This window comes from Parasteatoda tepidariorum, chromosome 9 (assembly GCF_982258835.1).
Source record: "Parasteatoda tepidariorum strain Cologne lab strain chromosome 9, Ptep-v5.0, whole genome shotgun sequence".
Classification (NCBI taxonomy): Eukaryota; Metazoa; Arthropoda; class Arachnida; order Araneae; family Theridiidae; genus Parasteatoda; species Parasteatoda tepidariorum.
In genome coordinates, this window is record NC_141763.1 from 18,744,039 (window position 1) to 18,804,986 (window position 60,948).

The following is a 60,948-nucleotide window of genomic DNA, read 5'->3' on the forward strand; positions in this document are numbered from 1 at the left end:
TAAAAAGATCACAAAAAAAGGCAGTTACAAAAGATAAAATTAGTAAATTTCCTAAACATTTTTTTACAATTTATTCCAATTAAAACAAAACACCAATTTTATTTAGCGACTTCAGTTAGCGCGAGCAAACAGAAACCGAACAGTACGGAAAGAATTAATGTAACATACACGCTGAAAGAAAACCCGGTAAGATATTTAAAGATATTACGGAAAGAAACCTATTTCAGAAATCAGGATATGTAAAATTGAAGATGGGAATTTTCCCTCCTGCACGAGCAAGATATCCTAAAATCGGAATTCTAAAGAGAAGACAATCACATACACTTGGTGGTTAAAAATCCTCCGCAAATATTGATATAAACTTGAAATCTGAATGAGGAGATTCAACTGCACCGATCCCTGCTATATCGATCTGAATGAGGAGATTCAATTGCACCGATCCCTGCTATATCGGAGTTTTTTTTTCAACCGCCAAATATCGATATAACCTAGTGAATTAGTTTTGAATGAAGAGATTCAATGGCCCATTCCGATTTAACTATACCAACCCCTGCACCAGATGTGATTTTGGCAAATAGCCAAAGAAGTTGAGCGCACGTGTTACCAAGAGAATGAGTTGATAGTTAACCTTGAATCTTTCCCTTACGCTACGGCAGATCGGACTCTGTTCTGTACATTCTCGCAATGATTAAACCGGTGTTTCACTACATCGGAGAGAGCAACATCGATTTAGCGTTTGCTGTCATGAATAAATCGATTTAGTAGTGTCGAAATGCTCACTCCGGAATTTTGTTGAAGATGAAATGGATAAATCGGTATTACGATGTTGGAGTTAAATCGATATATTGTCTTACATCGGTATAAAGCCCAGTCCTACTTTCCAGTATGTCAAAAGTACTTTTTTGTGTGAAAGGAGTGGACGACGGCACTGAGCATTATTATTCGTAAGATATCTCAATTCTAGACAACATTAAAAAAAAAGTAAAACGTGCAGATCATATTCCTTGATTTTATTGCTATCTCATTGAATTGTCTGCAGTGCCGCTTATGTGTGCTAGGTGTTACAGTTCAGTAAAGTTAATTTTTAAATATTAAATCATAGGAAGGACTCCAAGTGAAATTCAAGACATATTGATTAATTTTATATAAATAAATAAATACATCAAAAAATAAATAAAATAAAACATTAAAATATTAATTTTGCCGATAAATTCATTTAATTTCTATTTTTTACCATATTTCCAAGTTTAAAAAGTTACAGTTTCCTATAATTTTTTGAAAGCATTTACGATTAGTTGTGTCCAAATTTCTTATACATTCACTGAAAATTGTGCGGAATGGTACAGTAATAAATTCTAAACACGACAATCTCAAAAATAAAGTTTTTGAAGCATGTGACAAATATTTCTCAATTTTTATAAATGTGACTCATCCAATTTTCGCTTCCAGTGATGCCACTTGATTCCACACAGCCTTATTTTTAAATATGTATGAAGTTTAGAAATTACACTTATAAACATCAAGCAATTTCAAATTTCAGAAAATATATATGGTTTAGATTTGAAATACTGAATTTCATATTTTTGAACCAATTGAATACATTAAATTTTATAGAAAAGCATAATACCATTTGGATATAAAAAAATATATATATAAAAAAAAAATCTGAAAAGCATAAAATATGTTTATGAAATTTATTTTATTTCAACATAGAATAAATTATATGATGCAAAATATACATTGTCTCTTTTGAGAAGAGTGCTTTTTTTTCTTTTTGATGAACTACTTGATAAATAAAATTTTCACTGCCAAAATATCTTCACAATGTTTACTGTAAAAAGGTCTGAAAAGAAAAAGTAAATTTGTTTTAGAGGAAAATTTAATGAAGACAAAATATCAAGTAATAGAAAAATCAATTACAGGGCAAAAGTTTTGTAACGTACAGAATTGTCATAATTTAAGCAAGATTTTTTTTACTAAATCAGGTAAATTCCTCCTCCAATCCCCATTTTTTTTTCTATCCTATGAAATCATCAAATACAGTAGGACCTTGATTATCTAAATTAATCACAGTGTGCGTAGCCAAATCTTTGAACAAAGATTAAGCACCTTTTAAGCACTCAAAAAACATTTTTAAGCACTATATACTTTAACAAAATGCAAAATAATTTTCAAACACTTTACATGATCATGATAAAATAACTAGTTTTTGATAAAGAACTCTTTTCTTGATTATATTAGTCATTAAAAAAGGGTCAAGAGATTTTCCGGTTAGATTTCAGAAGGTGGAAAATGAAGCTTGAAATTGAGAATATCTTGCAAAAAGCACCAGAGTTGCACATGAGAGTGCAACAATCTCACAGAACTCAGCTCACTGTACGCACATACGGACTCGCAAGTATTTCATCAAATCTGCAAAATGATTCTCGCTTTCATACGATGTGGATTTTAGTATGCATCAATCACATCAGTAGGCACTGAAAGAAGCTTCTCAAGGTATAAAAACTTACTTCTTCCAAGCAAGAGACGCTTATGTGTGCATTACAAAAACAAAAAAACATTCAATATAATTCAGATATCTAGTAATTTTGGAAGTTTTTATGTTTATAAAAACTTATAAATAAAAACAAAATTTTCAGGAGTCAAAACATTCTCCTTTTTTAGCATATAACATTTCAATCTTTAATTAACATAGAATATTACTTAGTGAGTAATTTGACATAAAAAAAAATTATTTTAAGGAAGAAAACAGTTTAATATTTTTACCTTATTAAGAGGGCATTTTTAAGAATTTTTTGCATTTCTAAGGGCATTTTTCGGAGACATTTATAAGGATTTTGGGCCAAACTCCAGTCTCTACTTATAATTAGGTATAATCAGTATCAAATCAGTACTGATATTAACAACAAAACATTTTTTAAATCATATTTTGAAAGAATTTTTGCTACACTGCTCTAAAAGCAATTTTTTTACAAGTCTTGAGAATATTTCAATTTTCAGGGGTAATTGTGAGACCAACTCAAATATCCTGAAAATTTCTTGAGTAATTAATGACATTAATTTTTTGAAATCATTGAATTTCAAAAAATTTATATCTTTATAAATTTAAATCATTGATTTTTTCAAAACATGAAATTCTAAATTAATTATATGCAGCATAATTTAGATGAATGATTACGTATCAGTTTACTTTTATCTCTAATCACTTTTATTATTCTACCAGAAAAAATATTTTCAAATGAAAGCGATGCCAAGCATAAATTAGAGCTCTAATATTTTTATGTAAAATATACAAGAATTTTTATACATAAATGTGATCGGTGATTTCTTGAAACTTCTGGAACTTGGATTCCGGATAACGGTTAGCGAAAAATCCGGATTTTTTCCGGACACAATCGTCTCTGAATTTTTCAAGTTAATTAAAAAATTATTCTGCAAGATCAAGAACAAACATTTACAAAGCATATTAAAAAAGTATCAAACTTATTATGGTGAAAATTTCTGGCTTAAATTCCTAAATAAGACAAGTTTGAATATATATTTTTTTTTATACTAAAATACAAATATATTTCATGGACTAAATAAAGATGCTCCAAGCACTATAGATTAGCAGTAAGTGAGATCTATACATAAAAAAGCACCTTTCATGCAACTTCTCTTGCTTTAGCCCTTTTTCCTTGTCCTGGCTTAGGTTTTACTTTTCCTCTCAAAATCTTCTGTCGCACCATTTCTTCTTTGAAATCCAAATGCTCATCTCTAAATATATAATTAAAAGAAATGTGTCAAACTTATAAAATTCTGAAAATGTTTCCATAACAGTAACTATTATTGCCGACATCTATCACCAAAATGATGAAGGGTTTTTTATTGCATAAAATTTTAAAAACAAGGGAATATTTTCATATCAGTATCTGTATAACATAAGTGTCAGTAATTGCAAGGGCCAAAAGGTTTCTGCACAAGCAAATTTTTTCAAAAAATATGTTTTTATTTCATTTTTATAATCTTTGGGTTTAAGACTATTAACATTCAACTCCGCATCCTTGAATATTTTGAACCCAATCCAAAAGACAAGGAAACTCCTGGATTAAGTATTGGGAGAAATTTGCCTTCAAGGAGAGCTTTTTGATGGAACTAACCCGCATTTGCATTACATGGAGAGGAAGACCACAAGAACCATCCACGGTTAGCTCAGACAGCAAAGGGACTCTAACCCATGATCTGTCTACCACTGAGGATATATCATGTTAGCACTGTGGTCGGTGCAAGCTGGAAGCATAATTCGTAACCATTGCCACTCAAATAAAATATGTTATATCCGTCATTGAACAGCCAACCCAATTTTGGGTTTACGACTACTAATGTTCAACTCCGTAGCCTTGTAATTTTGAACCAATCCAGAATACAAGGAAATTCCTGCATCAGTACCCCCAGAGGTATTGATTTGTTATGGGAACATGGAGGACTTTGCGACTCAACAGATTTAATGTGCATCATTCACCATTTACTACAAGGGGAGTCTTCGGTCAGCTGGGATCACACTCATGAACTCTTGGAGTGCCCTACCAAGCCCTCCCGGTGCCCTACCTCCCAGTGCCCTACCAAGCAGGCTTTCTTGGCCAAAATAAAATACCTCTCAAGCAGGCTATCATGGCCAAAATAAAATACCTACCATGCAGGCTATCTTGGCCAAAATAAAATACCTACCAAGCAGGCTATCTTGGCCAAAATAAAATACCTACCATGCAGGCTATCTTGGCCAAAATAAAATACCTACCAAGCAGGCTATCTTGGCCAAAATAAAATACCTATCATGCAGGCTATCTTGGCCAAAATAAAATACCTACCAAGCAGGCTATCTTGGCCAAAATAAAATACCTACCATGCAGGCTATCTTGGCCAAAATAAAATACCTACCAAGCAGGCTATCATGGCCAAAATAAAATACCTACCATGCAGGCTATCTTGGCCAAAATAAAATACCTACCAAGCAGGCTATCTTGGCCAAAATAAAATACCTACCAAGCAGGCTATCTTGGTCAAAATAAAATATGTTGTGATTTGTCCAGGGGTGGCTACAATTTTATATGCTTCAAGCCAGAAATTATCAGTGATTTTTTTTTTTTTTTAGTTTTTTGTATGCCACTGTCTGGAAGCAGCCAAAACTCGGCAATTATTTTCACATAGGTACTGATATGGACATCTTCCCAATATTCTATTGGTTAGAGTGTAGAATCTTGTGCCTCTTGAATTTGCAACAGATTTCGTACAATTCTGCAGAAACCCTGTATCATTGACTTTACCATCAGGTTACTTCAAATTCAGTAACTGTTATGTGATTAGCTCTTGATTTATGTTAATATATCCGTTTACTTTATCACCAAAAAATACGAAGGACACATTAATATAAATTTCTACCATTTTATTACATCTAAGGCAATAGCAGTAAATTTTTGCAACTTTATGATTTATGTATAAACTTTTCTCATTTGGCTGAAATTTCAGTAAAAGTTTGCAATTGACTCGCTTCTGAGCTGTAGCGGCTCAGTGGATAGAGGGCTCACCTCACATTCAGGTCACCCAAGTTCCAATCAAAGTGATGGTTAGTTGATACAAATTCAGCAACATTCTTGCACCACAGTGGTGGCTTAAAATATCCCCAATTGTAGACAGATTATGGGTTAGAGTCCCCTCGTTTCAGGCAAACCATGGGAAATTTATGTGGTTTTCTTTTCTGTGCAATCCAATTGTGGGTTAATTCCATGAAAAAGTCCTCCAAGAAGGCAAATTTCTCCAAGAGTTGGGGAAATTAGCCTACTCGAGTCTCTTAGGGGGTGGGTTTAAAATTACAAGGCTACAGAGTTGAACACTAGTAGCCATAGCATGGGTCAGCTGTTCAACTCCAGTTATAAAATAAATTTTTTCCCCCTGTGCCTTGGTGGTTCATGGAATACAGCTCTCATCTTCTAATAAGGTGACTCAGGCTTGAATCCCAGTGATAAGTTATTGACACAAATTTTGCTCCTGGGTCACACCGAACACAACACTAACCTAAAATATCCTCAATGGTAAACAGATCATAGGTTAAAATACCCTTGCTACAGCAGGGCTAGGCTAACGATAGTAGGTCTTTGTGGTTTTCCTTTCCATGTAACGCAAATGCAGATTAGTGCCGTCGATAATTCCTCTACAAAGGCTAGTTTATTTCAGTGCATGATTCGGGGAGATTTCCATATCATGATCTGTGGCAGAATAATCGCCAAGTATTGGCAACTTCTGACAGTGGCCCACGAGAAACAAAACAACAAAAATTACAGAAAGGGACCACGGGAGATGTCAGTATCATGATTTGTGGCAGAATATTCGCCATGCCTTCGCACTGCCAGGCTGCCAGAAACTAATAAAAACATCACAGAAAGGGACCAACTCAAAAGGTATAACTCGTAGCCACCCTTGGGCAAACATCTACATTTTTTTTCTTCTTAAATTTTCAAGTTAAAATCTATTTAGCACTCTGGCGATTGTAGTGGTGCGACCGATCACGATAAGGAAATATCCCCCCCCTGACTCTGGTTCGGGGCCCTTGTCTTCTGGGCTGGGTTTAAAATTACAAGATTACGAAAATGAACATAGATAATTGCATATGCTCAGAATTGAGTTAGCTTTACAACACCGGGCATGAAATTAGGTGCTCCCTTTATTTGAAGATTTTTTTTAAATCAATATTTTTGAAGAAATAAAATCTAGGAACCAATCGCATAACAATGAACTTGAGTTGTAGTAATCTGAAAGTGAAATCACGAAAGCAAAGAACCAGAAAAAAAGAAACTGGATTTTAATAAACACAATCTAATCCGAAATTTCTTACCTAAAAAGTCCATGTTCACGAAGAATAGCTATCAGTTGTGAATATTGGGGGTGCGGGGGATAATGATCAACATAATAAGGGTCTAAATCTTTTGGTCTTGCACTTAAAATACGAACAACTTTCATCGATTTGTTATTTGTTGGACGAGCAACCTCTCCAAATATCCTAGCACTGAGACGAGTCATGCGAGTAGCATAATTTGACATTCCAGGAAGAAAATTCATTTTATATAGATTTTATTTTGATAATACAATCCTTTTAAATAGTAAATTACAAATACTAAACCAACACGGCTTTAAAAGTTTGTAAATAAACAAACTTATTTCCTTTCAGTTCTTGTTTGCATACTGGCGATAAGAAAATAATATTCAATATATGAGTTCTGAAAACTTGATGTGGATTTTGGCATGTTAGGAATTTTAATTAAATAAGTAAGCAACTAAATATATTGCAATAATTAAATTTCCTTCTCAAATAAATAAATGTTCTTAGATATGTTACACAACCATGACCGTCTTTCAAAACCGGCGAGCGTAATTTAACTTGTTTTGTTTACTTCTCTACGAACTTATGTCTGTGGGTACAACCGGCTGAGCAACTGCGCATGCGCTTGAAATGCTTGGCTAGAATTTAATTTTCACCAAATAATTTCGAAAAGTAACCCTGTTGAAGAGATTGCGCGGAGGTATACATAGTTTGTTGCTTACATGTGTAATTAAGTGTAGCTTGGATTGCTCTAAGCTCTTTATTTATGATTCATTAAATAAAGTAAGTTAATTGTTTAAATAATTTTTTTCTGTTTATAATATTGTATCAATGTATTTTGAAACGTTTACGACATTTTATAATTCTAATTATCTGTGATAAAGTAGTTAAAGATTTCCACGTTACTGAGTTAGGCTTAGTTGCATATTTGTTTTCCTATTTTATCTTTGATAAAATAGGAAATGTAATATAATATAAAATGTCTGTTAATAAAAGAGTATTATTTTATGTTCTATTTCTTTTATGTGTGTAGAAAATATAATAAATGGTAATTATATGGTTTTAAAAGGTGTCAATGTACCATCATTTACAATTGAAAGGTTATTAATTGTAAATGATGGTATATTGACATTATAGTTACTTTTCTTTAAAAGATTATTTAACCGTATGTAGATTCTTAAATTATGATACTTATAAAGATGAATTTATTGAAATTTTTAGATTTGTTATAATCCCTATTGTATTTCTATGATAAAAACATTTGACTACTATGATTGAGCTTACATAGTAATGTGGTAACTGTAGACTTGCATATCACATTGAAGTAAATTTAACTAAATTAATATAAAAGAGCACCATAATAAATCTATCAAATGTTATCTGAGTCTTTCATTGTTTTATTATTGGGGTAGTTTTTACTAAATGATGTATTTAGGGACATATTTTCTACTGAATCTACTTGTGCAAAATTCCAGTAAAGTTAAGATTATTTTATAATTATATATATATCCCATCAATAATTGATGAAATACCAGAATGTATATAAGTATTGTAAGATTTCTTAGAAGAAAAGCAGAGGTTGTGCAAGCATTACCTTTAATTGTGGAGAAGTGATGCAGTTTAGCGATAATCTATGATGCACAATGGCTCAGTGGGGCTTTAGTGAGGGAACTTGTTTATTATTTTGATATCAAGTCTTTCTTTCTATTGCCCCTTCTAAGCCGCATCTTTTGATTTCCACGAACAATTTTCTCGATGTGGAGTTTTTTGGGAATCTGATAATATAGGTGTATTAGTAAGTATAATGGTGATTGGTGAGTATATTACCTTATATGTATATAGTTTTTGTTTACATCCTCTTAAAAAGGGATATATATTGTATTATTAAGTTGTATGTGGAATTCCATGTTTATTAACATGTACTGCATTATATTTAAGTTCTTTTAGCAACTAATATGAAAAGTTCATTTAACCTATGGATTTTGGATACCTAGATGTTTATCAATTTTGCATAGTGCATATTAAGTGTTGCATTATCTTACTAAATCTAAGAGCCAAAGTAGGACAGTTAGTGAGGTATTCATTGGTGTCCAATGTGTTTTAATTACCATGTCCAATCATGAGCAAAACATTTATGAATGCTAAAGGGGAAAGGTCAGCTTCTCCGATTCACTAGCTTTGAAAATACTAAAACTAGGACATTACCAAAAGTGCCTCTCCTTTTGCGGCGAAATAATGACAGTTGGTAAATAAAGAAAAATAATGACAATTTGAATGGAATACTTTTATTATTTAATCTACTAATCATGAATCAATATGTTCGTGCTTATACGTACTGTGTAACCATTATTGCAAGAGGGTGCATTTTTATTTACAAGCGTAGCATGCCTAATTTTTTATTTACAGCTTGTTCAAGGTAATTCCCAAATAATAAAGCCTACTGTTCAGTTTTTACTAGTACATGGGCTTATATACAGTTTGAGTTAGTTAATTGATGTTTGTTTTATGATTTTAATATTTTGTAGTGTGTTAAATGGTTTTTAAGATAAAATATGCTTCTCTTGGTGTTACTTATTTGATAAATATTTATTACTTAGTAAGTATAAGGCATAATAACAGCATAGACTTAAGTGATTAATGGCAAGATAACTTATATTTTAAGAAAGGATATACCTATTATTTTGAAATTTTCTAATTCTGATGTGACATCAAAAGTAACCACTTAAAAAATGTTTTTTAATATTAATTACATTATTTTATGATTGTTAGTTATTAGAAAGTGGTATATTTTAAATAAACTTGTAAGGAAAAAAAAAATCATTTTAAAGTACTCAAAGGGTTTAAGTGGCTGAATTTCCATGAAACATTTATTGGCAATAGTTTTTAAATTGTACTTAAAAGATCAAAACCACATAATTAACAACTAAATGTATAATTTCAGTAATGTGTCATTATATACTTGTCTATTTTTGTTTCTTCAATTCTAAGAATCTTTTTAAATCTTCTGTGTTACAAATACATATTTTAAGGCAAATTATGCTTCGCCTAATCATGTGAGAAATAATAATTAAAGCAGTAAAATTGTCATAATCATATTGAAATTATATTATTTAATCATATTAATTACAATATTTAATCATGTAAAATTAATTTACATATAATGACACATAACAATAATTTTACCTATTTGTATGAAGTAGGCTTTAAATGAGTGTTCTGAATAGGATCAAATTAATTTTATCCATGTTTTGTATCAATCTTTAATATTTACAAAGAATGAAATGTTAGGATAGTGAAACTGAATTACCAAATACACTGTTTTTGAATTGTATACAATTTCTTAATGAGAAAAATATGTACTATCACTTAAATAATAGATTTTGTTAATATATAGTTATTTATCTAACTATTCGCATGAATTTGGAATGCATATATATATACATACATATGTTTGAAAAATTCTTTTAAATAAAAAATTATCATGAGTTTGCATACTTTTAAAGATATGGGTATAGCCAAAGATACTATTATATAATAGTATATTACAAGTTAATTACTTCACACACTTATTTTTTCTTGTCATGAATATTATAAGACAATTTTAAAAACTCATGTATTTTCTAAAAATTCATTAAAACTTAATATCATTATTAAATGAAAATTTATTCCTCTTATCACCATTTGTTCGTTGAAATTCAGCGCCATCTGGCAATGATTTAATAAACTTTCTATCCAAAGCCGAAAATCTCGCAGCCAGTTGTAAAGAGATAGGTTTGCAACATTTGGCAACTTTTCGCTGTTTACAACTGGCTGAGGCGTCAAAAAATTTCGCCCTGCGCATGCGCAGTTGCTCAGCCGGTTGTACCCACAGACACAAGTTTCTCTACGAATACCAACTGTGTCATAAGTTTTATAAAATTTTGATTAAATTCAACATATAAATTTAGGTCTCAATATCATTATGTATTCTCCATTTTCCAAAACGCCTGTCTCGGCTATAAAGAAGCAGATAACTAATAAACCAAGTCCCTATTTTTCGCCGTCACTTAAAAGAGTTGCATCTCAGAGGTATTTATGAAAAACTTCAATTAAATGATTTTAGAATCAAATTGAACTATTATTCCTGACTGAGCCAAAATTAGTTCAGTTTTCACAAAACTGTTTCTTAAATTTTTGTTATTTAAATCGACAATATATGTGTTTCTCTTAGTAGAATGTGTACGTAAAACTTGTGAAACTATGATAAATTCTTGTTGATTTCTTAAAATGTATTCAATTATTCAAAATCAGAGCATTAATTGTCATGAAATACTTTATTATATACATTTTATTCACATATTACATTTCTTCAATGTTTACTGAACAGTGCCGCTATTTTATTACGAAATATTATGTTAGTAAATTTTGATGCTAAACCTGGCTTAATCCATTTTATTTGAATTTCTTCAGTTGAGACCAAAATAACTATCTCTTACTTGCCACTTTGCTATTGTTGCTATTAATTTGGGCTTTGGCAATGTTGTTTTTTTTTTTTTTGGAAACCTTCCTTTATTTTTAGGTTGTCATTGCTTTAAAAAAATTTTCTAAAACATTGCTGATGAAAATTAGTTTTGCTTTGGAGTAGAAGATATAAGTGATTATTTGCTTGGAAAAATCTTATAAAACTTGAAAATTTTAAGTTTCAAAATAAAGCAGGAGTTCTGCCTACTTTCAAGAATAAATTCTTATAATCAAAATAACTACGTACCTGTAACACGTATACAACATGTTTCCTATAAGTTGAAGGGAAAGCCATGTCATGAATCTATGCTCAATTAATAAATAAATGAGTAAAATTTAAAAAAGTTCAAGTCAGATTTTTGTTTTTGGAAATTAAATCATTTACTTCACTAAATATTATTATTTGCTAACTGAAAGTAGTTTCTCAGCCAAGAAGAAAAGAAGACGACATAATGCAGATTATTTATTGATATGAGTAGAATGAAATTAATTCATTTACTTCACTAAATATTATTATTTGCTAACTGAAAGTAGTTTCTCAGTCAAGAAGAAAAGAAGTCGACATAATGCAGATTATTTATTAATATGAGCAGAATGAATCAATAAAAATATTTTTTTTCTTCCAATGCCTGTGTTAATTCTGTGTTAACATCCGTCAATTCAGGCATTTGCAGGGCGATTTTGTTGACCTCTCTTTCAGGGGCACCATATGAGGTGGGCCAACGTCGCTCCCACAGTGAGGACAGGTAATACAAAGAAGGAAAGAGCATCCATGCCTTGCCTGCAAACCCAGAACCTTTCTGATGCAAGGACAGTTCCCTGCCCTCTACACAGGCCGGCGGACATCAATAAAATATAATGTCAGCTAAACTCAATTTTTGCAATGAAATCTTCTTCTATCATCATAACAGTCCAGTATAGGTCAGAACCATCTCAACAAGTCGTTTCCATCTGACACTGACAAAATAAAATAACAATGTCTCTAAATTCCCTTGAACATGTTAATTAGTACAGACAGCCATGTTAAAGTCTTCTCTTTTTTATGCTCTTTTAAATGCTTGTGATGAAAAAAGTAATTTTTACTTTTTATAACAGAGAATATTTTATCTTATAAATATTCTCTAATAAATGCCAAATAAGTGCCAGTGTTAATAATAAAGAATTTAGTTTAAAAATATTTTTTCTTATTTTTAACTTTATTATTGACACAAATACCAAAGTATGTGATTATCATAAAAAAAAGATTTTGGATAGGCAACTTCAATATCTTCTTAAATTTTTTCAATAAAACATGAAACTTGTTTTATATACTATAAATCTTTTATCTGAGAAATTTTAATATAGCTAAATGTATAAATGTAAAGAAAAGATTGAAATTTTTTTAATGTAAATGACCTTAAATTGCTATGGCCAAAGAAAAAAGAGAATACTTTTAAAAAATATTGATCTATGTAATAAGGATTAATTTAATTATTTGTTTAATTTACCTATGCTTAATTTTGACTGATTCAAAAAGTATTCTTAGCTTTAAAAGTATTATTAAGATCAAAAAGTATTATTCGCTTATTAGGATGAATAGTAACTTTTTTCTTTTGCATCTGTGCTTTTATTATTTACATTGTCAGTGATCTAAAGTTCTTGACGCTTTGAATCACTGAGAATTTACATACTTTCTTATGGTACAAAAGTCATGTTTCTTTGTATTGACTTATTTCACTTATATGACTTATTATTGACTTATGATTTCACTTATATGACTTATTATTGACTTATATAACTTATGATTTGGAATATTGTTATATATTAGTATTAACAGTTTTTTACTATAGCATCTACCAGCTTGAATTTTTTTTATAATTATTTTACATTTGTTGTCTATTATTGCTAGCTTTATTGTTGTTTTTAAAAAATTGTGTTATATTAACTCTAGTTTATTTCTTTATTTTTATTACAGTGGCTCTCGGAATGCTTCATTTAACATGAGCTTGTCTAATGCTCTTCTTGATGAATCAAGTATTTGCATGACACAAAATTTTGGTGCACCATTTCCTGTTCTAGTGACCGAAGCCTTATTGAATGCTGAAAGTAAGCAAATGATCTCTTCAACATTACCCGATGTTTAATATATATATATATATCCATTCTCCACTTAAAAAAATTAAAATAATAAACTTAGCTAAAAATAAGTCCATAATATGGCAAAAAAATTTGCATTTCATCCAGAGGGAAGGAAACTATTTCTTTCAGGATGCTGAAAAAATCAGAAGAAACTGGATGAATTAAAATAATTAAATAAAAACATAATCAAATGGAAGAAACGAAAAATGATGAAGATATTTAATTAACAATAAGTATTAGAAATATAGTCAGAATTTCAATAATGGAAAAAAATCCCAAAAATAAAAATGTCTTTAAAAATAATTAAAAAAAATCCTCTTAAAAATAATTTTAAAGAAAATGCCCTTTTGAAAAAATAAATGTAAATGTTAACCTTCACATCAGATTTCAATATGTAAGTCATACGATTTGCCAACAATCGGTCATATTTAGACACAGTTTCTTTTGTGTTTTACTACAAGTATAAATTACAAGTGAGTGTTGTTTATAAAATTAAAGTAATTGTCAACATAATATAAACTTAATACTAATAATTTAAATAGCTTTCTTTCAACCTAATCTTTGTAAAAGTCACTTAAAAAGGAGGAGAAGGAAGATTACCCATAACAAGACCATTAGTTATTCCAGGAAACCTTTGGTTAATAGCTAATGTAGATTGTTGTAAGCAAGTAGTAGTAAGTTGCACTGGCTTATCAATTTCAACTAGTCTTTAGTGAAATTCTTGCTTTTTTATTTCAAGACATGTATACAAAATCAGCATTGATTGAATTGAAATACAATTATATTACATTAATCTCCTTCAAAATAATCTTCTGCTCACTTCTCTCAACAGTTTTTTTTACCACCAGAAACAATGCAGATTCCCCTTTTGAAATAGTACACAGTTAATTTAGTGCATTCAGCAAGCACTCACCACTAATAAAGGGCTATTAAAGAAGTGCTTGAACCAATTTTTCATCTGTATGGTACACCATCGCTTTGTCCTTCATGTTCTTTTACCACTTACTGGCATGTGGTAGTGATTTAGAGGTCATGAAAAAATTTAGCTATTTTAGTTCCCACGTCTAGTTTTTTTTAAATTATATTCTTAACATGACACACCCACCAGTAATAATATAATCAAGAAAAGAGTTCTTTGTCAGATACTGGTTATTTTATCATGATCATGTAAAGTTTTTGAAAATTATTTTGCATTTTTTTAATGTTTGTAGTGCTTAAAATTTTTTTTGAGTGCTTAAAAGGTGCTTATTTTTGTTGAAAGATTTGGCTATGCACCCTGTGTTCTTTTCCTACTTACTGACGTGTAGCAGTGATTGAGAGGTCATGAAAAAAATTTAGCAAGTTTTGTTTGAGTTAAGGAGGAAATAACTTGGGCAATTATAGTTTGAGTTAAAGGAAAGACATTTCTCTTTCGTATTTAGCTAAATTATAATACCACTAGTTGCAAACTCTGCGCATAAATTTTTATTTTCCCAATACGTATTATAGTCAGATACTTTTTAGGGATACTGTTGTTTTCAGATACTGTTGCACCAGTTTCAATCGCAGAGGTGCCAAAGAGATTTTAAATTTGAACATTTAAAAAAAAAAAAAAAAAAAAAGCATGTAGATGTTTGCCTGGGATTTGTTACGAGTTATACTTTTTAAGTCGGTCCCTTTCAGTGATATTTTTTCATTTTATTGTGGGCCGCTGCCCGGATGTTGCCAAGACTTGCCGATTATTCTGCCACAGATCACAATGAGGAAATATCCCCACTTAATGCATGTATTAACAGCAAAATTTATGCATGTTACGATCATGAAGATATTGTGAAGTTTTGTGTATTTAGTTGCAATCAAATATTTTTTTTCTGAAACAGAACTTAGACAAACAATTCTATGTTCATAATCATTCTTGCCTTTTAGAAAAGAAATTTCTTTATTCTTTAAAATATATCAATTTTAAGTGTTTCTATTATTTTATCAATTTACCAACTATTAAATATTGCTCTTTGTTATCTTTGTTCATTATTTTTTTAGGAAACTCTGATATATCAGTTAAATTAGAGACATTTGGATATGCTAGCTTGGTGTGTGGACGCCAGTTGTTAATATGGCGTTACAAGCAGGAAACCAATCAAGATGTTGTGAGTTTATTTTTAAATTACAACCAAAAAATACTGTTCAGAATTTCAATTTATTTGAAAGCAAATAGGTTATGTATTAAAATAAAAAAAGCAATACACTTGCGCTTTGTTTTGTGAACTTACTGGTTAATGGGATCAGTCGTTTATTGTCACCAAACTTCCAAGAAAAGTATCATTTCTTTATAATAAGATTGAAATTTTTTTCTTATCAAACTTGGCATTACCAAATGTTTTAATCAGTGTTGAGATTTCGTTCGGAAGATCCCTATTTCTTCTAGAACACTTAAAGATACTGAAAGAAATTGAAGTAATTAAAATTGATCGTTACAATTGTTTAATAATAACTAATAAGTAGTTCAAATTTAAAACAAATACAATTTAATGGGGTATTGTTTTAAGAAAATTTACACCAATTTTTGTGTTTTTAAAAAACTACTTCAGATTTTCTATTTTAGTTTTGTACAGAATTTTAAAATCTATATGTCATATCATAATAATTTATTTTCAGTTTTGATTTATGTTTTGAAAATGTTATCCTCGTTTTCCTAGATAAATTATGTGCTCATAAATTTTCAACGATATAACTATCCAAAAAATACCCCTAAAAATATGTAGTGTACAATATTAATTCAAAAGTTATTACTTTGTTTAACAAAAAAATTTTAAATTGGTTAAATTTTTATTGCACATTTTTGTAAGGCCAATACTATCAATATTTTTTTCTTCTTTTTTTTAAAAAAAAAAAAAAAAAGAAAACTCTGATTTATTGAACAATAAAATTATAACCAATTTTCATCCATAAATTTATAATGTTTGTGAATCTTAAGCTAAATACTTTAAAGCTATCAAAATACGATTATTATTAACTATACGATTTATTATTAACTATAATAATACTAGAACTATAACAATTTATTATTAACTATAATAATACTAGAACTGTTATAAATAATTGAAAAACCAGCAAGTTTTATTTCTTAAAATAAATACTTTAGAACTGAAAATGCACTTTAAAATGTTTTTGATTATATTATTATTTGATTATATTTTGATTTTGATTTAAATGAATTTTCCATGATTTGCAACTCAAATATTGTAAAAGCTTTTAAAATGTTTATCATTTGAAAAATTTCATAAAATTAATTATTAACTTGAAAGTGATAATTCAGTATTTTGCAAACAAAAATTTACAGTTAAAATTTTTTAAATTTATTTTATAAAGTAAACCTGCAATAAAAATATTGATTGATAAATACTTTTATGAATGCATTATGATGTGTAGCATAATTCAATAATACAATACAATTTGATTATGATGCTTTAAGAGTTCTTTTTATAATTATAAAAGAAAGTTCTACCCTACTTCTTTATATAAAATTTTAAAGACAAGAAACTAGAATTGTTTTAATTTCTTAATAATTAATATATTTTTTCTAATGTTAGCTTTTTTATTCATTTAAAAATCATTTGTTAAAGGACTCTATTTAAACTAGAACTGTTTAAAATTATTACTTAATACTTGACATTTCTTTATTAAAAAGAATTTCTTTCACCTGTGTTGGTAAAAATTTATTTTAAGTTTTTTTATCTGTTTTTGTGGAGAAAACCTACCCTCCCTTGTTTTAATTAACATTTAATCTAACTGAACACTAAAAAAGTTATATTTGAATACTAAATCTTTCACTGTAACTGACTAATTTGAAATGATATTTTACCTCTATCTTAGGTTCACTGTAAAGAACTCACTTTACCTCCGAGTGATTTAGCCCATAAAGCAGATCTTGTTCATCTTTTTTTAACTGAAGACTCGCACCTCCCGTCTGCCCTTGCCGTCTCTCCTGAGGGTCACGTTCGATACTGGCCTAACATAAATCATGAAGGTTCATCCGTAGATGCTTCAGCAGATCTACAGGGACAAGAATGCTACTGTTTGACATCAGTTTATGTAAGATTATTTAATATTTATTTCGCTTACATGGTTTATATTCTGACTAACATTAGCTGCACCAACAAACTAGATTTGGATTAAATTATCTGAACTTAAGAAGTCCATTTTTTTTAATATCTGAATATTTAATGACAATTTCAAGTGGAAGAAAATTTTTGCTTCTAATTTAATAAAAGGAAAATTTTTATTCTGTATTCTTCCAAAATACTGAATACTTAATCTAATCACTGTGTTTGTTTCAAGCAGAATAATTTCTTAAGAAGTAAATTTTATTATTATTATTTATTTATTTATCTTTTTTTTGTAGTACCATAACCACAGAAATATATAAAAACGCATTTTCTATTTAAAAAAAAAAAAAAAATTAAGACACATTTTTTTTTTTTTTTTTTTTTTTTTTAAATTTTGATATTTAGTGGTATGTGTTAGATGGTTTAAAACAAATTCTTTTACAATTTACGTTACGATTTTTATCTGATTGCATTCATATTTCTATAATTTTTTCTATTATTATTTTTATAGCCCCTGGGGTGTATATTGGCCACCACTACTAGTTCTCTTGTGTTGATTACTCCTACTACAGGCGAAGGACAGGTATTTCAGTTACATTTATAAGTTCACTGGGTAAAAAAAAAAGTTACTCCTAAAGAAAATGTGAAAAACACCATTTTTTTTTCAATAATAGTTATTGTTTTTCTTATGAGTTATTATTTTCTTTGATCCATTTCTTAACCAGAACTTTCATAATGAAATGGTTTAATTTATATTGAGAAAAGCTGTGATTCAGATCAATATCAAAATTTAAAACATGTATCACCCCTGGCTTAACCAGAAGTGACGTACCTGTAAAACCTTGTAAACTCAGTTCCTAACTGCTAGTCAGAGGTGGAGTTACACAGTATCAAATGATGCTTTCAATAATTTCTCTTGGAGTGAATAATTTTGTGAAATCAAACTCTCAGCAAATGGATTTATCCAGAAGCAACAAGTCTGCAAAACCTTATCAACTCACTCCCTAACTGGCGATCAGAGGTAAAGTTACATAGTATCAAATTATGCTTTAATAATTTCTTTTGGAGTAACAAATTTATTATCTTGACTGTAAGAATACTGCTGATGGAATATCGTTCGTTAATGGAACAGTGAACTTTTACAAAATAACAAATGATAGAATAAATAATTTAGTTGTGTGGAGAGAGGATTATCGACAATGTCAACCTTCATCAATGAAAAGGTATCCCGGCATAGAGTCGAGTGAGTATGCCTCATATACTAATGAATTTGATCTGAATAATTGTAATGGTAGACATGCTACAAGACTCCCCCACCGGAATTTTTACAGGGATAGAATTTGATGAATGACACCAGTAGATGCTGTATTTGTGAAAGATCGTGAGAGCTGTATTAAATTTGCAGAGTTTTGAGCATTTGGCATGAGAGCTGTATTAAGTTCACAGTTGTGTGTGGTCTCTCTTGTGTTACTATTAGCTGTCAAGTGTGTGCAGAACTTTGTTGTGTTTAATAGAGACTGAATAGCAACTGCATGAGGAGGACAATGACACAGCAAGTCAACTGTGTTCACTGTAAACCATCCATCAAAGTGGGCGCTGCTTACAATGTAGGCTGGTTCAAATCGCATCTCTGTGGGGAATTGAGTTTGACAATGCCAAATTTCATCTATCAAATGGTACCCCAAGATAGAATTGAGTTAACACGTCTTATATACTAATGAATTTGAGTTGAATAATTGTTGTGATAGGAATGCTACAGTTGTGTTGATCTAATTATGTATAAATATCTGTTAATATTTCCCAAGATGGCTGTAGAATGTATTTTGTATATTCATTTAATATTTCAGCCAAATGTTATCTGCCGTACGCTTACATTACCATTAGGAGTTTTGGCAGGCATTGGTCGAAAAGTGTCCTCCTTTATCTTTGGTGTTGTTCCCACTCAAACTTCGGAAACAGTAAGTAATTTTTCCCCTTCTGCTATTTTTGTGAACATAAATAATTTTTCAAACATGTATTTTTGTATATCTGTAATACTACTGTCTTAATTTCATAAATATCACATATAAATTTAGAGGCTAAATAGGATTTAATTTTCTCTGCAATATTTATCAGAAATTAGTTATTTTATCATGAATATGTGAAGTATTTGAAAATGTTTTTGAATTTTATTGATTTTATGTTCATAAATTAAAAACTTTAAGTGATAAAAAAAAATTTTATTACTGCACAGATCCTAATTATGTTTTTTTTTTATTATTATTATTGGAAAGTTTTTGTTTTTGTTTTTTTGTTGGAAAGAGATTAGAAGTATTTTTTGAGCACTTAAAAAGTACTTAAAAGGTGCTTGGCTACACACCCTGTTGTTTGCATAACCATTATTCCCTAAAATCATACTGGTTAAATCATAAATTTTAACTGCTGACATGTATTTTTAAAATAAATTGCTAAACTTATTTTTTCTAAATATTTCATTGAGGTAAAAAAGTTATTTATTTTTTAATTATTCAAAATCACTAGCTTTAAATTTTGCCCTAGATTTTATTTTCACTGTGTAATATTACATAATGCGATTTCTACTATCGGGCAAAGTAAACTTACTGTAAAATATAGTAAAACTGCTTAATTTGGTTGTCACACACTCTAAAGAATAACTTACCTATAAAGATTGAAACATTTCATAGACTAAGGTCTTTTTAATACATGATTACAATAAGGTCGAACGAAACATGATGATGATAAGGTCATGCAAATTATCCAAGGAGGAAATATATAGAAACTGAAACAACCTTATCTATGGGGAGGGAAGAGAATGTTTAGACTTGTCTGTTTTCGTCCGGGCTAATAAACTTACTAGTATTTTCACTCTGTGAAATTTTAAAAAAAAACTGATTTTATTTATTTTTTAACCCTGACTGTTCATAAATGTTTAACTCATATCTTTATTACTGTTTACTTTTCCAACAGAAACAGCTAAATCGAGTTCTTTCTGTGAAAGAAAATGATGATGAGTACACTGTTTATGTTCTGAGTACCAACACTCTTCAAAAATGGAGTATCATTATAAAGGACAAAAAAGAAAACACAGACCAAGTATTTCTATCATTACTTTCACTCCTTAAAATTATGCTCTCCGATCATTAGCTTTTAAAATTTTTATTGTGATTTACTTATATTCCTTCTCCTTAGCTCATATTTGAAATGGATCTTGATCGAGAATTGAAGCAGTGCTATGCAGAAACCTTATATGTAAGACACATTTATTTTCATTTATAGCTGTTGCTTGTGTAAACTGTAAGCTTATGACCAGCTAGTTGGATATTGCAGAATAATTAGCTTTTAAAATCTATGATAGTATTAATTCATATTTTTATCAAGTTAATGTCATTGTATGTCAAGTAAACAGTTAAGTTTTAAAAACATCAGATTTTTTTTTTTTTATGAATTATTATGTAAGAGAAATTGACAAATAAACCAAAAACAAAAGTTATACTTATTTATTGAAACACTGAAATTAACTTATCAATTACTGGTGAAACTTTGGCACAGTTATGTCTCCTGGTTTTAAAACATCACAGCATGCCAACATTATTTTTTTATCCTTTCTACTATTGTACTAATTGTTCAGTTCATAATTTTGATAAATTTTTTCAGTGTTTTATCTTTTAGATTTTGTTTATAGTTTTTTTTTTTTTATAATTTTGTTTATTGTTAGATTGGCTTTAAAACCTAATATATTTCAAATATAATATATAAAAAATAGTTTTTCATACAAGCCAAGAAAACCTGAAACAAACAAAGTTATAAGCTGGGCAAAAATTTAAAGTTAATAGTTAAAATAACTATACAGTTACAATTTGTTTAAATATGCATGATTTTCAGATCTTAATTTTAAAAAGAGTACCAGACTGAAATATCCAGCAGGTGAGCAGTCATGAAGGTCTTAAGTGTGAAAAAAAAAATTTAAATATGCAAAAGAGGATAATATTACTAAAATAAATTTTTAACTTTTTTCTGCCATTTTTTTATATGTAAATAAAATTGAATTACCACAAGTATCTCTTTATAGAAAGAAGACCTTAACTTAATAAGAGGCTTAAAAACTTGGTGTTTGGACATGCAACTTTACTCGTAAGTTTTGATTATTTCTTTTCATGTGCAAAAGATATGCTTGTATTCATAATAAAATTAATTTCTATATGATTAGTCAGGTCGTTTTAATCACAAGTTTGGTATTGAAATACAGGTTATTATTAAAAACTTACTGAAATACAGATTGTAAAAACAGATGTATAAGTTTTGTATTCTGAACATTTTGGTTGTCACGCACATAAAAAAAAATTACATTTCAACCTGCTATCTTCTCCACAAAGCAAAACCAATTTTTTTCATGTGATTATGTAGGAAAAATAAGTGTGGGTGATTCTCCAAAAATGTAACAATATCATGTCGGAACAAAATATCACAAGATTGGATGGAGATAGGAAGTTATTTTTTATACCTTTAAAACATAATTTTTTCCATGCATTTAAGTAAGATAATTCAATAATAATCTCCTGAAAAAATATTGCGCCTGAAAGTCACTCTTTTGACTTCTCCAAAATTTTCTCTTAGACATATTTAATTTATTTAAAAAATTTTGCACCACGTTTCAATAAGTAAAGTTGTTATAATTAATTATTTATATTTGTAGGTGTAAAACAATATTTTTTGATTCCGATTAGTTATTTAACTCACTAAGGTGTGTCATTTGAAAGTTTGTCTCAATATTTTTTCACAACATTCTTCTAGCCGTGCAAATAAGTGCTTTGAAGATCTGATGTTCTTATCATAGATTTGAAGTTCTAAACTGAAGTGTGTAATATTTTCTGCTGTCATTCTCTTATACAACAGTTTTATTAAACATAAAAACTTTTTAAAAAAAATAATAATTCATATTATAATGTGTAATAAGGTGATGATTCTATTAGAAGAACTTCCTTAAGGCTAAATCTGCCTTTAGAATTTAATAGCAGGATGATTAATAAAAATGTCTCACTTCTGACATTTTTTGAGCAAAAAGATTGACTTAACAGAGAGTATTGTTATAGTGAGTTTTCTTTATTTTTCTTGTATTAAGTGCCTTATAAATGGTAAGTCAGAATAGTTTTAGATTTTTTAAAGTCTTTTTAATTTTTGAGAATTTGTGGTTTGAAAACGCCAAGTTTGTGGAGAATCACCCGTATAAGAAAAAAAACAAACCTCTGAAATTAATGTGTTCTTGAAATAACCAGAGGGTTGAAAAAGGTATGCCATTTTCTGTGGATTCAAAAAATTCTGGTCTTTTAGTCCATCAAAAAATTTGATTAACAATTTTAAAGTAGCGAAAAATTTGATGCGTTAATCTAGAGGTCTACCTGCAAATTGTACAACAATGATTGAAGTATATATTTTACTCAGTTAGTTGATTCCAAAATTATAGGACTCTTATGTAATGTTAAGAAAAAGTTAATATTCATGTAGTGAAATTTTATAAGAGTGAACTGGTATATTTACGAAAAAATATTCTTTAATTAAGTTTATGCTTTATTTAATAAAATAATACCCTTTAATACTGAGTTTTATTTTTAATTAATGTTGCTTGATTTGTAATTTAGAAAACATTTTTTTTTTTATGTTACCATTTAGAGTTAGTCTTTTTTTTTTCATAACTGTTGCATGTCTTATTAATGTCCTCAATGTGAAAAATGTTTTGAATTTTATTTCAGGTCTGGTGTCATGGTGTTAACTGCTGCTCACAGATCATTGGGTTTTTCTTCCACAAGCATTCATTATGCTTTTGGTACGCCTTAAATTTTCATGTTTTTATTGAAAATGTGTTTTGTATTTTTTACCCCATTGCTTAGAGATTTTCACGCTTTTCCTGATTTTTTTTTCGTTAATTATTTTGTTTATTAATCTACTACTTCTTAGTATGTTTTTATTGAAGGTTTACCCAGCTTGTTTTTCATTAATTATTATTGTTTTGAGTCAACTAATATTTTAGCCTGATTTTATTAATGATGTTGATTAACAAACTTAATTTATTTTTCAAGTAATTATTTGTGACAACTAATTACTTTATTTCTATTGATAGTTAGCAATCTTGTCTTAATTTGTTTTACCATTTATTATTATTTTTTTTAGTCATTTTTGTACTGCATAGCCTGCGTTTGATGATGATTATTAGCAAACCTGCCATAATTTATTTTCTGTTAATATATTTTTTTCTTTAAACTAATAATTACTTAGTCTTTTTTTTTTTTTTTTTTTGATTTATTTATATTTCAAATTTAGTGACATTAACTATACAGCATTTTGCTTGTTTTTTAATGGGAATATTTACTTTTAATACATCATTGACCAATTGCAAGTTAACTCTATTTTTCATTGATAAGTTACCTTGTCATTTCACTTGCATTATCTCTTTCAATTTATGGAACTCGGGGTGTTATAGAATATTACAATATGACGCTCTTTAAATATATATTTTTTATTTTATAACTATTGATGAACAGCTGACCAAATTTTTGGGTTTACTGTTACTGATGTTCAACTCCGTTGCCTTGTAATTTTGAACTCAAACCAGAAGACAAGGAAACTCCTGAATCAAGTATTGGGATAAATGGGCCATTATGTGTGGGACTTTTTGATGGAACTAACCCACATTTCTGTTACACAAAGAAGAAAACCTCTCATGGTTAGCCTAACGGCAAAGAAACTCTAACCCATAATCCATCTACCACTGAATACATTTCACATCAGCACTGTGGTCAGTGCACGATAGATGCAGATTCGTATGGACCAGCCATCTCTGAGGTTCTAACCCAGTTTACTGCATTAGAAGGAGATCGCTCTGTCCCCTGAGCCATCACGGCTGAAATGTTTATTGTTTACATAAAATAGTCCCATGAAAAACAATCAGTTAAAGTTCTACTGTATTTTTAAAAATCCATTTCTTTTAACAAAATCCTTGGCACTATTTTTATATCTTGATGCATTTTCTATTTCCTATGATGCTCTGAGTTATCAAAGTTTCAATGTATATGGACTACAATCCACTGTATGTGGATCATGCAATGGATCAATTTCTTATGTATTGATTGCTTATGCTTTAATTTCTATTTTAAAAAAATGAACATTCCTTTTTAGGTGTTTTGGATACTTCGACTGATACACCTCCTCAAAGTTTTGGTTCTTTCCTTGTTACTAAATATGTGCAGCCATATCAAGTACGTTAAATGATTTTTTTAAACTTTTATAGTAGTTCTATGTAGTTAGTATTGTTTAATAAGTAAAAGATGGATTTTACACAGGCTCTAATTAAAATTCTCACATGGCAAAAATTTTCCAAACATTTAATAATCTGGAAATTAAGCATGCTGAAATCAGGGTTGTTTAAACTCACCTAAAATAACAGGTAAAATGCAGGGAAATTTGAGTTTTTCTCTACAAACTGGAAAAATACAGGGAAACTTATTTCTTATTTACCTTTTTTAAAAAAGGGTGACACACTCAAAGCACAATTTATGGGATATTTAAAGATATTTCAGCTACACTAAACTATTTCATTTGCTAAGGCATTATTTGTTTTAAGTATGTTCAGTGGCAATCCTGAGAATAGAATTGTACTATTCCTTCTATTCAGCATATTGTCAAACTTTTAATTAAAAATTGATATTTGTTTATTTTATGCATGTGTCTTTTTTATAATTTCTGAAATAAGATTTCAATAGTTTTAAGTAATAAATTTATTTATTTTCACTAAGAGTTACCAACTACGTGCATATAATTCTTCTTCAAACTTGCAATTTTCCTCTTTCTATCATTTTCTTTTTTATTTAATTTTCATTTTCTGAATTTTTATTATATTTCCTGAACATATTAAAACCTAAACATGTCGTTGAAAATTTTCTTTACAACATATTTTAGAAATGCATTTTTTACAACATAGTTTAGTGTATAAAAATAGATAAAATCAAAATTTTAAGTTTGTGGATTGATATCTGGCAATTTAAATTTTTCAAAGTGATTTATTAAAAGATCATTCTACGATTAATGTTTGTAAATGTTATATATGTTTGAGTTTTATAGCATGAAAAGGGTTATAACATGAAAAGGTTTATTACATGAAGAGGTTTATAACGGCCATTGAGGTTATTTTAGTTATATCTTTTAGATTTTTGTGTTCATTTTTGTTTTCTAAGTAATTTAATGTTGGTAACATTCCATTATTCCTAGATAAAATGAAAAAATTTTAAATTTTTTTTTGCTTTTTTAAGCTTGCTACACTTTTGTTATTAACTCTAAAAAAATGTTTATTTAAAGTATAGTTTTTTTCTTCCTCATTGTAATTTAAACCGTTTATTCAAAATAGTGTAAAACTATTGGAGGACTTTAATTTATAAAAATTTTGGTCTGTTACTTCTTTTGAAAGAATATGCATTTTATTAATTTCTTACTCAGTAATTTCTGAGTAATATATATTAACAGCAGAAATGCATACATAAACTTTCAAAAAATTTCATGTTTTTTTTTATTTAAAAGAAAGAAAGAAATTTTCAAAATGTTTAAAATCGTTTTTCATACTTTGGAGAATATGTATGAAAAAGGCATAATTATTAAATTTAAAGATATATTATAATTTTGTTTTGTTTCAAGCATATTAATTATTTGATGCTTTAAACAATAAAATGTAAGTCTTACATTTATGATAATATCTAAATCCTAGTAAGTTAATTAATTTGAAATGTTTAGGAGGTGATGGAAGAGCAATTGTTAAATTACAAGTTCATCTTACCGACATCTGACAGTCTAACTGCCTATGTGTTCAATGCTGAAAAAGTTTTGTCTGTCGAAAGTAAGTCAAAAAAAATTTCATTTTTGTTCTTCAATTTCATAGCTGTATCTAGTTTATGTCTGTGTACATATATGTATACATAGGTAACCTGTAGCACTATCTTCATAAATCCAAAATCTGCAACCCCAAAAGAGTCAGACAGAGATTATTGTCAGATTAATCAAACATTCGTGTATCAAAATTTGAAAATATAATGTCCTGAAATTTGTATTTATATAAAAATTTATGTTTAAATTTAAGATTAATTTATGCAATGGTACAGAAAAAATGGAATACATCCCTTTTTTTTAGGTCTCTGTAAACAAGTTGCAGAAAAAAAAATTCTTTAATTTTTGCTCTTTACCATATTTTTTCAATTCAGGATTTTTAATTTGTTCGATGAATACATCAATTTTAAATATTTTTTTATTACATTAAAGTCATCTTTTTTTCTCTCTCAACCTGTTGCATCTAATAAACCTTTATTATTTGGAATTGTTTTAATAAATGCAATGATTTGTCTATTAATTCCAGTATTTTTGTTCAAAATATTTATATTTGTTCACCAATTTATTTTTGTTCGAATATTTACTTTGTTATTTTTGTTCACCACATTGACTAAAAGTATTGAAAAGTTGTTCTTTTTTTTCACATTTCAAAGAAAAATTTAGATATATTTTAGATATAAAACCAATTTTTGTTCTGTTGCAAACATAAAAGTTGCTTTAAAATCTTATTTCTCTTCTTATCTTTAATTATAGATTTCAGCTTGTGGTGATAATTTTCTTTCCTTATTTAATTAGTTGGTGCAAGTGAGAGTGAAATTAATGAAACCGATCTTTCAGTTGGTGGAAACGGAATTTTGGGATCTGGTATGTATTTTGGATTTGGTAATTTCTGTGTATCAATATTAACCCATAATTTGTGCATTTTATAAAATAATTATTCTTATTTTGATGTTTATACCCATTCCATAATTAATCGATTCTGTGAAACGTTTCTCTAAGTGTACTATACTATCTCTCATTATATAAATTTAGAGTTTCTTTATATTTTATAAATTAGTGTGCTTAAGGTATTTTTAAAATATGTTTTTTATTAAAACTGTGAAACAAATAGTTTTTATCTGTCAAGGCAGTTTTTGTAATGTCAAAACCGTTACTTGCAAGAAAATATAGATTTACACAGAAACAGCAGGCAGCTTAAATATTACAATCATAACTGTTTTGTTAGATACACCCATCTAAAGCTGTTAATAACTTAAAATGTTTCATTACTTGTATTGTTGTGAAACGTGTTAAGTTGATCCCTTTTATGAGTGAGTTACATTTGTATGAAGCGGAAAATCCCGTATCCGATATTTTTGAGACTTCGTCAAGTTCGGATAATAGGTCTTTAAGAAAACATAAAAATATCTTCTTTCAATAAAAAATAACAATAGAAGATGATTAGCGTAAATTTCAATCAATGACTAATAAATGCACGTGGAAGCGCTATTTTTGCAGCTTTTGTTACAAGTTTCCACGTGTTTTTTAAAATCTCCATATTTTAATAAGGGGCCGTTCAAAAAGTACGTACACAAAAATGGAGAAATTTCAAACCCCTCCCCCCCCCTTCGTACATTACCGTACATAAGGTCTTACTCCCCCCCCCTTAGAGTACGTACATTTTATTAGTCTACCCCCCTTTTTCATAAAAATTAAAATAATTATGTTTTAAATAAAATTAAATATTTACTTAAGGAATGTGTAGGATAAAGTAAAATTTAAATTTGGTGTATGTTTATAAAGTACGTACTTTGTATAACACCTCCCCCCTCCCCATCGTACAAAACCGTACATAATAGCAAATCCCCTCCCCCCCTCCCCATCGTACAAAACCGTACATAATAGCAAATCCCCTCCCCCCCTTCGGGATGTACGTACTTTTTGAACGGACCCTAAGCCATTATAACATACCACAAATTCTAAATCACGCATTTCTGTTAATACTAATTCAATTCTCAATCCACTAGATTAGCGACTATTCCACAATCAATCCGCTTGGTTTTGCCAGTCGTTTTTTCTGTACTTTTTAAAAATGGATTTTTACTTAGTTTTTAAAATTTCAATGTTTTATTATATTACAGTCGAACTCGTTTATAACGAGCACAAAGGGACCGTAACATGGACTCGTTAAATCCGAGTGCTCGTAATAAACTGGTCCTTAAGAGAGGCGTGCAACCAGAAGAGGGGGGGGGGCTTGGGAGGTCAAATGATTGAGTTTACTTAAAATTTAATTAATACTTACTTACTTTAATTACATTAATTAATTTAATTAAATACTTTTCTTAATTTAATGACAACTAACCCCCTTCCCTCGCATTTCTTTATCATTTTGAAAAAAAGATAAGACTAGAAAGATGAGAAAGAAGATTGCAAGACAGAAAAATATTGCTTGCTAAAACCGGGTCTTGCTCGTTAAAAGAGACTTCTGTTCCATAGACTTAACATTGATCCAACCAAAAATTCTCATTTCCCTCGGTAAATCCGAGCTCGTTATAAACGAGTTCGACTGTATTTCGTTTGGCAAACTTTGAATCTTGTATTTTGCGTTTAATTATTGATGATTTACCTGCAGTCTGGCATGGATTTACGATTTGTCAGTTATTACTACCGATTTTCATAGTTGTTTAATGCTACATTATCGTACACGGGGAATTTCAAATCTCGAATTTTTTTTCTGATTACTTTTTTATACATTTTTTCTTGTGCTGTTGCAAATTGTTGGATTTTGTTTTGATGATCTCCATTTTTTTTCATATTGTAGCGGAAATCGTATTAAAATCAAAAAAAAATTCGGAAGTCTAGGAAAAAATTATGCAGTAGTGCGCGAATTAGTGGAGAAATCTGATCCCTGCATACTTTTTTAAAAATCACAAGGATAAAAACGATTTTTTTTTTCTTTGAAAAGGAAAAAGAGCTTTGTTTATTTTGATTGTTAAAAAGTGTCCAGAAAATAGACCGTTCTATTAAATGGACGTCCGGATATGGGACTTTATTGTATTTACTCCTACAGAGATGATTGTGCCCCAAAAAAAAATCCGGATTTTTCGCAAACCATGAATCGGAAGTTTCCGAAATCCAAAGTCTAAAAGTTTCAAGAAATCATCGATCACATTTATGTATAAAAATTCTTGTATATATTAGAATATTAATAGCTCTAATATTTTAAAATATTAGCGCTAGAATTTATACTTGGCATCTCTTTTATTTGCTAATATTTTTTCCGGCAGAATAATAAATGTGATTACAGATAAAAGTGAACTTGAAAATAATTATTCATTTCAACACTGATGCACATAATTTATTTAGAATTTCAAGTTTTGAAAATATGAATGATTTAAATTTATGAAGACATTAATTTTTTGAAATGCGTCATTAATGATTTTACTCAAGGCATTTTCAGGTTTTTTGGTAATCATGTAATCATTTTCAGGTAATCATGTGCCAAATAATCTAAAATATTTGTGAGTCCTTTACATCCTTAGATTGACTTTTATAATCAAGTAATAAATGGAGGTAAAATATTTATGAGTCATTTACATCTTTAGATGGACTCTTATAATCAAGCATCAAATGAGTTAATATTTGACAGTTATATCCTAAGATTGAGTTTTATAATTGAGTACCAAATGAGCAGAAATATTTGACCTGCTTTCTTATGAGATGACCATCAACTACAATTGATCACAAAGTGATCAACTCCCTCAAATTTCACTGTATTATGTAGATAAAATAAAGAAATTAAGACTATAAAAAATTATGTAATTTTTTTTTTTTTTAATAAAAAATCCAATTTAAGCCGTAACTAAGCTAATTCTGCATTTGTTTCTTTTAAACCGATGTAAAATTTAGCTTCATAAATATTTGGAATTTATTCCTCTCTTCAAAGTTTATATTTTTCCTCTAACAATTCATGTCTTTACCATAACTTAAATATTAGCACTAAAGCAGAATAAATATTTAGTTATTCGAAACACAAGAAGATTAAAAAAAAAAAAAAAACATTTCCCCTCATAACAAAAAAAAAATTTAGAATTTATTACAATTTTGGAATACTTGTATGAACTTGTTGCAATTTTGGAATACTTGTATGAACTGATTGCAATTTTGGAGTACTTGTATAAACTGATTGCAATTTTGGAATACTTGTATAAACTGATTGCAATTTTGGAATACTTGTATAAACTGATTGCATTGAACATTAAAATCTAAATTTCTGACTTTCTAGGAACATGTGATGGCTTGCCTCTGTTTTTTGCTAAAGATTTGGGAATCATTTGCTTTCAACCTAATCAAAAAGCTTTCAGTGATTCAAGGTGTGTGAAACATATCATTCTCTTAACAGTGTTATAGGATAATTAAGAGTTCTAGCACATAAAATGATGAACATTATTAAAATTAAGTATTTTGAGCATCGATGTTTATTAAAATTCTAATTAATTAACTATCAAAATTTGATGTTTTTTAAATTATATATTTATGTATGAATTTTCTAACTTCTATTATAGAATGTAGAACTGCATCAATTTCAACGTTTTTAGACTCAGGAGAGTTATTTTAAAAAATTTATGTATAAAAAAATTTTGTTTTAAAAAAAAAAAGAACGCACTTTAAAGTGTCAGATTAAAGAGTGGGGATTTTGTATTAATCTTTAATATTTGCTATTCTTAACAAAAGTATTTTTTAAATGGTTGCCTAAATTTAATGCTATGTAAACAGAAAATATAAATATTTATATAGACATAAAATTTCTCTGAGGAAACTATCGTAAGTTGTGGCAAACCATGATTATTTCTTGTTCTCATAAAAAAAAATCCTCTTGTATGTTCACATTTTTTTTTTTAATACTTAGGGTTATTGTATGTTTCTAATTTTTCATTTATATAAAATTCATTATTTATACATGTAAATACAAAGTTTTGGATTTTTGACAGGCTTATGCAGTCTATGAAAGATGTAAGCATCCGTCAGTCAGATGTAAGTATTGAACCTAAATTTCCAACATTTAAAAGGCCTTTCACCTTCCGACTGAACTCAATTGTCGATAGTTGGAGGCAGGGATAGAAAATTATAAATATAATTACATTCCTTTTATTTAATTTTACAAATAAGCTTGTGGTGCACAATTACTCTATTCAGCTGTATCTTTTGATGCATGTAAAATGCAAGGCCATTACTCAATCAGAATTTGAGATAGAAAGTGTGCTGTAGTTTAGATTCTCTATTAAATTAATTTTTCTGACTATTAAATTTTTCTGATAAAATTATTCTACTACAGTTCTCCAATCAGCAAATTTTGAGAGGTGGTTAAATAGTTAACAGTTGTCTGATTTCAGATTTTTGACAATTATAATTGTTTTTGTGTAATTAATATTCAAATAATTTTTAAGCATTATTGAATTTAGTTTTTATCAGTTTAATTTGTAACAACATTAAACTTTAAAAAAATTTAAAACCCACTGATGTGCAGTTTTAAATTACCGACCCAAAGCTACAAATCACGTAAATTTATTGATTTAAAAATTTGTGGAAAAATCCATTGAAGTTCTAAAAATTATCAAGAACTATTTTTTCTAATCTAATAAAAGCAACCCCTTTATTTTCCTCAAGTTTCAAAAGATATTGTGTTGTTGAATAATACTATATCATCAAAAAAAGAAGAAAAGTATCAAGATAACGCAATTTAAAAATTTAACCTAAATTCATGATTTTGAGGGTAGAAGCTTCTGAAGACAAATATAAGAATGACCACCACTTTATTGTTGTTTTACTTTGAATATATGGACTGATTGTAAAGACACGGTTCTCAGTAGGACACCGAAGTCAAGCATAAGTGGCTGCTGTCAGTAAGCGGGTGGGTGACCACTCTGATCAGCCTGCGTAGGGACTGAGGGTGCGCGATATTGATCCTCGTTAAACTCTTCTACCGTAAAGTGCTCAACTTCATGCTTAAGTCGTCAGGCTAGCAAAGCAGGGGAGCCATCCCCTCTGCAGAAGATCAAAATTGCAATGGCATGTCTTCGGACCATCCTCAGGGATGTTTCTCAGACCCTCGCCAATAGCCTATTGTGCAGCTCTGTTGCAGCGTAACTAAAGTATCTACCTTCCTAATTTGAATGTAGTAAAAAAAATAAGATGGAAATTGTTTGTCTTTTAAAACAACTTTGTTTGTATTTGCATAATTTTTTCTTTTTTATTGAAGTTAAACATATAAACAATAAAAAGTTGAAAAAAGTTATTAACACGCAACTTCAGTTTCTGTAAAAGTTGTTGTTTCAATCGCTTCTTTGAGATATTTAAAGAAGATTACTGTTATGTTACACAATTCTTCCTTCACCCACTCTCAGTCTACTCAAATTTTCAACCTGCATTCTTCTCCACTTGGTGAAAAACCCCGAATTGCACGTGGCATAATTGCATAATTTGCCAACTCTACTGGATTTACTAGTAGACTGTAAGATTTTTCCTGATTTAATTAAAATTCGTCTGGTTTTTGTACATTTTAAGAAATTCCCTAAAATTGAATAATTTTCCTAAAAAAATTCCTATTGAAGTAGAATTTTTGTACTGATAATTGCTGCTTGAATATTTAAATAAAGTATTACTAATGCATAATAAAACAAGCCTCATTTATAGCAATCAGTTCAAAACATTTTTTTGTTATAAAATGTTCAACTTATTTTTATTCAGAACTCTTTTTTTTAAATAATTAAAAAAATCTTTTAACTATCTTTGATGAATTAAATGATGCCTTTTAATATTTGAGATTATGAGTATACATAATGCATAACTTTTCAAGTATGTTTAATGTCAATCGAAACTGGAGAATATTGCAATTATTCTATTTTGATGACTATGAAAATCCCTTAAATTCCCTGTGTGTAAAATATTTAGTACATTATGCAACAGTTATCATGAAATTTATATTATTTCGTAAAATCTACTGGATTTTTCCCATCAATGTTGGCAGCTATGTAATTATATTTTTGCAATGATTTTTTTTTTCAAGAAATGTTAGCTTGCTTTTTGATTGTTAGTAACTGTTTCTGATTTTTTTATTTTAGCCTAGCGAAGCACCCGAAAGCCTTTCAGCTCAATTGAGAACAGCCATTGGTTCTTATTGTAATGGTGACATGGTAAATATTATAGATCGTGAATTTGAATTTATTTGTGTTTCATCTTTTAAAAGAAACATCATTTTGAATTTATTTATATACCGTAATTTTGAGGAGAAACGCTGCCCTGGTATGTTCGCTGCGCTTTCAAAAATCAGCTACAAAAGGGCTTTTCATTCGATATGCTGCACCATCAGACAGGCTGCATAGAATTTTACTATACTAGCGCAGGTATTAATTACAGACTTAACGCGTGCTCTAAATACGCATAAATACATAATTTAAATAAAAACCAATCGAAGGATATTGAATATACAAAAAAATAGGAAAAATCCGAGTATATAAAATAGATTTTATTAATATAATTGTTATAAATGAAACAATCTTACTTTTAAATCAGCAATCCAAAATCTTGTTTTAGTAATAAACGATAAATCTAAACAAATTTTGTTCCAAAAAAAACTAAAGAATAATTTATTTAGATATCACTATATAAATATATATATTTTGCATTTAAAATCCTTCAAAATTGGAACTCTCCATATGAGAGCAAAATAGGTTTATTAGTTCATTGTTTATTTCGGGTTCATCCCCATCACTCACACTTTCAGCATCACTTCCGCTTTTTTTAAGCCATTTATCAGTTTCTTTTTCTCTTTTAATTGCTGACAGCTTAAATGCAGCTGTATGACTTTCCCTTTTAATGGGAGGCATTTAATAATTTAAATAAAGCAAAAGAAATATTAATGAAAGAAAAATATTAATTAAACAAAAACGCAACAGAAGATCGGAATTGAAGATTAAACGATAAAAAATATAAGCTGATTAGAATTCCTTAAGCATTTTGATTTCAAATAAAGAGAACAGAAAAAAAATTGAAATTAAAAGAATTTTAAGTTTTTTTCTCTATAGAGTACACAAGAAGTTGGACAATTTTGCATTTTAGTACTGAATATCTTTGTAGATATGAACTGTTTTTTCTGTTATAATTTCTCTTTATCACTTTTTTTTAATGTGTTTCTCTGAACTATTTTTTTTTTCATGATTTCTGTAGATATGAACTTTTTATAATACAGTAGGGAACCGGAAACGATCGGGGTCATCACTATTCCGGATAACTGATTTTTCCAGTTTTCTGAATCGCTACAAAAAGCCGTTTTTTTATTGTTAAACCCAACTAAAAAGAAATAATTTTCGGAAATAATCTTAAAAAGAAGAAAAAACGATGAAGTACTATGAAAACTAATGATTATTTCCAAAATGATGGTAAGATAAATATCTTTCAAAATAGAAAGAAAAATCCTAAAATCTTATGAGGAAAAAAACTTTTTTTTCAAAAAATGGCGGGAAAATTTATTGAATTTCGTTCCGGTTTTTTGGTTTTCCGGTTTTCTGATTTCCGGATAATGGGTTCTGTACTGTAGTTCTAATAGAACAATATTTAACGAATAATATTGACTTCAGATGTTGGTTTATATAAAATTTCCTTAATACATTTTGTGAAGGGAACTGTTTGGACAAAACGCTGTGAAATGGCTCTATATTTAAAATTTAAATGTAAACAAATTATTAAATTGCAAAGCAGAAATAAATTTAAAAATATATTGATGTATAATTAATTGTCCGGAATTATTTTCTTTTGCTTAGTAAAAATCTATTAAACAATGCTTGTTCAAGGGTTTTTAGATCACTCTGCATTTGCCTTTTGGCACACTTTGAGTAAAAAAAACTTAAAATAGCAAATTAAATATTATAGAATGTTGACACTTTTCTTGAGGGTTAAGTAACCATCCTACTTTTTGTGAGAAAAGGAAAAAAACAAACTGATCGGAAAATTTTAACCTGGAAAAATCGGGAAAATTCGAAACCTGATTTGATTAGCCTCTCTGTTTTATGTTTGATTATTTCCAAAGTGTATTTTATTATATTTGCTGCCCAATGCTTGACGAAGTTTTTGTTTTCTAGGAAACATGTGAAAAGATTATAAATGATGACATTTTAAAGTTCAAATCTAAAGGTGCAGATCTTGATGAAGCTGTTATTTCACTTAGTTTGGGAATTATTGATGACTACCCTGTATCCGATCCAAGGTGGTGTGAATCAATTCCTTCCAGTAAGTACCACCATTTCTTTTATTTACCATTATATGTGTTATAAATATTTTTTGCTTTAAGCCTAAACGTTCAAAGGGTTGTTTGTGAATAAACAGCCCTTTGAAATCTGTAGAATTATTCTAGTGCAAAACAGAACAAAAAGTAGAAGGATTTGCCAGTACAAATTGTAGAAGAGTGCATAATACACAGAACTGGAGTCAGAATTTTCTTAAATTTCCCACATTTTTAACTTTTGTTCTAGTTTTGTTCTCATTTAGGACACAAAAATAATAATTCAGGCGTTTCGATTTTCTCGAATGTGTGGAAATTGAACTAGGGGCCATCCTAAAAATAAAAAAAATATTTATGTTCGATAACATGTTTTCTATTGATATTTGAGGCAGCTGCAATGATGTGCTCATGCAGTGTTGTATGCATTGGGGTATCTGAACTTCGTTTTTGACATTATCTACTGCTATTGTGTCAAAAATAACAGATGTTAAATATGCTTCCATTGTTGAATCTCTTCAGAAACAAATGTATGCAGTAGCTATTAATAGCAGCAACAATATGCAGATGCGCAACTTTATGACATACTTGTATCTGGCTTCAACAAGCAAGCCCTCAAAGTCAAGGTATTGCTGCTTGCTGCTCTGAATTTAGATGCACAATCTGCCTATTAGTGGATATTATTTTATAATTTATTATTTTATAATAAAATAGTCGGTCGAGGTTTAAAAAAGGGTTTTCTGTTATTGTTTTCAAAATGAAATTTTTTTCAAAAATATATACAAATTTGACTTGTGTATTTTCAAAGGTTTCATAAATTTGGTAACAGATAGTTCTTAATTTTTTATAAAAATATCCTTTAATAGCACTTTCTGTATAAAACTATGTCAAGTAAAACACTAGCTCAGAATCATTTAGTCATGCAGATTGCAATGTTGGCAGGTATGAAATTATAACAAAGAGAAGTTCATTTCTATGCTTACTACTTTTTGGTTACAACAATATCAGTTTCTTAAAAATATTACTTAATAGGAAAAATTAACTATGGCCTTCTAACCGAAATACAATGAAGTATCTGGCATTTTGTTTGTGTTAACTTATGTATTAAATCACAATCCATATTAATTTTTGCACTAGTTAATTTTAATATATTCTTAATTATTGTGAACTAATTTTGTCTAATTTTAATGTATTCTTGTGAACTCATGAATATTGTATTCATAATTTCAGGCTCAGTTTCTTCCTCTTTAATCATAATGTATCAGCTTGATGATAAGCTCAAAGCTCATGGGTGTCTGCTTAATTTCCTCAACACATTCCATCTGCTCGACAAGGTACCTATCAATTTCCACCAGATTTTGTGAGACCTTTCAAATATTCTTTTTCTATGACACCCATATGAAAATTTGTCACTTAAGACCCCAAGTTTTTGCCTAGATTATATATATATAAATTTCATTACTGGAAGCAAACAACTATTCAATTTTATTCTTTGGATTTTGTTATTTTCTTGTTAAATTTTTATACACAAAAAATTAATGGCCTTTGAAATTGGGGAATTCTGCATTTAAAATTCCTTGTTAACTACCGTAATTTATGGAAGAAACGCCGCACCTACCGTAAACGCCGCACTTGTGATAATGAGACTTAAAAGAAAAAAAATAATGATAAACGCCGCACATGTTGTAAACGCCGCACCCATAATAACGATTTAGAGGCAAAAGTGAATATATAACATTAATTCCTTATAAATACTACTAATGTTTTAAATTTAAAATATAAATTAAAATTTATAAATGTATAATTATAATAAAATCAAAAATGTAATTTGCTATTGAATATTTTGGACAAACTGCTCAGAACAACATGTTACAATCGCCTGTTGGTGCCTTCGTTAGGTAAAAAATTTAAATAACTATATTTATATTACTTTAATATAAATGATTTTTTTACATTACAGTATAGGACCCAAAATTCGGCACTTACGGGACCGACGAAATTTCGGAATTTGCAGAATTTCGGATCTCTTCCGGAAATTCCAATATGGCGCCCGTATATTACGATAATTCAATTACGCTGTTAATTTCAGAAAAACCAATAAATTTAGCTAAGTTTCAATTGTAGATAATGATGGAGTGAATTTAAAAACGTCCCATCTTTAGAAATTTCATTAATTAAAATAATAATCAAGAAGAAATAATCCGAAGGATAAATAATTCAAGATGAAATAATCTGAAAAAGAAATAATCGTTTCTTCTTCAGAGCGAGATCATTGTTCTCGTTTTTTCTTTTACGTAACATTTTGTTTTAACAAAAGACGCTTATCTCGGAAAATAAAAAGCTAACAAGGAACTACAAAAAAGAAGCAAACAACTAATAACGATAAAAAAAAACAAGTTAACAAAAAAAGTAACAGTTAATAAGCAATAAAAAGATAAATAAATCGAATTAAAAAAAAAAGCAGCAAAAGGGATAGAATTCATTTTGTACACCAAGTGAGAAGGAAGTTTCAATGTCAAAAGGGTGTGGCTAATTTATGGTCAAACAGAAGAGAGAAATGGGGGAGGGGAACAAAAACAGTAAAGCACTTGTCAAGATTGATTCATCAGTTTCTCCCAACTTGCATTTCTTTATTTTGTTCATTGGAAATGCAGATGTGTTTACTTTTCAATTATGTTTTGTTTGATACAGATTTATTATTTTTTCTCTTCATGTTTTTATTTTTAAAAGATAAAATATAGTTACTTACTTCAAGAGAAAAAAATTCCAAATAAGAAGAAAATATGACTGATTTTTTTTTTCTCTTATCAAAAAAATTTCTTTAAAAATAAAAATTGGTCGAATTAAGTGCCGAATTACTACATATTTATATTTTATAAATATTTTTTTTAATTTTATTTATTTATTTTTTGGAAATTACCTCTTTTATTTAAATAAGAAGATATCAGTTTATAAATCGCGTCCATAACAACGATGCATCGGCAAAAATTAAATATACTAAATTAATGCTTTACAAATATTACTAAAATTAAAATGTAAATTAAAGTATAACAAAGTGAGAAAAAATGTGAAAGAGCTATCAACCACGCTGTTTGACGGGAACTAGATCGAGATCTACCCACTTTCTTTAAGGGGTGGTTGGCTATCGGCGCCATCTTTTGTCATAATTTGCAACTATTTTGATTTAAAAAAAAATTTCTTTGATAAATGTAAAATTTATTTTTAAAATATCGTAAGCGCCGCAACCGGCATAAACGCCGCAATTAAAATTTTAAAACTTTTAAACTCGTAAACGCCGCGGCGTTTCTTCCATAAATTACGGTAATCATCTAAAATTGTTTAAATGATCCTTTTTCTTTTCTTTCTTTTTTTTTTTTTTTGTGTAGAAGGTTTTTAAAAGTTGAAGGAGTGTTGCCTTTTCTATCTTACTTACATAATAAAAAAGAAAGTTTTTTTTTTCAAATTCAATGCTAAATATAAGTTTTAAAAAATAAGCTTTTTAAAATGATAATTTTTTTTTATTGTAACAAGCACAAGGACCTCTAAATCCCCAGGGGGGTGTAAAGCATATTCCTTGCTTCCCACACTTTTATGACCCTGCTGCCATTAATAAGTGCTTGTAATAATATAAGTTTACAAAAGAATCTTGAAAAACAAAGTGCATAAACTATTATTAAAATAATCAACAAAAAAAACAACTTTTTTTTATGATAGCAATTATGTTATCGAGAATGTAAGTGAGAAAAATTTAATTTTCTACCTCTTGGGATTATATAATTTAATTTTCTTTAAATATAAACTTTTATAATGTATGACCAAAACTAATAGAAAATTTAAAAATGATCAAAAAATTTTTTATCAAATGACATGAAAGTATGTGTATGTACTTCGTTTACATCAAACAGCTAATAAAGTGTAAAAAGTGAAAATAATAAAAAAGGAATGTGTAGTAACTAATATTTTTAACCTTAACTCTAATAGTTTTTGATAAATTGAGTTACGCGGTAAAAAATAAAATAAAGTTCAACTTTGATGTCTATATCAAAGCTGAGTGTATTCATCTGATCAGAAATAGAATTAAAAGTTATTAAAATGTACAATTTTTTAGTTTCTGCATTAAGAGAAAGTAAAGCTTAAGCAGCAAAAATATTCCGCAACAGTGCGAAAGATAACAGTAATTTGTTTTCAGTATGTGATAATTTGTTATTTTAACCACCTAAGTGGTTATATAGTGGTTTGAAATCCAATTTTTTCTTTAATAAAAGTGAACTCATAAAAATTAGTTGCAATACAATACATATTTTTTTGCCTTTCCAAAAGATTACAAAAATTTATTTTTACATAAGCAATCACTTTCTGAAGGTATATAAATCAAGAAACGAGTCTTAAAATCTTTAAGTTATGAGCTAAGGATATATTATTGAAGTTATTTTTGAAAAAGTATGTATAAGGTTGTCCACTGTATTATATTATTATTTTTTATAGCTATCTTTATCAAAAGTGGGTGATTATAAGATATCCACTTGTGCTCTACTTTGTGAACATGCTGAGAAAATAATGGCTGCCAAGTCACTACGCTTATTTTTGACTGAGTAAGTTTTATTCCAAGAATGCTATTTATTTAAAAAAAAAATTCATTTCATTTAAATAAAAAATAAGGAGTAACACTTCTTTGATCTTATGGCTCTAATCAATCTAAAATAATAACTTTGAATATTACGTCCTTTCATTATATAGAATTTTGTATTATATGAATCAGTGGTTTCCAAATATAAATCAGCCTGCCGATATCTGCAATTAGGGGTATTGCAGAAAATGGGAAGGAAAGCGGTTTTTCTTCCCACGATTTCCAATATTTCTTTTTAGAACCAGTAATGTTTCTTAAAGTCTAAAATTAATTTTTTGTCCAATTATTTATTAATATTTCAGTTATTTTTATGAAATGATTTAATAAAAATATTTTATTTCAAAATTCACTTGCTTTATTCCCCATAAAATGGTACTTCTTGGCTTTTCATATTATTTTTTTTAATTAACCATTTGTACTAAGATGCTTCGTAATTCTGGATGGTTTGCTGATTTCATTAATTTTCAAAATTGAATATGATTTATTTTTGCATGCAATGCAAGTATTTTTTTTTTTTTTCTTCAAGAAGTGAAAACCATTATGATCAAACCATGCTACTCTAATAATAGAGAAAATGAATGAAGCAATAAATATAGCAACTTTCATATTTCTTTAACGAAACCAAATTAATTAACTTCATCAACCAACAAAGTGTTTATTTGTTACTTACACAAAATGATCAATTCAATATCATGCAGTAAAAGATTGATTTCTATTCTGAATGCCAACACTGTGTATGCCCATGACCGCATATTATTACAACTGAAAGAAGGAGAAAAAAATTGTAAAACTACTTCAGTTGACTGCATTCAGATTAACTTTTATATGAATGCGGAAAGTATGCATCCCTCTAAACTTCATTAATTTTTAATCATTTTGATAGGTAGCTATTTTCCTACTTATGATTATGACTTTATTTGTGAGACACTCTTGCTGATTCATTAAATCAGGGGTGATTGTATTCCGGGTGCCCTCCTCCGTCATTCCAGGTTTATTCATATCATCCTTCTAGGTCAAAAAACTGAGAGCAGGGCATGTGATTTGTCTGTGAATTTTGCGTTTCTCGATTCCATTGATTTAGACTTCTGCAAATCGAAACTTATAATCTGACGAAATTTTCACTGTGATCTTAAATTTAAAGTAAGAGCCAAAACTTAGAGTAGGAATTACGAGTTCCGGAATCTAAAATTTAAATTTTGAAACTTTCGCTAAATCTCGTTAACTGGACGTTTACATGTTACAAAACATTTTTTGGGTTTCTCAGTTTTTTTTTTTTTTTTTTTAATATTTGAAACAACATAGAAATCCTCTAATATCGCGATTCATATTCACATGATTTTAATATCAAAAATCGATTTTGGGATTTACCTGATTTTAAAGTTACACATTGTAAATCATATTCTCGTTATTTAAAAATCAAATATCGGAATTTGTATTTTAGTGTTCTTAAAGTTCAGTATCGCAATTCATATTCACGCAATTTCAAAAACCAATATCGTTATTCTTGTAAGAAAATTAGTTACCATAAAGTTGCTATATTCTTCATTTGTAGGTAATTTTATTATAAATCTTAGTTGAAGAAATTATATTAAACATTTCAAGCATAGTATACTCTCGATAACTCAACCTTGTTGTGTCAAAAGTATTTTTTTCTACTTTTTAGAACACATTTAGTTCTTTTATTGTCCCTTGAACTTTAAGATATCGAGAGTTTACTGTATATGAATTGATATTGACTTTTTATTTATAAAATTATCATTGTTTTTGTTTTTTTTTTCATTTCGTGACACAATTAATTACCTCTTTAAAATATAAAGAAAAATACTAATGAAAGGCTTTGTTTGCATAAGTGTGAGTAACACTGGGAAGCTATTTTCTCTTGTGTGTTATGCGTTTGTTCAATTGATCCTTTTACATAGAGTTTATTTGTAGTTATGAACACAAAATTTATAAATTTATATATTTTATTTATATAAAGACATAAGTTTCAATTTAGGGCAATTTCTTTACAGCAAATAAAATTTTGAAAATCTTATGCACTTTCCCACTAAGACTAGAAAAAAGTGGCCCCATAAAGGATTAAAGAGGTTTGGATGATCAAAGTTCTACTGTAACTGATTTATTGGCTTATAATTTTTGATTATTACAGGGATGTGATTCTTCCGCAGATTAGCAAATTTCCGCTTTTATTCTTCAGATTTTTCCCGCTAATTTCTGCTGAATTTTTTTTTTTTTCTTGCACAAGTTAAAATATTTTATGAGGAATTAAATTTTCCGCGAAGCAAAAGTATTAAAGTCCTCATTCCTCCCTCAAACATTGATTTTCGTATTTACCTGATTTAAAAGTTAAACGTTGCGATTTTTAATCAGGCGATTTAAATGTCGTACATTGCGATTCTTATTTACGAGATTTAAAAATCCAATATCGCGATTTGTAATTAAGCGCTTTTAAAACCCTATGTAGCAATTCGTATTCACGCTAGCTTAAAATCCAATTTCGTGATTCTTTTTTGCTGTTGCAATATCAAACATCGATTTTCCTATTTATACGTGCCTTAAAAATGAGTGGGATTCGTATTCGCGCTATTTAAAAATTACGCATCGGGATTCGTATTTACGCGATCTACAAATTACGCATCATTACTTGTATTTTCGCATTTTTTAAATTCGATATAGAGTTTTATATTCACGTGATTTAAGAGCCTCATTTCGGGATTCCTATTCTCTTAATTTAAAATCATGCATGTGATTCACATTTATATATTCATGCAATTTTAAAATTAATCATCGGGATTTATAATCACATGGATTACAAGTTTGAAAATTGCGCTTTTTTGTCAAATTTTTGTATGTGTGTGTGTATATATATATATATATATACAGTGCCCGTCGTTTATTAAAATCACTTTCGTTTTATGCTCTTTTGATTTTATTAAGAGGCGATTCAACATTTGAAAAATAAAAACAAATTTTACGATATATTCTAAATGCACACACTTTAAAAGCTGAAATAATGACCACATTAATGCTTTATTAACTAATTTAATTACTTTAATAAAGTAAAACCCTACATAAGATTAAATTTACAAAAGTTTTGCAAAAAACCGATCAATGGTTGCTTGAATTGCAGTATTTAAAATTAACTTTTCAACATCATTTGAGAGTTTATAGAAGTTTTTATAGTTTTCGATATTCCTCCTCTTTGTTCTAAAACTTGCCGCAATACATTAAGTGCTTTTCTGACTTCAATTGAAGATGGCACTGATGAGTTTATGTCATCTTCTGAGTCTGATTCCTCCATTTCTTGATGGGAAATAACTTTGCAATTTTTGATGTCTGTAACAATTTTAGAGTCAGATTTTTCTCCTGATGTTTGCAGGTTATTGTCAATAGCTACGTAACGTGAAAAATTCTCTTCCATTTCATTTTCTTCATTGCTGATCATTTCTTCGAAACAGTTATGAGCCCCATCTCCATCTCCACTGAAGCTTCACGTTGACTACATTTAGGAAGCTTATCATAGTTTTGCGACACTTTGAATTTATCTTTAAGACTCAAAACCTTCTTTTTCGGCATGCTGATAAAATTTAACACCAAACGAACTTAAAAATGATATGTGCTCTAACTATAATTTACTCAAACAGCTTAAATAATATGGAACGTGTGCACAGACAGTTTTTGGAAATCTATTCATGTTCTCTGTTAAGATAGATAACAAAAGAAACTTCTCTCCCTTCTATGGTTCATTCAATAAAAAGTAAGATAAGAATTCGACCCCCTGTTGAGTGAGATAGGTTTCTCCAAACTTCATTCAAGTCAAGGAATTAACATTGAGAAATTGATTTCTATGAACTCGCCGCTTACCACCCACATTTTTCCTTAACTATGAATATCGCAGGAAAGTGCTAACCGCACCTGTTTCACAGGTTTGTAAGTAACTGTTGCTTCTTCTAAAAAAATCTTTAAACTTCGAAAAAATAAAATTTTATAAATAAGAACAAAAAAAGCTGAAATATTGCACCTTTGATTTATTATGTAGTCAAAATTTTGATTTTAAAAAGCGGCGGCATTGATTTTATTAAAGGATATTTTTAACATGTATTAATATTGTAACGATTCGGTTCTTGCCGATTTGATTTTATAAAGCGGCTGATTTTATTAGCCGGTGATTTTATTAGCGGCGGGCACTGTATATATATATATATATATATATATATATATATTCATTCTTGAATTTCCTCTTTTTTTACTTTCCAACTACTCTCATCCCTGTTATTAAGTTATATATATTTTTCCAGTCATAATAACGTGATTGAAATAGCTGTAAGAGCTGCTTTAGACAAAAGAGGTATTGAAGTAAAAAACCATTTAACTCCTCAAGATGTTTTCTTCAGAGAGGTAACTTTAAAACTAATTGAAATATACTTTTGAAATCTTTCTTTCAAAAATACATTATCTGTTTCATTTTTTTTTTTTTTTTTCATCTTCCAGGTTTCGGCATTTTATGCTATTTTTTCATCACTCATTGACTGGGAAGAAGAACAACTGAATGCTGATGAAAATATGAATAAAACTATTGGTGCCATCATGACTGTCAATAAATTAATTGTGGTAATTTTTAATTCTTGATACCATTCAGCTTCTTGAAATCCTTATTTTCCTTTTTAGTTCCAGTTATTGAGATACCGAGAGTATACTGTATTTTTTCTTCCAATAGAAGACACTTTTATTTTAGCTTTTATTTTGGATAAGAAGCATTCACTCAACGAAATTAATTCTCTCAGGGTGTGCAGCGTTTTTAAAAAGTGCTTATTTTTTATTTACGTTTTTTAAAAGCCCTTAAAGGTGCTTTTTTTTTTTTTGTTCTGGGTTTGCTGAGAGTGCTTAATTTTCTTGCTTTTAGAAAGAGGTTTTTTATCTTTGCCAAGTCGATTGTCGTTCGAAATTACAAAAAAATACATGATTTTCAAAAACTTTTCCTGCAGTGTTTATCAGAAACTAGTTATTTTATCAAGATTATGTAAAGTTTTTGAATTTTATTAATTTTATATTTATAAATTAAGAGCTTCAAACAATAGGGGGGGGAAATTTATTACTGCAAAGGTCCTAATTATGATTTTTTTTTTTTTTTTTGGAAAGTGATTAAAAGTATTTCTTGAGTACCTAAAGAGTACTTAAAAGGTGCTTAGTTTTTGTTAAAAATCTGGCTATGCACCCTGTCTCTTTTAAAATTTTGTCTCTTCTCAATAGGGGATGCTAGATTCTGTGTTAGAGTATCGTAAAACCAATGCAAAGATGTATGGACTGAATGAACTCTGTTCAAATGTTGAATATTTGCCTTGGACATCAAGAGAAGGCAACTCTGGGATTCGTCAGCATCTAAAAAAGCAGGTATTAATTCTGTCTTTTTTTTTTTTTACTTCTTGATAAGTATTTTAGAAGATATTTATTACATGGCCCAGGGTGGCATCCTATGTGAAAAGAGTTGTCTGCTACTTTTTTAAAGGAAAAAGTAATTCATGCTTTCTTCCAAGGTATTAAAAATACTTTAATGGATGTTACATACCTGACAAGTTAAGTCTTCTATCATTTAATGAAGACTCTTGTATTTTACAACTGTCTCCTGTTTACCCGTATATTCTCAAATTTCTTCGAATTTGTTGAAGAAATTTTTTTTAAAAAATGGCGAAAAATATCCGCTGGTGGCTAAAATACTTTTCTTATTCCTCAATAGATGGTGCTGTTGCCAGTACTGTTGTTGAGTGTTAATAGTTTAATTCATTATAAATAATGGTTTAAAAAAATCTTCTTTAGAGTAAGATTTCTATACATATTTTTTACTTTTTTACTTCGCTAAATGTAAGTGCTTATATTATTTTCAATTTTGAACTTCTCTTTTTGACATACATGATTATGCATGATGTTTTAAAACACTTTAGTCGTAGCCTAAAAAATGTTGCTAATAAAACATCTGTTATTTTATTTTTCCAATGTTGGCAGGTATGAAGTTTTTGATTGGCTGATAATGGGATTTTTACTCAAGCAGTACATTTTTTCCATGAGCAGAAAAGATTAAAAGAATAAAGTTAAAATACCAACATAGTTTTTCTCTGAAATAATATTTTTAAAAGTGCATTTAGTTAGATTACACAGAGCAAACATAAAAATGCATAGCTTGAATGAGTATGCATTTTTATAATTATTAAATAGTATGTACTTTATGTACCTTTTCATTTTGTAGTTTGTTTGTTTTTTTAACTTCATCAACTATATTACAGCTCTTGAAGTTAGACGTTTTAGGTGCACATTGGTTTGTCTTGAAATATGTTTTTTATTATTTTCAATATAGAAACTCAAAATTTTGGACTCTCCCCATCACTATGCATGCCTTGTCTTGCTACATCGTTGTAGTTATATAAAACTGGTGCTATTGTGTTTAGTAGCATATAAACAGGGTTTTTAAAATTTTGATAAAATTCCTGAAGATTACTTTTTTGCAGAGTTAAAAAAGACTAGGCAAAATATTAATAAAAAAAAACAATGGTCTCTCACTCATGTTCAATTCAGACTTTTAGAAACATCTTCTTCCTGCAGTGAACTGATCGTAAAGTCACGATTCCCAGTAGAATACCTAAGTCAAGCATCACTGACTGTGGTCAGTAAGTGGGTGGGTGACCACTTTGATCAGCCTGCATAGGAACCGAGGTGGGCGATATCAGTTCTCATTAAACTGTTCTACTGTAAAGTGCTCAACTTAGTGTACAGGTTGTCAGGCTACCAAAGCACAAGAGCCATTCCGTCTGCAGAGCATCAAAATTAGGATGGCATGTCTTTGAATCATCCTCAAGGATGCTTCCTAGACAGTCTCCAATAACGCATTGTGCAGCTCTAGTGTGACGTAAATAAAAGTACCTAACTAGTATTGTCTTCCTGTTCCTCCCATAATGCCAATCAATATAACTTAATACATTGGTTAACTATTCAACTTTGATATGTGTTAGTAGACTTGGTTTATATGTATCATGGCATTGGTGATCTATCTGTGTCATGGTTTGTATGTGTCAAGTTTGATTTGTGTCATGGTGACCACCCTGTTATATTTTACACCAGAATTTTAATATGCAGTATACTTTCAATATTTCAAAGTTGAAGAGGATGCTAGAAAAAATTTCGAGATAGCGAGATTTCAAGATAACAAGTTCAGAACTAAATAGTATGTTTTAAAAAGTAGAAAAATATATTCTAAAATATTACTCTAAAAGGTAGAGTCATGAAATAGAAGAATATTTTATATGTATGTAATGATGATAGTTGACCATAACTTAAATAAAACAGTGATAATCTTGTTTTTAAAAGTAAAGCAAAAATAATTATTCATTAAATAGAAAAGAATTGGTTCATAATGAACTTACATTGGGATTTTTGCGAAAAAATTCATTTTCTGTTTCGAAAAAAAATTGGACATAGCAAGGTTTTAAGAAGAAGCCCTTCAACATAGAAATTCAAATTAACATTAGGTGGATTTGTAAGGCCAATTTTTATTTATTCATTTATTTATTTTTTGTTGATATAACAAAGTTTCTCGCAGGAATTCTAGATGTCGAGAGTATACTGTATTTGCTATGGGGTTTTAATAACATGCAAGAAAAAAAATTTCATTCTTATATTAAGTTTTTTGTTTGTTTGTTTAGCCACATTATTTTTTATTTTTCAGTTAGAATTGAATGTGAACTACTCTTTTAAAATAACAGACAATATACAGATTCAGGGAGTTCTCTTTCAACAATATATGGACATTTTGGATTTCTATTTAAGCAGTTTCAAAATTCAGTTGGAATCTCTGAAGGGAGAGAAGAAGTCACTCCTTTCAAAGGAATTTGAACTGATTAGATCGCATTTCTTGAACCCTCTATGTAAGTACTCCAAATCTGTCGTAAAAGAGATGTCTAAAAAAAATTTTACTTGTGATGTTTTGATTTCATTAAAAATCTTTATTATTTCTTACACTTTCTTTTCTGCCAATACATGAATTCGTTAACTTTCCTTGGCGAAAAAGTATGCTAATGTATGCATGTACACTCGCATTTTTGATTTCTTGGTGGACGGAAATGTCCTGTGGGGTTTAACCTGCATCCACACCCTTTGAGCCATTTTTTTAAATTTATTATTTTATTAATTCATATGTACATTAAAAATGATAAACATACCTGCCAGGTCTCTTGTTTTTTAACGAAGACTCTATTTTACGACTATCTCCTGTTAACCGTACATTCTTAAATTTCTCCTTATTTGTAGAAGAGATTTTTTAAAAGAATAAATTTTGGCGATAAAGTATCCGCTGTTTGCAAAAATACTTCGATACAGATGGTGCTATTGCCAGTACTACAGTATGTTGAATGTTTATAGTTTAAGTAATTATGAATAATGGTTTAAAAAAGTCTTCTTTTGATTTAGATTTATATACATATTTTTTACTTTGCTAAATGTAAGTGCTTATATTATTTCCAATTTTGACTTAGATGATTGTGCATGATATATCAAAACTTTTCTCGATGCCTAAAAAATGTTGCTAAAAAATCTTCGTTATTTTATTTCTCCATTGTTGGCAGGTAGGGATAAATCTTTTTTTCTTTAAAGCTCCATCTACTTCAAAAATAAAACATTTTTATTATTTATCGTAATTTGAATCTTTATTAATCATAAGTTATGGTTTTTGATAAATAATTGCTTGCCTTTCATCACTGCAAATTAAAATATGGACAATTAGAAATATATCAATCGACAAGCCTTTTTTCGTAATAACTCTCTTTTTTCTGTTTAACAAAAACTATTTTAGCTTTAGAATTACAATTTTTTTTACAGTCTATTCTTACAGCTAAATTTTTGCAGCACCTTTTCTTCCTTTCTTTTTTTCCACCTGCCACATTTAATAAATTTCTGATAATCAGAATAATTAATTTTGATAGCCAATTCTCACATCTAAAAATGTACAACATGTTTCATTTTTAAAAAAAAAAAAAGTTTACAAGTAAACTGAAAATTACAAATTTTGACAATATAAAATCCTAATTTGTTTAACTGTTTTTCAAAATTTACACAGCTCTATGTCAATGATTTTTAAGTTTGTGTGATTCATCCCACAAAATCATAATTATTGTTTTCAATTAAAAATGAATTATATTTTTAGTGTCAGTAAATCAGTATGAGCGTGCTGCATCGCTTGCTGAGAAGTATTTAGACTTTGACGTTCTCATACAGATCTGTGAAATAACTGAAAATGTTGACAGACTTCAAAGATACATGCACCAATTCAGTACACAGGTCAGATATTTTTTTCTTCTTTCAGCTGGATTTTCTTATTTATTATGTTTCTGTTTTTTTAGTATCATAAAAACTATTTTACTAATTTGTTTTGTTGAAATTGTATAAAATTAAACTAGATACAATATATTTTGCAATCTTTACAACTTTATATTTCGTTCATCAGAAGTTGGCACTTGGCTCCACCTCCTCGGACGAAAGTTCATTTTAGCGTAGCAGGAGTAAGAGGAAAAACATTCTTGAAATTGAGACAACCCTTAATGCGTGCCAAATACAAACAATGAATTCTTTTTCAGTCACTTACTTTGCTTTATCATCTGCTATTATACCTTCTGTCACTCTAGCTAATTAAATGAATTTTAAATTTAAAAATTGCTGTTCTCCCAGCAAAATGTCTCAAAAAAGACAAACTGTTCACTCAAAAGAGAGAATTATCATCAAATTTATGAAATATTTGATGTTTAAAATAATGCAATAATAAAGAAATATTTTTGTCATATGATCGACAAATAGCAACCTTGTTCAGCATTGCTTACATCCTTCTCCCAAAAAAGTAGTATTGTTGGATACAACGAGATGAAGGCAGAGCCAAGTGCCAACTCCTGGTAAACGAACTATACTCTGTAAAATAATTTTTTTTTCATAAACTTTTTTTTTTTTTTACTTTTATTAATGATAATTTTGAATGAAACAATAATGAAAGGTTTTCATTTTCCTTGTTATTATTTTAATTAGTTTTTTTTTTTAATTCTTTTATCCCATTTTACATGTATTTTAGCCATAGAGCTAGCTGAAATGTAGGTGGAGTGAATGTTGTGGATTTTTTTTTATGCTATGTGACAGAAGGATGGTTTTAGCTTTTGAAAGTATGAAACAAATCTACTAGAAGAGAAAACTTCTCTTAACTGTTCTGTCCTTCTTTTTCCGCCAATCGGCCCAAGAGACGGATCGCGTAACAGGTGGGAATTTGATGGTAAGAACATAAAAAAGATGGGAGAAATAAGACAGTAAACTTGCTTTACTTACTATTACTGCTCTATGGTCTTAGCATTTAACAAGTTAATTACAGAAACTGCATTACAATAAAACTAATTGGAGAGTTAAGAATATCTAAAAGACACTGTCAAATGACGACCTTACTACTGTACCTTCCTCTGTGTGACCTACTATATTTTTCCGTAGTGCTATTTCTCCCAGTCGAAACTACAGTTTCTTATCAAAAGTATATGGAAAATCTTTTGGTTATAAGTTTCATTAAAAACTAAATTTTTTTAACTAACTTTAGTATTGTAGCATTGCCAGAAAGAAAAAAATGTTTTGACTAATAAAATTTGTGTTAGCTTGTTAATAATCATATGAATTTAATTCCAATCAAGAATTTTTCTATTTTAGAAATTTTGTTGCATTTTAATGGAGTTCAAAGTTATATTTTTTTTATACGCATATTATACTTTTTTTAACTTCAAGTTTTCAGTTGTAAAATAAGTTTAAAACCATGTTCATTGAATATTTTACAGTTGCAAGAATATTTTTTTAAAGTATAAAACATGTTTTTACATATTGATAATTTTTTGAAAATTTGCATTGGAGTTTGCAAAATATTAAAATTTTTTTTCTTCTAATAAACTTATTGAAACGCAACAATAATTTTAAAAAACTATAATAAAAACCATTATTTTTCATAAATCAAAGTGTACAGTTGAAAATTGTGTCTAATCTTGAATTTTCATAATTACTTGTAAACGTTCATAATTTAAATTTTTTGACCAATTTTATTCGTTTTTATTTAAAAAAAATCTAAATACTTTTTTTGTCACAATATAAGCAAATTATATTTTTTGATATTGAGTAATATTTTTAAGTATTATACTGGGTTTTAAGCATTTATTTATTAAATACCCTTATTGATCTATTTTAAATTATTGTTAACTTTTTTTTTAATATAAATTTTCTTTACTATTTTGTTTTCAGAAATTTACTGAATTTGTTTTCAAGTGGTACCTAGACAAAGGTAAGTTTTGTTTACTATGCTTAATCTTGTTAAGTAACCAAAGAAAAAGTTTTAAAAAACAGGGGGGGGAATTAGTAGAGAGTGTGAGCTACTTATTTCTAGCCGATATCCATTGATGAAATGCATCTCCCAAATTATCATGCATCATTCAATTATAGCTCCAAATTATATTATCTGCTTAAATCGATTCACACTTAGGACTGCTCATTCATCTGATATTTTGGTTTTTTGTTTCATAAAATAGAAATTTAATTGATTAGGTCACAATGTATGTACAGATTATTGTTTTATATAATATAGGTATTAGTAACTGGTTGAACCCTGTTTATTTTCTGAATAATTAAAGTCATCGATATTTTTTTTTTAATTAAAAAAAATTTGTTTTTGTTGTAAACTTATCATAAAGATGCACAATGGATCACTGAAGGTAAGCATCACTGGCAATAGTCGGTGAGCCGGTGGGTGACCACTTTGATCAGCCTGAGAAAGGACCGAGGTTGGGCAGTATGTCTTTATTAAACTGTTATACTGTAATGTGCTTTACTTTGTGTGCAGGTCATCGGAACCATCTCCTCTGCATAGATTCAAAATTGTGATCGTATGTTTTTTGAATCAGCTTCAAGGATGTTTAATAAACCCGTCCTAAATTATGGGTTGATAGAAATTATTTCCATTTTGTTTTGAGGGCCATCCTTGGTGGGATAAAAATAAATAATTCCTGGAAAAGACGATATAATACTGAACTGTATAAAATCTACAGAGAGCCAGATATTGTGAAATTCATTAAAATAAATCGAATGAACTGGGCAGCTCACATTTTCAGAAGGAATGATGACTCAAATTTAAAGAAAATCCTATTACACAAACCCCTAACGAACAGGAAAAGAGGTAGACCCAGGCTGAGATGGCTAGATTTAGTTGAGACTGATTTCCTTACTCTAAAGGAGAAAAACTGGCGAACAAGTGTCAAAAATAGAGAGAAGTGGATTCGAATTCAAAGGAAGGCACTGGCCCACCCTGGGCTGTCTAGCCAAATATGATGATGATGAGAAATTATTTCCTGAATAATAGTCCATTGTGAAGTTATAGTGCAGCATAAATAAAGTGCTAGTACTTGTACTACTCATAGAGAGTTAAAAGACTGAGTGGATATAATTTTGATTTAAATTAAATTTTCATTTGTTTTAATGTATTGAAATGATGTTAATAAGGTTTACATTTCATAGTTATATATCTGCCTTTTGATGTGATGTGCATTGATTACAGGAAAGAAAGGTAAAATTTTTAACCAGCATTTGGGTCAAAGAGATGAACTGGGCAATTTTCTTCAAGATCATGATGGCCTGAAGTGGATTTATTATATTCAGGAAGAAAAATACGGTGAAGCTCATTCCACACTGAAACAGTTGGCACTCAATGAGACGCAATTTCTGAACAAGAAGAAAGTATGATTTTTGCAGAATATCTGTTATTATTTTTTTTGTTTAAACTATGGTTATATTATGTGGTGCATAGCGTTTTTAAAAAGTGCTTAAAGGTGCTTATTTTCGATTGTTATTTTTTTTATCTTTGTGCCAAGTTATTAAATGTTTTCGGATTTTAATAGTTTAGTTATAGTGCTTAGAAGAGTAAGAGCTTGAAGTATTGAATTCCTAGCTATAGAACAAATTTTGCTTACTAAAGCCTTGTGCTTTAACTTGGTTTTTCTCTGAATTAGTCACATTCAATTCTTAAAGTAAAATCGATGTTGTTCCTTTTTTTCTATTGAAATGAACTTGATTGCTAAATACATTGATTGTGTTGCATTTTGAAAAATTGCTTAAAGGTGCTTATTTTTGATTTACATTTTTTAAAAGCTTTTAAAGATGCTTCTTTCTATTCGGGGCTTGTTAAGAATGCTTACTATCTTTTAAAAGGCGATTTTTTTTTCTTCTTTTGTTGCGTCGATTGTAGCTTTAAATTACAAAAAATTTGCGATTTTCACCATTTTCTCTGCAGTATTTATCAAAAACTAGTTATTTTATCATGATTATGAAAAATGCTTAATTTTCTATCTTTTAAAAGGCGATTTTTTTTTTTCTTTTGTCGTGTCAAATTACAAAAAATGAGCGATTTTCTCTGCAGTATTTATCAAAAACTAGTTATTTTATCATGATTATGTAAAGTTTTTGAAAATGTTTTTGAATTTTATTGATTTTATGTTTATAAATTAATAATTTTAAACAATAGTAAAATAATTGTTATTCCTGTGCAGATTCTAATTCTGATTTTTTTTAAAAAGTTATTAAAAATATTTTTTGAGTGCCTAATTAAAAAGGTGCTTATTTTTTGTTGAAAACTCTGGCTACGCTCCCTGCAAACAGTATAAACTGATGATCTAAAAAGAAAAAATCAAAAAGTGAAATTCATTTTCATTTTTGAAATTAACAAAATAAAGGCTTACTTTATTTTGTTAATTTCAAAAATGAAAATGAATTTCACTTTTAAAAATATTAATTTTTTTCAGACACTTCTTAGCCTGAGTAAACTGTGTGCAATGGTGAGTGATGCACCCTCGCAGACTAAAAGCATGCAGATTGAAGGTAACACTTTTGACCGAATTCCTCTTTATTATTTATCTTAATTCTCCATTTCATTTTATAAATTGATTGAAAGCTGTGATTAACGTCATTATTTCTTACAGCTGTAAATCTTGAGCTACATCTCATTACTCATCAAGAAACATTGCCAGCATCTGTTGTTGAGGTGATTTTTTCCTTCTTTAATTTCATTTTGTTTTTAAGAATTTTAATGGCTATCGATTTCTGGTTACTATCAATTTCTGAGTAGTAATAATTAGTTTTAGAAAAAGTTGCTTTTTTTTGGAAATTAGGGTATTTACTGTTCTTTCATGCTTCTTTGTCTTGTGCAAATTAAGTTTGTTACGGGTTTAGAATATATAAAATTGTGTCTTTTTTTTTTTTTTTTTTTTTTTTTTGAAGTAGAGTATTTGTTGTAATGTATGTTGGAAGGGTTATTAATAAAATTAGTTGTAATCGATAGTAATTACAAGTATTTGTTTAGCAAGACACGTAAAAAGTTAAAAGAGATTTTTTTTTTACTTATGGTGTAGAATTATAACGAAATATTTCTGATAGACTTTATTCTTTTTTTTTGTCACTTTTTTTCTTGTATGGTAATATAGATAGTAGCATTTTCTTTTATCATAACTTTTTTTTTATAAAAATACAGTAATGTGAAAAAGCTAAATTGAAGTTTTTAGCGTTAACTTTTTCATTTAGAAACAAATAACTATTGTTTCTTTCTATTTTTTTTCCATTCTTAAAAATCATTTAATTTATTGATGTATTTTATGGCGCAGCAGTTTTTTAAGTGTCTCTCTATCAGACTTTATTCATTTTTCTTAACAATTTGGTAATTGGAAATGATTTTTTTTTTCTGTTTCATTTTTTACTGTGACTAAAAAATTATTTGACACATATTGTCGGTCCCTTTAACAAATGTATTTGAGTGGACTGCTCGTAAAGACACAGTGCCCAGTAGAACACAGAAGTCAAGCATCACTTGTTGTGGTCAATAAGAGGGTAAGTGACCTCTGTGAGAAATCAGACTGCATAGGGATCTAGGGTGCTCGGTATCAGTCCTAGTTAAAATGTTCTGCCATAAAGTGCTTGACTTCGAGCGCAGGTCCTTGGGCTACCAGAGCAGGGTATTCTCTGCAGAGGATCAAAATTGCAATGGTTTGTCTTCGAATCATCCTCGACAATGTTTCCCAGACCGTCACCAATAGCCCGTTGTGCAGCTCTAGTGCGACGTAAATAAAATACCTACCTCTTTAGCAAATATTGCAAGGTCATCAAACTCAAAAATAGTTTTTTTTTTTTTTTTTTTTTTTTTTTTTTTTTTTTTTTTTTTTTTGTTCAACAGCTATGGTGGGTGTAAGGTTAAAGGTTATCAACTCAGAATTTTTTATCTCCAATCTTCTTATTTAGTTAATTGAATGTTTTATATTTTTTCTTTATTATTACTATTGCTTTTATTTTAATCAGGTTTTATGCTATATTTACTTTTAAACTTAACTGTCCTTCATATGAATTTCTGAGGATTGTAGTTTTCGATAATGTCAACCTTCATCAATGAAAAGGTACCTCGACATAGAATTCACTAACATTCAGTTATATACTAGTGAATTGGAATTTTATTTTTGTAGTGGTAGACATGCTACAGAATTTTTCTTTTATTATTATTTAATTGTTGTAATCTCACGACAGATTATATACCAATTTAAATTTTACATTAGTTTGTTAATAATTCAATTTCATATTATAAAAAGATATCATGAGGGAGAGCGCGAATACTTTTTCTTATTTGTTTATTTACTGGAAACCACCTTTGGTGGAAGATCGGTACTTTTCTAATTAATGTCTGTTTTTTTGTGTCATTTACCCACCCTAATGAATAATTTTGAGATGATGAAATGAAAATTAAATATTAACATTTTTATTGAATGGAGTTAGTTTGATTATTGTTCGACTATCTATTTTCTAAACCTACCAATGTCTCTGGATATTGTACTGTATTATAAATATAACAAAAATAATGAATTTTTTAAGCTAAGCAATAATAAAGCTAAGTTTTGATTATTAATGACTAAGTTTATCTATGTACATAAAAAATATTTATTCATGATTTTTTTTTAAAAGATGCTGCTGTTCGACTATTGAATATTCGATATTTGGCCAAATATTCAGTTATTTGGCCAAATCACTATTCGTTACTTACCTATGCATAAATAAAAATTTTATTCTGCTCATTGAAGCTGTCTATATTTTCAATGCAGAATTTTTTATGTAAATATCAATTATATTTTGTTTATCGTTTTTTTTTCTTTTCTTTTGTAGGCATATGGTATAGATTCAAGGAATATGCGCGTGTTTAGTCCTGAAGAACTAATTGAGGTAAGGCTTTTTTTCATGTATATATTAAGTTCTCTTTATTCCTCTATTGCCTAGTGGAAAAAGGTCAGATTTTCTTCTTTCTTACAGATGTATATATCTGAAGAAAATGGAACAGCCAGCGCCTATGATTTTAAGATAGCTCTTGACCTTCTGAATTTCATGAAAAAGGTATCTGTTTGACAAATTTCACGTTTGTTTCTTCAACTAACTTTTTCTTGACTGCTTATTTTAATATAATAGTTGTTTATTAAATTTAAATTCTGTATTGTATTTCAGCCTTTGAGTGATCCTGAAATCTTGAATATAAGGTTGCATATTTGGGCAAGAGCATTGTTGAAGGATAAGTAAGTGTTTCCCATTCATATCATTTAAGAATAACAATGGACCAAAATAGGTGAAACAAACAAAAAAAATGACATTACACTGTGAAAGAATAAAAGCAGAATAAACTGCAGCGTCTACATTCAACGTTTTCACAATTAATTGAACTACAATCTATTTCGGCGCATCATCAGTCCGTAGCGTATGAAAATGTCATTCGATTTACGTGATTCAAAAATTTTGACAATTGTCAAAATTTTTGAAACAAAATTCCTAAAAAAAATTTCTTGACATGACTGTTAAAACCAGATAAAACCATCCAGAAAAAACCACCTAATTATGATTATTTTTAAGTGCTTAAAAATTTTATTTGAGTGCCTGAAAAGTGCTTAAAAGGTGCTTACTTTTTGTTGAATAATTAGGCTAAGCACCCTGTATAAGTATTATGACACAATCTTTTAACTTGGGGTCACTTACTAATTAAGTTTTTCTCATAGGGTTAGAAGATTCAGTTACAGAGCTTCTTAATTTCCAATTTTTCATCTTCCTTCTTTCAAGGCTGCCATAGGAGACTAAAGAGACTACTAAAACAACTATTTTAAAGCAATAGCAACTATGGCGACTATTTTAGTAGAAATATGAGTAAAAACAACTAATTTGCAATGAATTGCTTAAAATCGGCTACTTTTTTAAGCCAATTAGCGACTAAAATGAAAAATAGCTTCATGAGTAGCCCCCTTCCCCCACTTTTTTTTGCCGCACTTTCGTTTTATCCTAACTTTATTATTTCTCACTGTTTGATGTCAAAAGCATGACAGGCATATTTAACCAATCGGACTGATGGAATTGGTATTCGCACTATGTGAATGCTCCTCCTGCTTCAGAAAGCTAATGTTATATCTGAGGATTATGTTTTTTCCCCTCTTTTAATTTGAACGAAGTGGCAAAATTAGAAAAATTGTCTTTAATTACTCAAAATGTGTTGTTAATTTTTTTAGAACTATTTAGAAAAAAAGGTATATGGTGATATTCGTTTTGTCGAGTTGTGATCATAATTTTTTTGATAAGCATTAAAATTTGGAAATGTGTCAGTTATGAAAATTAAACAAAATAAAACAGAATTAAATTGCAATATTTTTTTTTTTTTTTTTAAATATCTGAACTAAGCAGCTGCAAATTAGAACCGAGAAAGGAAATTCAAGTTTCAAATTCAACTGTTCTGTAATAGATAAAAATAAAACTCCCTGTTTTCATGCGTAGTGTGAAAGAATATATTGTTTGCAAATCCACAAATAAATGTACATTTTTTATAAAATATGAGTATCTAACTGCATGTTATTTGAATTTCATGCTATTACAGCACAAATAATTAAAATTATATTGGAAGAGGATATGATGTTAGCAACTATTTTATATATCTTGGAGACTATTTAGGAGACTTTTTTTCATATATGAAACAACTAAAGCAACTATTTTTCTTGTTTTCATCCAGTGGCAGCACTGTTCTTTTGATCATTAGAAATTTTCTGCTTAATAACAAACCAAAAAATAAGTTAAATCTTGAAATTTTTTTAGAGTGGCACCCATGCAATCAGAATTTTATGTAATCCAAACAGTCACTATAACCGTTTATCCTGGTGGCGGCCTAAGTTGACTTTTTCAACCACCCAAATTTTTGTCGGAAAATGACAAATATTAATACTTGTTATTTTCTGACAAAAGCAAGTATTGCTTATTTTGTGAGGGAAGCAATAATTACTACCTATGATATTACCTATGATATTTTAACAAAAGTAATACAGGATATCCCAGTTTATAAATGAACTTATATTACAAAAATCTGTAATAAGATGAGATATTTTTTGTTCTTCAAACCTCAGTGAATTTAAAAACAATGAAATATTATGAATTATTCTGCGATTCAATTTGCATTTTCTCTCCTGATATTTTCTTTGCTTATTATAATTTACCAGAAACAATACTCTAAATTATGTTCTGGAAAATAAAAATTAAGAATAAGGAAACTTTTGAAACTTACCTTAAAGTTACAAATTTAAAGATTCCAGAACATCTTCTGTTTCAGATTTAATAACATTATCAGTGTCGTAATACTCCGCAATGGATTATGATAAATTGTCGTCTCTCATTGAAAAAGTCTGAAATTCCATGCTTTTTAAATTAACATTTGAATACATATTTTGCCACGCGTCTAGCACCCTTTTAGGGCAAATGTGAACGATGTAAAACATTTTAGAACATTAATATTAATTATAATAATTATTATTGATACAAAAATAATTATTAATAATAATTATTTTAGAATATTTAAAAAACTTAAGAAAATTTTTTATGTAATCTTCTTAACTTCTTTTTTCCTTTTTTTTAATTTTAGAAATTTGCTATATCGTAATAAAAAAATAGGGGCTCAGGAAAAGATATACTGCAGTGCATATTAACTATGCAAATTTTAATGAAGATGGTGTACCTATATCTGTTTCTTGTGGTGATATAGAAAAATAAGTGTGTCTTTTAAATTACTTTTTCCCCATTCTAGTTGGGACAGTTTGGACATTAATAATCCACTTGAGGCCATAAAAGAAACTGTATTCTTTCAAATTATTGAAATAGCATTTGACCAAGGTTTGTATTTACATTGTTTATTTGTTTTCAATTTTTAAAATGTTCGTTTGGTAATTGCTTTCTCTTTTCTTTAAAATAGATATAATTTCTTTCAGTATTTTTAACATTGCTGACTTATTTTAACTTGAAAAGTAGTTTTACCTATACCTATTTTAATTATACATTTAATGTTTAAAAAAATTGCTTATCCATTTTAATTTTAAAATTGAAAATAAATGTATGTAACTATGTTAATTATTTCAAAACATTTATTTTAGTATATACATTTTCCATTAACTTAAAATTATTCTTTGAGTATTTCCATTGTCTTTTTTTTTTTTAATCAACTTCCATCAGTATTTAGAATATTTTCTACTCAATTTAATTTGAAAAGTAGTTTAATATATTTGCATTTTCTATGCATGTTTGATATTTAAAAAAAAATTGTTTTAGATTTTGCATTATCTCTTAATTATAATGTATATTATTACCTGTCATTGTTTAAAAATATGGTTACTTTTTTTAATATTTAATTATTTGCTTAGAGTAGGTTTTTTTTAAATTTAATTTCGTTGCATTTAAAAATAATTTACTAATTTTTTTTCTAAAATTGAAAATTATTACTTGCTATGATTTTTGTGAAATAATGTTCAATTTTTCTTCTAAGGTCAAGATATTCATGATTTCATGCCAGATATTGATGAGCTGTTGCAGCAGGGCGAATTGAGTGAACTATCAGACAACCCTAGCATAAAATTTTTACTTGAAGCTGGTTATGAACATATACGAAAAATTGTTATTTAATTCATGCCTTCATTTGTAAATAATTTTCTTTGTCACCTTGTTAATAATTTTGTATATTTGTTTACTTTTCTATAAAAGAAAGATTTTAAAAAATTATCTAATGTTTTCATTCATATCGAAACTTTTGTTTTAAAGGCATATTGTTATTAAATATACATTTGAACAGGCAGTATGGAAGGAAAAATGATTATCAATCAAATTTTTAAAAAAGCGACCTTGCCATCTTAATTTTTAGGCACATTTTTTATTTTTCCTATATCTGAGCAAGCTTATGATACAAGATGTACATTTTTATATCATTCAGCAGACTAATATTTGAAAAAAGTATTGGGAGTACGAATGAGTTTCCGCCGTTTTCTTTTAAATAAATTAGCAGATTATTGTGAAAAAACAGTACATTATCTTTTATTCAAAATATTCTCCATTATTATTCACTGCTTTTTCCCATCTTTCTGGGAGCATTTGGATACCACGTCGGACGAACTCTTCATCTTTCGAGGATATCCACGAATCGACCCATTCCTTCGTTTCTTCAAATGATGTAAATTTCTGCTCAGACAGACCATATACCAACGACAGTAATATGTGATAATCTGAAGGGGCAGGATCTGGC

General features: G+C 28.7%; 2 protein-coding genes across 2 annotated transcripts; one reads left to right on the forward strand and one right to left on the reverse strand.

The window, feature by feature from the left end:
• Nucleotides 1-1,680: 1,680 nt before the first annotated feature.
• mRpS33 (mitochondrial ribosomal protein S33) lies at nucleotides 1,681-7,193 on the reverse strand. Its single transcript, XM_016051770.4, has 3 exons — nucleotides 6,869-7,193; nucleotides 3,642-3,756; nucleotides 1,681-1,843 (listed from the first exon to the last, which is right to left on the reverse strand). The coding sequence occupies exons 1-2, from the start codon at nucleotides 7,090-7,092 to the stop codon at nucleotides 3,645-3,647; spliced, it is 336 nt and encodes a 111-aa protein (XP_015907256.1). The 5' UTR covers nucleotides 7,093-7,193; the 3' UTR covers nucleotides 1,681-1,843; nucleotides 3,642-3,644.
• A 3,521-nt stretch (nucleotides 7,194-10,714) lies between these two features.
• Nup133 (nuclear pore complex protein Nup133) lies at nucleotides 10,715-60,431 on the forward strand. The gene is made up of 33 exons (XM_087150981.1): nucleotides 10,715-10,921; nucleotides 13,308-13,438; nucleotides 15,491-15,597; nucleotides 17,324-17,542; nucleotides 18,068-18,139; nucleotides 19,404-19,514; nucleotides 20,524-20,649; nucleotides 20,746-20,805; nucleotides 21,626-21,687; nucleotides 23,304-23,377; nucleotides 24,727-24,806; nucleotides 26,332-26,434; nucleotides 27,217-27,285; nucleotides 30,686-30,773; nucleotides 31,392-31,434; nucleotides 33,522-33,593; nucleotides 35,538-35,685; nucleotides 36,905-37,008; nucleotides 40,160-40,266; nucleotides 44,600-44,699; nucleotides 44,793-44,912; nucleotides 45,552-45,692; nucleotides 48,016-48,214; nucleotides 49,489-49,622; nucleotides 51,594-51,633; nucleotides 52,900-53,078; nucleotides 54,140-54,215; nucleotides 54,317-54,378; nucleotides 56,535-56,591; nucleotides 56,679-56,759; nucleotides 56,868-56,935; nucleotides 59,467-59,552; nucleotides 60,199-60,431. Exons 1-33 carry the CDS (start codon nucleotides 10,815-10,817, stop codon nucleotides 60,333-60,335), a joined length of 3,363 nt encoding a protein of 1,120 aa, XP_087007107.1. The 5' UTR covers nucleotides 10,715-10,814; the 3' UTR covers nucleotides 60,336-60,431.
• The last annotated feature ends 517 nt before the right edge of the window (nucleotides 60,432-60,948 follow it).

Bases quoted from the DNA above. Each gene is read 5' to 3' on its own strand.
- mRpS33 (XM_016051770.4), bottom strand. From the start codon at position 7,092: ATGAATTTTCTTCCTGGAATGTCAAATTATGCTACTCGCATGACTCGT. The intron at 3,757-6,868 runs GTAAGAAATTTC...TTATATATTTAG, and splicing joins CGTGAACATGGACTTTTTAG to AGATGAGCATTTGGATTTCA.
- Nup133 (XM_087150981.1), top strand. From the start codon at position 10,815: ATGTATTCTCCATTTTCCAAAACGCCTGTCTCGGCTATAAAGAAGCAG. The intron at 27,286-30,685 runs GTATGTATTTTG...CTGACTTTCTAG, and splicing joins AAACGGAATTTTGGGATCTG to GAACATGTGATGGCTTGCCT. The intron at 30,774-31,391 runs GTGTGTGAAACA...GATTTTTGACAG, and splicing joins AAAGCTTTCAGTGATTCAAG to GCTTATGCAGTCTATGAAAG.